Source organism: Equus caballus, chromosome 5, assembly GCF_041296265.1.
Source record: "Equus caballus isolate H_3958 breed thoroughbred chromosome 5, TB-T2T, whole genome shotgun sequence".
In the NCBI taxonomy this organism is placed as follows: domain Eukaryota; kingdom Metazoa; phylum Chordata; class Mammalia; order Perissodactyla; family Equidae; genus Equus; species Equus caballus.
In genome coordinates, this window is record NC_091688.1 from 98,243,934 (window position 1) to 98,316,022 (window position 72,089).

Here is a 72,089-nt window from a genome sequence, read left to right on the forward strand (position 1 = left end):
CCCACTCTCAAGGAGCTTTCGACGAATGGAGCAAGCCAGCCAACATGTAAACAGATGGTTCTAATACAGTGTGATCAAGCCCACAGTAGAGGCGGGAGAGGGTCTGGGGGAGTAAATGGGAGGGTCACCATTTCTCAGATAAGGTGATGCCCTAGCTGAGTATTTGCCAGACAAAGGGTGCAGGAATAGAGGGACGGGGGATGGGAGAGTAGGGCCTTGTAGAAAGGGACAGATCACAGGGGTGAGACATAGCAGGTGTGTTCTGGGAGGGAGGGGTGATAGAGACAGGTCAGGATCACTGAGCTGTGTATCCGAGGCAGGGAGTTGCTGGAGATAGGGCTGCGAAGAAAGAATATGATAAAAATATATCTGTTTCATACTCATGAACTTAGGCTTTTTCCAATAAAGATGAAATTTACTAAACTGTCACCTCCTTATGTCAGGTCAAATAGGCCCCCAAATAAGTTCATGTCCAGTGCCAAAATCCTGTGATCAACAATGCTATATATGATTTTAAAAAATTGCAAATGTGGTTAAAATAAGGATGTTGAGATAGATCATCCTAGATTATCGGGTAGACCCAATATAATCACAAAGGTCCTTATAAAAGAACAACAGAAGGATCAGAGACAGAGAGATATGAAGATGGAAGCAGAAGATAGAGAGAAGATGCTGTGCTGTTGGCTTCAAGATACGGGACGGGGCCGCAAGCCAAATAAAGGCGGCCTCTACAAGCTGGGAAAGTCAGGAAACTGAGTTTCTACCAAGATATCTTTAAAGGCCACACTAAGTTTAACATTATATGATAATATGTTCTATAGTATTAGCTAACTGCTAGTAGTTGGCTCAGAGTAGCAAATAAGCAAATATCTATCATGTGATGTCTGTCCCTTATCTTTAGTTACAGTTTGTATTGAGCAGCTATTTTTGCATTAAACGACCACACCCAAAATTTAAAAGCTTGAAACAATGACCATTTATTTAGCTCACAATTCTGCAGTTCAGCAATTTCAGCTGGGCTCAGAAGGACAGTTTTTCTGGTCTTACCTGATCTAGAATGGCCTCAGCTGAGATGACTTAGCTCCCTTTCCTGGGGTCTCACCTTCCAGCAGTCTAGCCTGGGCTTTTTCTCATAGCAGAGGCAAAGCCCCAAGAAGCAGAGTGGAACTACGCAAGGCCCTAGAGGATTAGGCCTGAGATTGGCAAACCATCCCTTCTCTAGCATTCTGCTGGTCTAATGAAGGCCCAGCCCAGCCCAGAATCAATGAGTGGGAAAACAGACTCCATCTTTTGACAGGAGGAGTTGCAAAGACACATTGCAGAGGGCATGGATAAGGAGAGAACATGCATTGGGGTCCCCATTGTCATCAATCTTCCACATAGCCCAACAATTCTTTTTCTTTCTCACTCCCAGCATCATAACTACTCTCCTTCTGAAGTGACAATGATAACAATAGCTAACATTTATTGAGCACTTTTTCCCAGGCACTATTCTGAGCCCTTTATGTTAATAATTCATTTATTTTCACAAGAACTCTTTGAGGTAGGTATAATTATTACTGGTATATTACAATGAGGAAACAAAGGCAAGAAGAGGTAATTTACCAGATCCTTTCTGCCAGGGAAAAAATGCTCTCAGAGGACGAGCCATGTGATGTTGATCAGAATTAAGCCAGAACCGAACAGCTCTCTGGATCATCTGAGGACATGAACATCATTCTAGAGCCTCTGTCACTGCAAAAGGCATTCCTTTCCCACAGATTCAGGGGCTGAAGTGCTCAAGAGAACAAAGCTGTCCCACCATTGTTAGAGAGATATTTGTACATTTGCAATCCCAGCCAATGATTTTAAAAAGGTAAAATTTTAAATCATCTTTAATGGAAAGAATTCTGCTGTATAAGGTTTCTTCGCTATCCCTATAGAATCCATTTTGTTTTAATTCCAGGAATAGGTATCAAATGACAATGATGCCAGACACAGGGATATCAAGAACCATGGGTGTGTCTGGCCCAGTGGCGTAGTGGTTAAATTTACGTGATCTGCTTTGGGGGCTAGGGTTCGCTGGTTCATATCCTGGGCATGGACCTACACTCCGCTCATCAAGTCATACTGTGGCAGCATCCCACATACAAAGAAAATGAAGAAGAAAGAACCAAGAGGACCTTTTACTTTGACACGGCAAAGTAAACTTCAACTAATTAGACAGTTCTAGAGGGAGCACCAACCAAGTCATTCTAGAGCAGTGGGTCTTTCCCCAGAGCCACAAAGCTGTTGCTCAGTGACCTCAACTTTGAAGCACGCTCTAACCAATAAGACCAAGGGCCTCTGCCTCTGAGTCTGATCTTGCCTTTTTAGCTTTTCCTCCCCTGCTACAGGCATCTAAGTAAGCTGTATTGTGCCTGCCCTGCCTCAGGTAGCCCACATGCCTGGTTCCAGCGTTTCTCAACCTTGCCTAGTCTATCAAATCAGAGCTAGTGAGTCCGAATCTTCAGACAGAATCTGTATTTCTAACAAGTACCTCAGGCGATTCTCATGACCGTGTAGACTTGGTAAACACGGCCTACTCTCTTATCTAGCATGATTTTAATTAGCATGATTATTTTAATTTAGCATGATTATACTCTAATTCTGATAGGCTTGACTGAGTCCTAAAAGCTGTGTTCATGAAAATTGGTTTCCATGGTGAAAAGTCAGCTTTGCCTGGGAACTCAGCCTGGGCCTTCATGTTGGGTATAGCCCAATGGGGAGACAAGACCCGGAGCCCCTGCCCCTGATAATTAAAAGTAGAAAAGTGCTATCTGGCATCCATATGGGCTGTTGGAAGTAAATGTTCTCTGGTGGGGAGAAAAGACTAAGGCTGATGAATACGAAAACAAATATGCTTTAATATACCTTAAATCTAGGTGCTATATCCTATACCAAGGCCATTTCAATTTTGGCCAAATGAGAGTAAAAGTAAAGAGACCTTGGGCTTTAACTAATAGATTAGATTTCCTAACGTGTAAAATGAGAGGTTTTGAATTATTGAATTGATTGTAGTTTTACTATACTGATCTGATTAGTTAATTTAATAAAGAGCAATAAATCTATTGTTTCTATAAACCTAGCTATTGTTCTCCACTTACTCCAATTTTGGATCTGGAGCATGGAGGAAGAAGGAACTCCTTGTCATTTCCTTTTCTCGCCACCTTTCCTCTTTTAAGAAACTCTGAAGGGGTCCGATGGTCCAATGATTGGTTGAAATACTTTTCACCTATTCCCAAGCAGAGAAAATTTATCTAATGCCCTTCAAGAGAAGAAATGGCACCCCTGTTTCTTCTTCTACTCCATTTCAAATGTTCACTTTACCGATTCTTTCAAATCTATGATCTGTTTGCTATGAGTTTCATAGTCATAATAATCTAAGATAGCTCTTTTGAATGTAACGGTTAAAACGTAACTTCATGCAATTGGAACCTTTCTAAACTCGGTTGTTAAAAGAAATTCCCAATTAAACAAAACATCTCTAATTAATGAATACAAAACATAACACATTAGGGACTCAAAAAGTGTCCTCATCAAAAAAATAAAACAGGAATTTGACTCAACAGCAGATGATTCAGACAAAAAAATAAGTGTTCATTCAGAAGTATAAACATTACAGATCAAAATGTTTTATAAGAGCAAGATTCTTTGCATAATTGCCTCGACTGCACACAACGTGGGCAGATATGATTAACTTAGCTAAAGAAAGATTATGAGGGATTTACAGTGGGGAAAAAAACTGCTAGCAAATCTGATTGAATGCGAATTTCTGCTTTTACAGATAGGTGCCAGGAAAAGACATTGTAGCAGTTTCATGGAATATTTCCCAGCTTTAATGCACATTTTTGTGCTGTTATCAGCAGTTGCAAACTAAGCGACAAAGCTTGCATGGTAAACTATTATAATCTACTGATCTGGTTTTCTTCCTTGCAGTTTTTTTTTCTTTTTCATATGCAAGATAAGCAGAGTTTGGAAATGAGTAATTCAACACTTCTGATTTAGGCATCTTTAATGAATTCTTTTCTGATATTTCACCTTTTCGTAATTACATTTGATATCTGGTCAAATGTTTAATTATAAAATGTCCTTAAAGCCCTGTGACTTACACACCTTCACACTTTCTTTTGTGTGTGGTTTTCTCCTTCTCTTCCCCTGTGCGCCCTTTACGGTTCTGCTGCTTTCATAGAAGGACCTCCTGAGAAGCAACTTAACTCTAGCAGAGGTTTTCAACCTGACATCTCATCTTACAAACTTGACTAGTGAACTCAGGGTATTGACTCATGGTTTGAATAACTTGGCCTGAGCAAAAATATTATATTCCACAGATATTCTAAAAAGTAATCTGCTTGCCCATTTTCTACGGTGGCCCAAGGCCATTTGTTTATAAAATATCTGCTTTATTGAACGGGCAGCTTTAGAAGACGCTCTTTGGGAACTGGGAATTCTCTTCATAAACCATAACAATAACATCCTCATCAGATATAGATATTATCTTGGAAAATGGGTTTACCTTTTCCTTTTTTTCAGCTGTGCTCAGTCATTTTGCTGGTAGTGAATTAGGCTTAATAAGGATGAGGAGTTGTTCATTCACCTATTTATTCGTTCATTTCTAGACATTGTTCCAGACGCTAGAGACACACGGTTCCTGCTGCTGTGGACCTGGTCCACAATTAACCACTGCTCTTCTTTTTCCTTTACGTTGGAAGATCACAGAGCCATCTTTGCCTTATTGTGAAGTGAATGCTGAGAGATGCTCAAGCGGACACATAATTAGCTTCTTACTTCTTTCAATTAGGAAGCACTACAACTCATTTATTTACATTTGAAGGCAAAAAAAATCGAATTTGTCATAGAAACTAATATTAAAGCTTTAGAAAACATATACTGAGCTCTTCGCCTATTGTTACTATGACACACCAACCTCAGTTGTGCTTGAGAATAAATATGTTGGTCATTTTGACTGACAGGTGTCAGGGCAGTGATCTAAAAGTAACCAAAAGACCCATTTATCCAAAATAACTCCCTTGACAGTCAACTCTAGTACAGAAAATTCACACCACTCATTCATCCCTTTATCCATTCATTTATTCACTCACTGACACCTGCTATGTGCTCTGCATTGTGCTAGAAAATGAGGATAAAAGACTAAATAAGACACCCAAGTCCTAACACAAAGAAGCTCACAGACTGGGTAGAGAAGGAGATGAGTAAATTGCCAATTATAATACAACACAACAAGTGCTATACTAGGAGAAGCATCAAGCTATGAGGTAACTCATGTCATATGTTGTGTATTTGGGGGATTATAAAGTCTTTCTATCCTAATTAAATAAAACATCTCAATTAACAAATGCAAAAAATAATACATTAGGCACTCAAAACTTGTCCTCACTCACACTGGAATGAAATTTGATGAAGAAAGGGAATTTGTCTTTTTATTCATTGCCATGTACACCATGTATGACACTATTTATAAGTCTCAACAGTAATCTTTCTTAAATTCCTTGCCCCCTGCATTATTCAACTTCCAACACCACCATATCACACCTAATGCCTTCAGTCATGAAACTACATAATCTCATTTTCCCACTTCCAAAGATGCACAACACAAGCCCCCAAGCTGTTCTCTATGAAGCTTAGGCAGTTCTCTGAAATGTATTTCAAAAAAAATATTTATCAATTGGTGAACTTCAGCTCCCCACCAAAATTAAGCACAAAGGACCAGATTTACCTGACTTACCTCTTGCCTGAAATAATAAAAAAATTAACAACAGTGTTTAAGATACTGAACATTAGCCAATAAAAAACAATGATCACTAAACAAGGTAAGCCATTCAGTTGCACCAACCTAACACTATGAAAGGCTCCCAGGCTGTGATGCCCAGAAAATGAACCTGCATAGAGCCTGGAAGACTCTGAGTTGAGGAGATGAAGCTGAGAATCTTGGGAGAACAAGGTGACTAGAGTTCACAGGAAGGAGTCCTATAGAGGGGGAAACCTACAGAGAGAGGATTCTGAAGCCCTGCAAAGTGGCCCCACTGGGGATTCAGCTGAAATACTCATCGGTGCTTCTGTGTGAGAAAGTTACCTAAGGCCAAGAGAATCACCTGAATGGATTAGAAGCAACAGTGCTAATCACTCACATAGAGCTGAGAATAGAACCTATTCCCACCATCCAGACTGGAAAACTTCATGATTAATGGTGAATTTGGTAGAATACACAGAAGAATCTTGCCTCAGTATTAGATAGTAATACTGTGTAATGAAGTATTGAGGAAAATTGGCCTTACACTGAGCACCGCTTCAATCCCACCTTAAAAATCTTAAAAACAAACCTCAAAAAGATCAACCTGCTTCCAAAAACACTGAGTCCCAGAACAAAGCTCAAACATATTTAAAAGAAATACAAATAAACCTACCAACCAATGAAGTAAAATTGAAAATGTGTGGCATCCAATCAAAAATTACCCGACATGCAAGAGACAGAAAAATATAACCCATTATTAAGACAAAAATCAATCAATTCACTGACACCAGAACTGACACATATATTATAATTAACAGTCAGGTACCTTTGAACATTCAAAAAGTTAGGTAGAGAGACGGGAGATATAAAAAAGATCCAAATAGAAATTCTACATACGAAAACAGCAATGTCTGATAGGAAAAATACAGTGGATGGGATTAACCAAAAAAAGAAAGACTTGATTAATCCAAAAGAAGGCAGAAAAAAAGAGAAAGGGAGAACAAGAACAGGAGAGATGAACAGAAAAAAAATAACAAGATGATAGACACAAATTTAACTATGTCGATAATCACATTAAATGTAAGTGGTCTATAAATCCCAATTAAAGGGCATATATCGTCAGACTGGATAAAAAAGCATGACCAAACTATATTTGACCAGCAAGAAATGCAGTTTAAACTAAAAGGCACAAATAGGTTGAAAATAAAAAGATGGCTCTTTGAGAAGATCAATAAAAGTGATAAACCTCTAGCCAGACTTATCCATAAAAAAAAAAGGAAGAAGGCACAATTATGAAGACCAGGAATGAGAGATGCAACATAACTATAGATTCTATAGATATTAAAAAGACAATATGGAATTATTATGAACAACTTTATACCAATATATTCACTACCTTAGATGAAATGGAAAATTTCTTTGAAAGACACAAACTAGAAAATCTCATGAAATGGATATCTCAAATAAAATAGATAACCTAGGGTTGTATATCTATTAAAGAAATAGAATCTGTACTTTCAAAAAAGAAAGCTCCAGGCTCAAATGGCTTCACTAGTGAACTCTACCAACCATTTAAGGAATAAATAATAGTAATTCTGTACAAAGTCTTTCAGAAAAGTTAAGAGCCAATAACAATTTCCAACCCACTCTTTGAAGCCATCATTACCTTGATATCAAAACCAGACAAAGCATTGCAAGAAAAAACGCACTCTTGACCAGTATCCTACATGAATGTAGATACAAAAACTCTTAAAATTTTAGCAAATAGAATCTAAAAGTTGATAAAAACTAATATACATTTCTGGTTTACCCCAGAAATGTAAAGTTGGTTGAATATTCTAAATAAATAAATTTAATTCAGCATATTAACAAACTAATAAACAATATCCATATGATCATCTTAATGAATACAGAAAAAGCATTCAACATAAACTAACATTCATTCTTAATTATAACCCTCAAAAAGTAGGAAATTTCTTAACCTGATAAGGCACATCTATGAAAAAAACTATGGGTAACATCAATTGCACTTTATGATGAAAGACAATACTTTCTACTTCACATCAAAAACAAGACAAGAATGTCCTCTCTTGCCACTTCTATTCGACACCGTCCTGGAGGTTCTAGCTAGTGCAACAAGGAAAGAAAATAAAAGAAATAAAAGCCTTCTCGATTGGAAAGGAAGAAGCCAAAATTTTATTCATAGCAACATGGTTTTCTACGTAGAAAATATGATGGAATCTATTTTTAAAAAGTTACTAGAACTAATAAGGTTAGAAAGATTACAGGATAGAAGTTCAATATACGAAAATCAAATTTATTTCTCTACACTAGCATCCAACAAACAGAAGTTTAAATTTTAAAAAATACCATTTACAATAGTGTAAAATATTTAATAACTGCTTGCTAAGTGCTGGGTTCTATGATACAGTGACAGACAAGGGCACTATCCCCAAGAATCTCTCTAAGTGGGGAAACAAACATAAAAACAGATAATACACTCTGACGAGGAACAGAGATAAGTGTGGACATTCAGTCAGTTACTATTAACAACTTTCTCCTGTTGGGAAACCTATTCTCCCATTTTCTGGGCAGGACCCACAGGCAATCCAATAACCCCATAAACTGCAGCGGCACAACCAGGATTCCTAATGCTGTTAGAATAGCTGTTTTTATGATGTTCATGTGCCTGAAGTTAAGAGGATAATTCATTCCTAATCCACATTTGAGGTTCTTTTGTCTAATAAACCAGTTCTCTGGGCCGGAGAGAGGGAGAAAATTCCTTTCTAGAGGTGTCAGCCGCCCATTCCTTTTTGCATTTGTACCAACTGGCAGATCCTGAGAACTTAAAGGGGTCCTGAGGCCTTCAACGGCAGAGGCACCGTTAATCCCATAGAGCTGGCCCAGATTCCTCTTTTGAGCTTTTCTTTGTTTGTATGAATCAAGAGCTGATTAATTAAATGAGAATAATCAAGATTTTAAGTAAAATATTTCAAATTCTTTAGAAAAAACAAACCCAAATCCTCAAGCACTCATTTATAAACACAATTTTAAAATTATTCTTGTGATCAGTTGTTTAAGGCCATTCTTCCAGCAGCCTCGGCTAACTTGGTTGAACAGCCAAGTTTTATTGAGTTCTTATAGTGATGCCCTGAGCATAACGATGCATAAGTGTGACAGCTGGCTACGGCCAGGCTCTACCTTTTTAAGATATCAGATGTCAAAACACATCACACCCAAGCCAGAGACCACAATTAATTTAAATTATTACTCATACAGTTGTGTGAAAAATAAGAGGGATTCCGAGAGTGAGGAACAAGACCCACCAGAAGGGGGTGCTCTGATGTCTACCGGAGGAGACAAGAGAGAGACTGAGTGTGCATGGTCAGGGGATTATTTATATACCCCTCCTTCCTTACCACTTTTTTTTTTTTTTTTCTGGCTGAGGAAGATTCACCCTGCACTAACATCCATGCCAATCTTCCTCTATTTTTTAGTATATGGGCCACCAGCATAGCATGACCGCTAACAGAGCAGTGTAGGTCTGCACCTGGGAACCAAACCCTGGCCACGGAAGTGGAGCATGCTGAACTTAACCACTAGGCCACTGGAGCTGGCCCTACCCACAACATATTTAAATAATGCCAGGGCAGACTAAGTTCTGGCAGTGGCAGAGAGGGACGAGAGAGGCAGAATAAGTTGCCCCGCATGTGATTTGTAGGAGTGCAACAGAAGTGAGTGCAAAGCTTTTTCTAATCTATTGGTTTTCACCTTGGAGGAGCAGCTAGGGTGGCTGCCAGTTTCCAGCCTGATAGGTGTCGAATGGTTTAACCAAATGTCGTTGTGCCAGGGTGATTTAATTCCATCTCTCTACAACAAGCAAGAAGCTCACCATCTAAAGTGGAAGATAGATGTGCTAGCAAATGAAACTACATAATGTGATATATACAAAAATAGACATACATAAGTTTCAAAAAAACACAAGAGAGCATCCTGTCTGAAGCATCACAGGAAGGCGATGCTCTATCAGAGTTGTGATGGAAACTGGGCATTTGCCAGACAGACAAGGGCGGGAAAGTTCCAAGCAGAGGTGCTAGACTGTGTGAACAAAGGGAAGCATGAAATGGTATGCAATCGATGAGAAGTAACAAACAGCCTGGTACTGCTGGAGCACAGATGAAAGAGGAGAGCGGCTGGTGATGGCCCTGAGAAGGAGGCAAGGGTCAGGATGTGGAGGGTCTTATAGCTATTCTAAAGTGCTTGGACTTCATCCAGTAAGTAATACAGACTTCTTGAAAGGTTCTAAGTGTAGAAGGGACATAGTCTTATTTTCCTTTAAGAAGAATGACTCCGACAGTATGGTTGGGGAATGGCTGAAGACATAGATTAGGGGCAAGTTGGCTGGGAAGCTTCCAGGAGCATCTGTCTACAAGGAGCACTAAAATACCAATAAGCATGTAAGGAAATCGAGAAAATAATATTTACCAGAACTAACATATGTGGGTGGAAGTAATACTTATAAGAACACAGACTGGAATCAGACTGCTTTGGTTTGAATCCCATTTCCAGCGAGCAAGTTCCTTCAGGGTAAGGAGGCTCAGGGGTGCTACAGGAGGGAAGAAGAAGGATGGAGAAGTAAGCCTCATGGAGAAGATGAACACCTTGCATCATCTCAGATTTACTTGGGAACTCTCAATATATCCATGTCCACTCAACCATTCTTCCTCTAGTCTTAAAGAATAGAATGATACTCATTCAGTTGTGCAAAAAAAACCTAAAAATCCTATTTGGTTCTCCTATGTACGAGGCTGCAGAAACAACCCCAATCCTTCATCCTTCCCTGTATCCATGACGTTGCCATGGGACACTTTAGTTTTCATTAAAGACTAAAAAGGCAGAGGCTTTTTTCACACCCCTTGAAGTATGGGCTGTCCTCATGACTTGCATTGGCTAATAGAAGGTAGTGGAAGTGACAGTGTATCAATCCTGAGCCGAGCCCTGAAGCGGCTTTTCGTGTTTTTAGCCGAGGTTTTTCATCTCTGCCATTGCCAGGAGGATATGCCCAGGTTACTCTACCAGACAGGAGACACGTGTAGTAGTCAAGTTACCCCAATCATCCCAGTTGAGACCTAGATCAGCTCATAGCCAGGCAAAGTCCAGTTACGAGAGCAAGTGCAGCCAATATCAGCAGATCTACCTAGCCAAGCCCCCAGACACCCGCTGTTGTATGACACTGAGATTTGGTGCTTAACATTCATGCTACAGTATTAGCAATAGGTAAATGATATGCCCCATTATCCCATTTTCTTACATCCCAGACATATTAATTATATCACACAAGTCCTGTACTTCTACCAGTAAAACATCTCAAATCCATTCACTTTCTTCCCGTCTGCGCTGCTCCGCTCTGGTCTAAGAACCACTGTCAGGCCACCTGAACTACTGCTTTCTCTGCTTCCACCCTAGACACTTACAATCCAGTCTTCAAACATCAGAGAGTGGTTTTTTCCCCAAATATAAATCAGATCACTTCAGTCATTCCCCTACTTAAAACCCTTTAATCTCTTCTCATTGCTCTCAGGACACAATCCAGCCTCCTCACCATGACCTCCAGGCCCTGGATGGTCTTCCAAAAACCAGGATGAAAAAGTAGCTCATGTTAAACTCTCAAAAGTGGTTTCCTCAAAGAAATGTTCCTGTTAAGAAATCTCTGCTTGAAGAAAGGTGTTTTACTGCTTCAATTTATGGAATGTTATTTTGGTAAATGTATCAAAATGAAACAGTTTCTTTGGCAGACACAGAAACTGAACATGAAGATCTGATTTTACCAAATAACGAAAAATTAAGGTGGAGAATAAGGGGACAGGATGGAAGGAAAAGTAACAGTACACTGGTAATCCAGTGCATACCCCCGAAATGACAAAAGGATACAGTTAGACCTGAAAAAGAGGCCTACACGTGGAGCTTTAGGAGCCAAGAGGTCCAGACGATGCTTTGGAAAGGATACAGCGCAGTGTTCTCTGACTTCACACCAACAGGAGACTAGGAGAGATGGGGTACCGCTGAGGGAGGCGGTATTAGCTGAAGATCAGACATGAAGTCACACTTCCCAAGAATCTGCAACCGTAAGTGTTATTTAATATTTGTAAAGAGTGCTTTTGGCTAAAAAATATTTGTGCATATTTTTCCTCTTGGATACCTGAAGAACTCAGGGTTCAGTGAAGTTCGGTGCACAATAATTCGTTCTCATCCTGACTTTAGTCGAGCATGCTAACTTGATGACTCATGATCCGTGAGTCTACAGGTCTTCCAGGAGTGAATTGCCTTGATTTGTATTTTTGAAACAAATAGGCCTCAAGCAGCTGATTTCTAGGATCGAAATAGGTTGAAAAATAAAGGCTACCAAAGATGCAAACAAAATGGAAAAATCACTAAAATCACTTTCTGTTTTTAAACAACGCTGTTACAGGCCCAGAATACTGAAGACAGGACAGGGATGCCTAAGAAAGGCGTGTGGTGCAGTCAGGGCCCAAGAAGGATGGGCTTTCAGCACAAGGAAGCGCTCTTCAACATACAGCGCAGTGTGTCAGCGCTCCACTGCTCAGCCAGTGGAGGTTTCCTGGCACCTGGCTGCCACAAAGCCTTCTCCTTTGGCCCTTGTAATGGGAGGGGAAAGTGAAGAAAAGCAACTGGGTCCTGGCATTTCTGGAATTTCTCTTCAGTGGACTGACAGTGTATACATATCCCAACATGGCCCATAACTCTACTCAAGAAGGAGACTCTTCCAAGAAAAGGAAGTCCTACAGAAACGGCGTAAGAGATGGAAAGTCCTTCTAAGATGTGCCTCCCCTGCCTTCTCTCACTCCGCTCCCTTCACCGGGAATGTCCTCTCCATCTTCTCTGTGTCCGGCCCCATCCATCCTTCAGACTCGGGCTCACTCCACTTCCTTATGAAGTCTTCAAACAATTACAGCCCCCAGCAATCTACTTCTTTAATAAATTTATCAAAGTCAGAACTCATTCTCTTCGCATCACTGAAACATCACACACACACACACACACACACACTCACAGTGTGCACTATCTCAATGAATTATACCATATTTCAAGCCAGAAACCTAGTGGTCATCCTTTCTCTGCCTTTTATTTCCCCAACGCCTTTACCAACCACAAAGCTTGATCAGGCCTCTTCTGAAATATCTGTTGAATCTGACCATTCATATCTGTCCCCAGTGCACCACCCCCTACATCAGCTACCTCCACTTGTTTGGTCTCTCTCTAATTTATCTTGCCCAAATCTCCCATTCCAACATATTATCCACAATGTCATCAAAGTGGTCTTAATCAAATGCACATCAGATCATGTCACTTTTCCAGATAAAAACTTCCAGTGATTCCTTCTGTTCTCATGACATGGGTCTTGATTTCTTACAAAGTCTACAAGGCTCTGTGATCGAGGTTTATGGAAATATGAAGGAAACAGTGCTATCTACTCTTGAGTGCAGCACACAAACCAGTGAACAGGAGGGTGAGGCCGAGAGCAAGCCAGCATTAATGATAAGGAAGCTTCTGAAAAGCGTTCCAGCCTCAGCATGAAATCAAAGGACGTAGCTCAAGTCCTCAGCCTGGTTGGAAATGGGGCACTGAATAGGGTCAACAAGGGGATCAGAGAGGGGTGGAGGTGCTTCAGTGTGCTTCTGTAACACTCCATACTTCTCCAGTTGTAGCACTTAAAAAATTTTATTGAATTCCTGTTACTCCCTGCAGATTTACAAGATCTGTGAAGACAGGGAGGGTGCCCATCTCTGGCCTATAGACAATATGTAACAGATGTTTTAAAAAATAAGTAAGTGAATGAATAAATGAAGGTGAAGATGAGGGCACAGAAGTGGTAGAGGCAGGTGGGTGCCAGAGAATGGTGCCAGGTTCCAGTGGGGTGACCAGGATCAGCTCAGGCCTGATGCTAGCCACTCCCACACAGCTCCTTTCTTCCTAATCCACTTCTCATTCTCTTTGAGAAGGATTGAGGTCTCTGGAAAACAGCCAAAAAATTGTTATGGGAACGGCAGGCCCAAATAAGGCTCAGGCATCAGGAGGATCTGAGAGCTGAAAGCCACTTCTGTTCCCCTCCCTCAGCTGAGGGGGTGGGGACGGGTTCCCGAGCCACAGCCCCTTTGAGGGGGATTTAGAAGGCACATAAAGGCCCCCAGCCAAGGACTTGCTTCCTCATCCCGTAGTTGGGGCCAGAGTTCTCAGGCCTCCACTGAGAGAAAATGTCCATCCAGTAAGTATCTCTGGGAGATTTTTTAAATGCCTTAGTGGGTAGATGGTAAATGGGCTATTTCAAGGGCTCCTGAAGAGGACCGATGACCTGTTTAGGGAGGGCCTTGGGTCTTGCTGGGGGCAATTTCTCCCTATTTATACATTGAAGCAAATATCTGGAATTCAGGTCTAAATTACAGTGGGCTTTGTGTGACTTAGAATGGGGCTTCGAAGCAGCTGTGAGTGCGAAGATTTCAATGAGGTAGGCCAGCGTTCCACTTCCTGCCCAGGCATTTCCTAGCTGTGTGATTTTGGGCAAATTACTTCACTTTTTGAAGTCTAGATTTTTCCATATATAGAATGAGTATAAGAGAGGTACTTACCCCATTGTGTGGTGTGAGATTTAAGTGAGCTAATGGCATGCAAAGTTCTTTTGATAGTGTGTGGTACACAGTGAGTGCTTAATAAAAGAAAACGATCATAATTAGGGGGTCCGGTCAGAGTTCCCACTCTAAGAAGTTACAAAATGGAGCCAAAGTGAAGAGGCAGGAAATAAGCAAAAAGATGAAAGCTGAATCTCCTGGTCTGACTGTTTTTCAAAAGCACTGAGGCTCTTGGAGATCGGTGAAGAAATGAGACGACAGAAAGGGATGATGGTGTAACGTGGGTGAACAAAGGATGAGGTACTGAACCAAAAAGCTGTTGTCTCCCAGCTCCTAGGACAGAAAAGGATGAGACTCTCTGTGAGGCAAGAGAATCGACGATGCGGCGCGCTGGCAGCAGGGACACGCGGGGAGCGCTGTGGGGACTCTGTCAGGATGGGAAGCGATGGCAGCAGGATTTGTTATTTATCTTCAGAAATGTGGGAAAATGCAGAGGGCAGAATTAAGTTCACTGTGACATTAAAAGGGAGGTCATTTCCCCTGACATCAGAGGAGGAGCACAGACCCAGGGCCCCCTTGCAAACCTGATCCGTTTCCAACCCCCCCCACCCCCCACCAAGAGTGCTCCCAGCCAAGCCTAGACTGGCAGTGCTGCACGGGCACTGAGTTGGAGAGCACCTTTGCCCCTGCAGCTCTGCCTCTGTCTCCAGGGACTTCCTGGAGTATGGCATGGGCCTCTTCCTCATTATTGCACCATTTCAGAGTCGAGCATCCTGCTGGTGGTTACAAGAAACTGTTTGAAACGGTGGAGGAGCTGTCCTCGCCGCTCACAGCTCATGTGACAGGTGGGTCTCGCTGATCTGGAAGCTACCCTCTGTTTTCCGTGGAGATCTCTCTTCTCTGGCTTTTTATTCGTTGGCTTTGCTCAGTACCGGCTCCCCCTGTGGGCCACAGAGAGGGGAATCTGAGGGTTGGGGCTTTTTATACCAAGAACCCCATTCCCTCTCATTTCCCTTTTCTTTATTTCTCTAATGTAGAAAAAGGCTACTAACTGGCACTCCATGGGGACTGGGACTACATCCTTGTCATCTTTAACTGTCAGTGCTGGCTCAGTGACTGTCACATGGTAAATGTGCTATAAACGTCTGCTCCGTCAGTGTCTGGAGAAACACGTACCTGGTGACAAGGCTCTGGAGCTATTACAACAAAGGGTGGTGGCTTTCATGCCCGTTCTGTTGGGAGAGTCTTGGTTTTGGGTTCAGGCAGGTGTAGGTGCTAATCACAGCTCTAATATTTTCCTAGCTGTGAATCTTCCAACTTATACTCTCTCAGCCTCAATTCTCTCACTTACCAAAACCAAATTTCGCCTCACGGAGATGTTGTAAAGATTCAATGAGATAATGTAAATAGTAAGAGTCCCCCAGTATCTGTCACAAAGTGATCAGTAACTGGTAGTTACTATTCTCTTGTTATCATTATCCAGAGACACCACACAACCTGTCCAGCATCCTTGCTTGGATGTGGTGTCACTGAAAGGGCCACAGCCTGGGCGAGTCTCCTTCCTTTCAGTTTCCTCTTCTGTAGAGTAGAAGGGATGAGCCAAATGCTCTTTCTCAACTTCATTCTGATGTGAGCAGTGCAGGTTCTAGCAATCAAGTTAATGTTGTGCCTTTTAGTTAAGCCATGCCTTCCTAAAATATAAATATTTTTAAATATCCCAGAAATATAAAATATAATTATATTCCTAAAATATAAATATTTTATAAATATCCCAGAAATATAAATCCTTATCAAGTGGGCTGTGAAAATTGAGCTGCAGGAAATAGTCCATTTGTTAAAAAAAAAAAATCATTAGTAAGGATTAGGCAAACACTGCCAAACGCTGTACTTTTCAAAGGAAAAAAAGGGCACAAAGTGAACTGCTTAAACTGAAAGGCCCCACGCCTCTCCTGTGCCCCCTCATTGTGCACACGAGGGCACCGAGGGCCGGGGATGGCACACGGCAAACCCTGACCCGGAATCCAGGCCTCTGACACCCAGCCCGGTGTACTTTGCACAGCAGGTTAACTTCATCTGGAAGTCGCCCGTACTCTCAAAAGAATATAGCTCTAGGTTTTAGAAAGCCAGTATTCTTGTTGTTTCATTTAAATGGTTTCGTCTGTACACGCATCTTTTTTTAGTGTCTTGATCCCTGCTCCTTATCCATCCCTTCTACTGCTCACTCCATCAAAATATCAAGAAACTCGAAATTCTTCTTAGAAGTGAGATGGTCAAAATGCAAGTATCTTTGTCTCTGGGGCAAGCTGTCAGGTGGAGACTTCCACATCCCTCAGAATGCCTGTCCCTGTCTCCTCCTAGCCCTTTATCCAAACTCAGGCGTTGCCACATTTCCCACCCCTCGGTCTCCCAGCGGAAGGAGAGTCAGTCCAGCAGACATTTTCTTAGTGCTGCCGGGCTTGAGAGCTGGGGATGTGAAGACTGTCAGCTTCACAAAGAAGAGGCTGCCCAGTCGGGCTGCCAATAGAGTCACCGGCCTCACAGGGACGAGCCAGCCAAGGGCAGGGGTAAGAAGCAAGGTTCTGTGTCTCACCTTCATCACAGGCAGGATCCCCCTCTGGCTCACGGGCAGTCTCCTTCGATGTGGGCCAGGACTCTTTGAAGTTGGATCTGAGCCATTTTACCACCTGTTTGATGGGCAAGCCCTCCTGCACAAGTTTGACTTTAAGGAAGGACACGTCACCTACCACCGAAGGTAAAGGCCTGCTGGGTCCCACTCCTCCTCCCGGGGCTGGGACCCAGCTCAGCTCCTCTTTCCCTGTGCTTCTCAACCTCCTGAACCCAAAAGAGGATTTAGATATTCGCTTCCTCTCTGAGTCCACCTGGGCCAGTGCATCCGGGTGGACACCCAGGAACTGTGCTGCGGGATAGAGAGGAAGCTAAGAACTAGGGCTTTGGGGTCCAACATACCTGGCTTCAAACCCTATATCTACCAGACACCACTTGCCTAGGTGGGCAACCTTTAGCATGATCTTAATCTCCAATTCTTGGTTTTGTCATCTCCAAAACGGAAAATAATAGAATGTACTTCAGGGTTCGTTACAAGGATTAAATGAGAACACAGTGCCTAGCAGGTAGAGAGCATTCAGGAATAATAATAGTTATTATTATAGTTATTGTTGTTATTAGGCCACTAGCTCTCTCGACTCCTTTCCTTTTTTATAATCAGAAAGGCCACAGGGAAGGAGGGAGGGGAGCTACAAAGGAGGGAAGGACCAAATATGTCAAAATGATACAGAAAAAATAGGGTTTCTAAAACAGGAGGTTGTTGCTGAAAGGCTTGTAAGCTGAAGCCCGCACTCCAGGAAGCCCCATTAACACCACGGTGAGTAGATCGTCTCATGCTCTGATATTTAGGCCTGTTAGTGGCTTTGTTGATCACCACAGATGTCAGGCATCCTGAAGAGACAGCAAAAGGAAGAGTAAATGGATGTTTAAAGTAGTCACGATAACTTGGACTGCAACAAGAGAAAGAGATCAGGTCAAGCAAAAATTTAGTTTTGAAAGCATACTTTGGAAGTCAGACAAAGCTTTCATATGTCGAGACCTTGATACTTTTTCCTCTTCATGACTTTGTTTCTTCATCTCTGACATTCTAAACACTTAACATATGAACTGCAGAAAGTGTAAACTCAGATTTTAATTGGCTCTCCATATGAGAAATCCTAGGCAGCCTATGTCATGTAGTCTGGGACATGGTTCAGGAGGTCTGCCTGTGCAAGCAAACGGATTCAAGAATACCTACTCTTAAAGGTAGCAAAATAAATTTTAAAACTGAAGAAAAACACAAAAGGGACATAGGGAGATTGAAAGGAATATAATTCAGCACCCCACATCCTATATTTCTCAGCTAAGTGTAGGTTGATGGTTTAGAGGCTACAGGAAGTCAGGGGTCCTATGGGAACTACGCATGGCGGCTGCGTAGTGTGATATAGAAAATGCATGTTTTTTGGCTCTGGACAACTTGAGCTCTAACCCAGTTCAGCCACATAGGCCAACCACTTAACTTCTCTGAGCCTCAATTTCCATCTGTCCCTGAGAGGTCTATAGGGCATAAATTTAAGCTCGTAGCATATTGTCTCTTTCGATCTTGGTCACCCCAAGAAAGTGACCTGACAATACTCTTCATTCTTTATGCTGTGCATTTATGATTCCGACTTGCTAAGTACCCACAGAATGACCATTCTAAGCTTCACATGGACTACACTGATTGCCCCGTCTATGACCCTTTCCTGTGTCTCAATGTCCTTCAGGTTCATCCGCACTGATGCTTACGTACGGGCAATGACCGAGAAAAGGATCGTCATAACAGAATTTGGCACCTGTGCTTTCCCAGATCCCTGCAAGAATATATTTTCCAGGTTACTGAAACCCAACCGCATGTTACTAAAGACATTTTACATTAGCTCTTTTTCTCTCATGGCTTGAAAGGTAAAGCTACTGGACTGAAAAATCCATTTGCTTCTGCAGGTTTTTTTCTTACTTTCGGGGAGTGGAGGTTACTGACAATGCCCTTGTTAATATCTACCCAGTGGGGGAAGATTACTACGCCTGCACAGAGACCAACTTCATTACAAAGGTTAATCCCGAGACCTTGGAGACAATTAAGCAGGTGGGACATGGTGCTCAGGAGACGGTGCTCAAGAATTTAGAATTTGCAACTTAGGATGAAATCAACTGTGCAGTTTGGTAGAAAGAACATGAGAGCCAGATAGATTAAGTTTCAAATCCTTGCTTTCTCATCAACTACTAGTCATGTGACATAAGGCAAACTTTCTTCACAGTTTCTTCAACTATGAAATTTTAAACACTTATTATATGTATTGGAGGAAAACCTTATAAAATGCCTAACGTGTTCATTCATTCATTTGCGACACAAATATTTATTGAATCCCTTCCACATTCCAAAACTTATGCTAGATGCAAGGGATACATTAATGGGTAAGATAACATGGTCCCTGTCATTTACAGCTCTTATAGGCTAGCGTGGACCTGGCACATACCAGGTGCTCAAAAAATTGCAGCTATTAATATTGAAAATTCTGCTGTTCATAGTTCTAGGTGAGTATGTTGAACCAATTTGCCCTTTCTTATAGACACACCTTATTAGAAATAAAGCTATATTTTAAATGAAATAGCATAGAGAAAAATATCAGCAATATTTAGAAAGCGACAAATTTTGCTAAGAACTTAGACATGCAATGCAGCATTCAATAAAATAGATCCACATTTTCAACCCATATTTATTAAGATGTAACTATTTCCAAGGCATCCTTCTTGTCCATTTCTCCAACACCTCGGTGGAGAAATCAAACCAATACACAACTTAAATATAATAGGACATACAATGTGATGAGCCCTTTAGGAGAAGGAAAACCTTCTATGAAAGCACAGAGAAGAAAGAGATTACTTCTGGCAGTCATTGGAGGATGTGAAGCAGGGTAGATCAAGGAAGGTTAAAAAGGCTTGCATTTGAGTTAGAAGTTAAAGAAGAGGCACAACGTCAGTGAATTTGGAGAAAAGACATTTCAGGTGAAGAAAGTAAAATGATTAAAGGTATAGAGATGGAAACTAAAGGATAATTTATTTGGCACTTTTGCTGTATTTCTCAACAGAAGTGCTAGTGGCATTGGGTGGGAGGTACTCCATCGTTGTGGACACTGTGCCACACATTGCAGAGGTTTGGCGTCCCATCCTTTAAGTATCAGTCATGTCCTCAATCATTGTACAAACCGGAAATGATCCCCAACATTCCCAGCTCTCTGCCTAGGGGATATCACCCCCAGTTGAGAACTAGTGATCTAGAGCACGCACTGTCAAGTGGGACACAGGGGAAAGTGAAGCTACAAGTTTGAATAATGGACAAAATTTGGAATAAGTTGTTTAGCTAATGGAAAGCTACTGAAAGGTTTTGCTCAGAGAAGTGGTACAAGCAGAGCTGTGCTGCAGGAAATTTAATCTAGAAGCCATCTGTAAACTGTATGGGAGGACAAAAGAGATACAGGATAGCTAGGAGACCAGTTGAGTGGAATTCAAGACCAGAACTAGAAATTCAGTGTAGTGGGAATAGAAAGGAAAAATAGTACCAACACTGGGTCTCAATATCACAAGCTGATTTATAATTCTCAACAGACTATTTACTAAGGCTTAACGTACTCTCAAGAGCTCTTCCATGTTTTTGACGCATGTCTGTAAGCACGTGTGTGTGTGTCTGTGTAGATCATTTAGAGAAGAACTGAAGCTGAGTTTTTAAACCATTCATTTGACTCTGATAGTGAATCTGCGTTCCAATCGCCATGGTAATTTAATTGGGAATGCGAAGTTCATGATACGGCTCCAGAATAGACTTTATTAGGAGTCAGGTTCCATTGTGTACCCTGGCTTCATATAAAAATATAGCTTGAAAACGTTGAGGGTTTTTTGTTTACTATTACTGAAATAGTCTCCTCACCAGTGCCTTTGCCTCCAGCCTGATTCTCTTAAATACAACTTCCTTACCTCAGCAGAAGCAACATCTCTAAAATGCAAGGATGAATGTGTACGGGCGCCATGTGGGGCACCCACAGTTTCCAAGGTAAAGTTCAAACAAAGGCCTTTGTGGCTGGCCCCTTATTTCCCCTCCTTGGTGCATGCCCTTCACGGCAGCCATGTTGAATGACTAGTAGTCGCCGAACAGCACACGCTGTTTCACAAGTCTAAGCCTGTACATCAGGGTTCCACTCTCTGGAGCGCAGTCATCCTTCTCTGCCTGGCTGACTTTTACTCATCTTTCAAGCATTAGTTTTACTCATCTCTCATTGTCTTGTGAAGTCCTGTCTAATCCCCCAGTCGGGGTTAGATGACCTTTCTCTACAGACACCATTTTGCACTTGCCACACTGTAGACCAGCTTTGTGGTCTAACGCAGTGCTATCCAATAGAACGTCCCACGAAGATGGAAATATTCTACATCTGCACTGTCCAAGTGCTAGAGAGCACTTGACATGTGGCCGACGTGATTAACTTTGAAGTTTTATCTAATTATAATTAATTTACATGTAAATTGCTACATGTGGCCCATATTGGACAGCGCAAGTCTAGACTGAAATTCTTTTTTTTTTTTTTAAAGATTGGCACCTAAGCTAACAATTGTTGCCAATCTTCTTTTTTTTCTCCCCAAATTCCCCCAGTACATAGTTGTATATATATTTTTTCTTTTAGTTGTGGGTCCTTCTAGTTGTGGCATGTAGACTGAAATTCTTGAAAGGACGGACCGTCTCTGTTTTCTGGACCCTGGCACAGTGCCTGGCATATAATGGAAGCTCAATGAGTACTTGATGAATGCTGGAATGAATGAAGGAATGTCTTGCCTATTATTTAAATAAGGATGCTAAAAAATCCCTATCCTTTAAAACATATTCTCTTAATCCAGTAGAAAGAATTTTGGTTAAACAAATATACACTCCATCAATTATTCATTCAACAAGTCCTTATTGAGAAGGTCCCGGCTAGACATTTTACTGCTGATTTTGCCAATGTTTGATTCTGTATCCTTGAACAAGTCACTTGACCTCTCAGGAACCTCAATTTCTCCTTCTGCAAACCAAGAGGTTTGTGCTAGATCTGTGGTTCTGAATCTCTTATGAGACTCCAAATTGAATTAAAGCGCTAAGTCTTCTCTCCAAAAACGTTTGCATTTAATTTCAGGAGATTCATAGTTTCCCTGACGTCTATTTAGGTTAAGACTTTCTATATTAGATGAATCCTGGGGTTCCTTTCAGTAGCAGATCCATACTCTGTGCAAGCCACTGGATTTGGTATTTAGGTTGTCCCATACAAAACTGCCATTTTTGTAAAACGAAAATTATTGAATATCAGCAATTTCATACAATTCATCTAATATAATAAGGGAAATACACAGAAGTCCCAGGACTCAAATTTATCATTGTTTGAGGACAACCTGCATGTGCAAAAGGAAAGTGACTACTCAGCACGGTGTACAGTATACATCAACTGAGCACAGCCAGGGAGAACTCCAAGATTTCAGAGGCACAAGGGGTTACCATGGGGGTCAGAGGAGAGCTCTGCACCAAAGATGGGAATTCAGGCAGACTTCAAAGAGGGTAGGACCCAGAGAGATGGAAAGAAAGAGAAAGTGCACTCAGGGTGACGGTGCAAGCAGCAGCTCTGAGGTCAGATCTAGGGACCAAAGGTCTTTCTTTACACTCTTTCTCGTAACATGGATGGCATTTGCTCTCCTTCCCTAGGTTGATCTTTGCAACTATGTCTCAGTCAATGGAGCCACTGCTCACCCCCACATCGAAAGTGATGGAACTGTTTACAACATTGGTAATTGCTTTGGGAAAAATTTTTCAATTGCCTACAATATTGTGAAGATCCCTCCACTACAAGCAGGTCAGTTTACCAATTTGACTCTTCTTAAAACAAATGTCTATCTTGTGAGAAAGTTCCTGGAAATACAGGATGCCAGATCAGAATATCAGGATAGCACTACATGCACAGTTAAATTACTCTGATTTCAAGATGATTGTCCTCATCCCTGTCCTACCAGGGGACCTATGCCCAAGGGCACCAAAGCAGGAAATGACATCTTGAAAATACAGAAAGCAAGTGACCGAGCTCTATTCTACAATGATTCAAAGATGTGGTGTACATGTGGATTTGATAAGACTTAGATTCAAATCCAGCAAACATTTATTGAACGCTTATTCACGTGCTAGGCAAAATTAAATTTTTAAACAAACATATGTGTATGCATAAGAGCATAAACACATATATGTATGAGGGTGTATTAAGTATGCTGCGTGTATTTAGTTCCCAAAACTACAAAGAAATCTATTAACTCATATTAATATAAAGAAAGAATATTAAAACAGAAGAGAGAGTACATTGTAAAATTCTCCATTCATTGCCAGAAATTTGATAACCATCTTGATGATAGAATTATTTGAATATATGTGGGTTTTTGTAGTGTCCCTTAGCATGATTCTCAAAGTCTAGTCCCTGGACCAGCCGCATCACCTGGGAACCTGTTAGAAATACGAATCTTGAGCCCCACCCAAGGCAGACTGAATGAGTAATGCTGGGGATATGCCCACCATCAGCATTTTAAGAAGCTCTTTATGTGACTCTGACACACACTAAGGTTGGAAGACCACTGACTTAGTAGTAAATAAACTTTAATGTGCTTAAGAATTACTGTACAGGGCTATTGACACAAACCCACATACACTATTCTTTACAGGTAGCTAAGAGACTGTAAAAGGCATTTTGGCCATCCTCATGGTTTGCCTTACTCCCCTGACTTAGAACCCCACCTCCAAATGTAAGATGCGACTCTGCTGCATTCTGCCTGCCACAACACTTTTTGAGTGCGTTTTTCCAAATCTGTTGCTATTTGGATTTTCCTGGGTGATTGCAGCTTCACATGAAATTTTGCTAAGAATGCCAATGCCTGAGAAAATGATAATAAGTTCTGAAAAAAAATAAAGATCTGAAAATGTATTTCTTTGCTTGCATTAAGCTGTTCTAAATGCTCTGTATTTAAAAAAAAAAAAAAAAAAAGAGGCTGTTCCAAAGCCTTCTAAAACCACTTTATTTCAGACAAGGAAGATCCAATAAGCAAGTCAGAGGTCGTTGTACAATTCCCCTGCAGTGACCGATTCAAGCCATCTTACGTCCATAGGTAACTCAAAGGCCTGCTATGAATCTTCAGGAAAACTCAAGTTTAAAGATCTGCTTTGCCTACCTTTGATACCAATCCTGATCACGACACTTTCTTGCAGAAACCCAAATTTAAATGTAACTAATTTCATGTAGGCACTGTTGATTCATGTAACTGAGCATACATCAAGTGTACGTATTTCTTTGTGGTTTGAGAATCAGCCCTTCCCATTCACAAGTCTATTTGTGTTTCTGAACAGTTTTGGTTTGACTCCCAACTATATTGTTTTTGTGGAGACACCAGTCAAAATTAACCTGTTCAAGTTCCTTTCTTCATGGAGTCTTTGGGGAGCCAACTACATGGATTGCTTTGAGTCCAACGAAACCATGGGGGTAAGTCTTACATTTATTTGTCAAGTTTGTGATTCTGAAGAAGGTATATTTCATAATGAACATCTTTTTCATTTTTAAATGCATCAAAATATTTTCCTCACTTTTCAAGGTTTGGCTTCATATTGCTGACAAAAAAAGAAGAAAGTATCTCAATAATAAATACAGGACCTCTTCTTTTAACCTCTTCCATCACATCAATACCTATGAAGAGAACGAGTTTCTGATTGTGGATCTCTGTTGCTGGAAAGGGTAAGAGAGGACCTTAGATAAATCCTACAGCTGCATCTCCACTTGCTCCTGGAAATTAGGGGCTCTTTTCAGAGATGCTACTCTCAATATTTAACCTGAATTACATCTGAAAAAGCAAGGAGTATGCTTACGTCCCAAAATGTAATTGAAAAAGCAGTAGGGAGTTTAGGTAATCAGAAACACTCACAAACTGAACATCAAACCATGGTTCATGATTGAAAACCAGTCAGATCCATGAACCAGATCTGAAAAGAAAAGGTTCTGTGACCTGTTAAGTGAACTTAAACTGAACTCCACTTAAACTGGACAAGATCCCTTGGGGGGACCTTGAACTCCACCCACTCTGGGTTTGGGAGAAAGAGACATGCTTTCTTCAGAATAGCCAAGTCACTAAAAAGACCGTAGTCCCTAAAGACACAGACAGAATGGTGATGGGGAAGCAGAACAGAAAGTATCACAGGCTGCTGTTACTTAAACATCCACCAGGCAGTTGCGTTTTTTCACACAGAGTGGACAGGAGGAAATGGCTGTAACATACTTGGGCCATTAGCAGTTCCTGGCTGGGGAACAAAGAACAGACAGGTGGTTGTGCTTTTAAAAGGCAGGAATCATCTCTCCAAAATTATTTGTATTTATCCGTACTTCATGTTTGACTTCTTATTTTTGCAGATTTGAATTTGTTTATAATTACTTATATTTAGCCAATTTACGTGAGAACTGGGAAGAGGTGAAAAAAAATGCCAGGAAAGCTCCCCAGCCGGAAGTTAGGAGATACGTGCTTCCTCTGAATATTGACAAGGTAACCGCCCTTCCTGGAGATTACAGACACAAGAATCTCTCACCCTTCTCAGCATTTGTTCTCCAGCTTTATGTTCACACATAAAGTCTTGAAATGTCGGACCTGAAAGGAACTTGAAAAATCAATTAATTCGACTCCCCTCGTTTTACAAACAAGGAAACTGAAGCTCAGAACAGAGCCATGACTGAGCGAAAGCAACTGCAGCATGGCCAGAGTGACAACTAGATTTTGATTCTAAATCTGGTATTCTATCATTTCCAAAATCCTTTAAAATATACTTTCTCAGTGAATAGTGCAGACCACTGATTCCTAGGATCCTTTATCAATATGTAAATAATTTAATTTGAATAATTCGAAATTCTAGAGAGATAAAGCATCAAAAAGTGCCTTCACAGGGAAATCAGCCCTTTATTTTGGTTTCTGACAAATCTTCTGAAAATATCACTAGAGCATAAAAGGCGCTAATAGCATCAGACAGTCGTCTCTTTATTTCTACTTTTTCTTCCCTGTATTCAGTGACTGTCTTTTTAAAATGTCAGAGTCACATCCAGAATTTTTAGTGTGATAGAAACGCCAGTCAAAATCAAGAAAATATAAAGTTCCCAATAGATACATGAGCAGACACTCTCATTTATGTACATTTGAGATACAGACACAGAACTACATGGTTGAGGCAGCTACGTGGAATGTAAAACACTGTCCCCAAGGCTGAAAACAGATGCGGTGGAAACTAAACCCAATTTAGAACCAGACACTACAGCTCCGAAGCAAGCTTGTAAGCTCTGTGAAGAATAAGAAAGAGGGAGATTAAGGTTGGGCGTTCTAGGGAGGTAAAAGAGCTTCTACAAAGGCAGGGAGCAGTTTAAAAGGCAAAACTCAATATGGAAATGGAAAGCAGTTGCTGGGGCTGGTACTTAGGAACAGAGGGGAGATGGGCTTTGGGCAGGCGGACCAGGGGGATATTATATGGGACTTTATAAGCCTTTGGGTTTTATATAAATGATAGGGAGCCATGGAAATATTTGAAGTGTGTGGAATGTGTATATGACATAATTAGATCTGTAATCCAGAAAGTTCACTCTAGTAGCATGGTGGAGGACAGTTTGAAAACGGGGAGTCTGGAAGCTAGAGGCTCTTTAGAAGACTAATGCAATATGGCAAATAAAGAGGATAAATGTCTGAATTTAAAAGAATGGAAACTGAGAGATAAAGGAAGGTACAAAGCTGAGAAGTATTCAGGAGGCAGCATGAGCAGGAGCTGGTGAGCAATTGCATGTGAGGGAGAGGGAGGACCTCAGGATAACTTCCAGATTTCTGCCTTGAGCACTTGAGTGGATGATGAGTAACTGAGTTGGAAACACGAGAGTGGGAGGAGGTGGTGTACAGGAAAAAGTAAGATTTATTTTATACCTGTTGAGACTGAGGTACTCACTGGCCATCCCAAGAGGAACGTTCCACAGGCAGCTGGTATAGATGGATCTGGAGCTCTGGGAGATGGGTCTGGGTACCTTAAGGGCTCTTAAGTTCCCCTTAGGAAGCAGATCTCTGGCATGTAGTTGAATGCCCATCAAATACCAAATGAATGAGTCAGTCGATTTTAGTAAACTCTTATTTTGCTAATAACGGTAAAATCACAGTAATCTTTAAGGAAATGAAATACGACCATTTAACTTAAATATTCCTTACCTCACTGTCTCCACATTCCAAAACAAAGAAAAAGGAAGGATTTTTCTAAATGTGTAGTTACCATTACCTAGTTGTTTCACACTAGTTGCTGTATCACACTAGTTGTTTCAGTGGGTACATTGAGAGGATCCACTTTTCGTTCTCCTGGAAGTCATTACCTAGTGTAGCGGGAAGGAAGGAGATTCGGTAACGATAACGCACGTCAGCACGAGGGCAGGGTGAGTCGCTTTGGTTATTCAGAGAATGGAGCAGTTGAACTTGTTTCGGGAGATTCATGGAACACAGGCATTTGCAGTATTTTGGCAGAAGAGATGGGACTGAAGCAGAACAACTGAAGACAGGAGGAATAGTTCAAGGAAAGACAGAGAAGTGGGGAGGGGCAGAAAAGCAGAGGGAATTGATTGCAATCCAACTGGTTAGGACATAAGCAAAAGTAGTGGAATCAATGGGGAAAAGAGCTATAAAAATAGGTTGGTAATCTCTGAAGGCATAAGGCCAGGTGAAGAGTTTGTACTGTATTTGGCAGGTGATGGGGGACAATGCAGGTTTTGAACAGAAGAAAACCATGTTCAGAGCTGGTGGGCTGGGTGTCAAGTGTACTGACCTTCTGTGGTTGTCTCTATGACTAAATGTCTGTCTTCTCTGAGCAAGTCCCTCAGTCACTCTCAAGTTCAGTTGCCTGCTCTGAAACCTAAGTATATTAGACTAAATAATAACTAAGGTCAGCTGCAGCTTTAGTACTCTGATTTTCCACATTAAGGCTGTGTTGGGTATAAGTAGAACTGGGTATAAGTATAAGTGGAGAAAGGATGGAGATAGGGACCTGGCAGAGGAGACAATTAAAACTCCTCAGGTGAGAGAAAAATGCAGTGATAGTGGGAACCTACCAACGCTGCCAAAAGGGAGAGTTGCTGCAGGTGGAATTAAAAGCCTCTCACGTTTGATTGGACGGCAGAATGGATGAAGTCTTAGACCTGCAAAAGGTCACTGAGATCCTTTAAGCTTTCGTGTCTAAAGTAGCGATATCTTTCAAAGTAGGGACTGTAACAGGCAGAGCAGGTCTGGAGATAAATATGAACCAAGGAACTCTGAGAAGCAGGGATCATGGGTACGCAGCCGATTCAAGTCAAACAGACCCGAACTTGAATTTCAGCTCTGCCACTTACTGGCTCTTTGATTTAACCTTAAATTCTCTTTCTCTATGTACAAAGAAAAACATTTAAGCTTCTTAGATTTCCTTTTCTTTATCTATATCCATCTTATAGTGTTGTTGTGATCAGTAAATGAGGTGATAATATGTCAATCACTAAATACAGCCCCTAGCACAAAGCAAGTGTTAAATAAATATTTGTTATCATCACCATCATCAACAACAAAAGTAATATCTACAACATCTTCATGAGGAAGTCTTGTAGGCTTTCTTATGCAAGTGCAGGACCTTGTGAGAGAAATAAGGGTTGGAAGAAAAGAACTGATAATTATTGGTATTGAAATGATGATCAAATGCGTGAGAACAGATAGACGAGACTGCTAGCAGGAAAAAAATTCATACTTTAGAGTAAGTTTTCTAAAAGAAACATAAACATTTGCTTATTTTAAAAACGAGGAATCTGATAGCCAGAAAATGCTTAGAGAGAAGAAAAGATGGCCAAGCACAGAAGTTTGGGAAACGCTCACGTGCAGAAAGTGGTAGAAAAAGAGCAGCCAGAAAAAGAAAAAGTCACCAAAGAGCCCTAATTACAGCTAAGAGAGGGTGAGGCCACTCAGGACAGGGCAGAGGGTGTCGTTGGTGCCCACTGCCACAGACAAGCTGGAAGGGATGGAGACTAGGGACCAGACACCAGATGTGGTGATGTCCAGGGGAGCAGGACGAGAGAGGTCGAAATCAGGTTTCAAGGCACTAAAGGTGGGCATCTGGTGAGCCTGTGGGAGCAGGTACTGTACTCTGTACTTTCCAAAGTTTGCCAGTGAAGGGAAAAATAGGTCGTAAACTAGGATAAGGAGAGATAATAAACAGATCAAGGGAAGGGCTCAGGAGAGGAAAGAGTATAAGATGACTGAAGTTTCCAGTTGACTGGTTAAGACGGTGGTAGTATCTTTAACATATATCTTTATCATTTTTGAATAGGCAGTGCGTGTAAATGGTGGAGAAATCAAAATGATATAAAAAGGCATATTCGCTGGGAAGTGTCAGTCCGGTCTTCGTCTGCACCCATTCCGTTCCCAAGTGTAACTTTCATTAATGTCTTCCTTTTCCTTGGTTTGCTCATGCAAATATAAGAAAATACAAATTTATATATAATTGTTATTTCCCATTCTCTTACCAAAAAGTGGATTTCTATGTCCACTGCTTTGTTCCTTGCTTTTTTTCATTTAAAAATATATACTGAAGATCTTGCTTTTTTCGACTACACAGTATTCTTTTTGTGAACTTACCCAAGCCTCTCACTGCTCAGCAGCAGAGTTGTTTCCAGTGTTTGGCTTCTACAGATAATGTTACAAGGAGTAACTTTGTATGTGTGTTATTTCATAGACGTGCAGACATATCAATAGGAGAGATTCTCAGAAGGGGCACTGCTGGGTCAAAGGACAAACGTGTCTGCAGAGGAAAAGTATGGGGAGGGGAGTCAAAAGGAGGAGGTAGTTTGTTGAGGAAAGCAAAGATAACATGACGGATTTCCTACATAAAAAACCTTAATTTAATAATAGAAAAAATAAGATAGAACAGAGTAAAATAATTAAATTTACAATCACATAAATAATATGTTTGACACAGACATTTGACCTTATTGCGTGCATAGATAAATATGCAGATATATGTACACCACTATCTTCTTCCCAACATCAACACGAAATGCCTTGAGGCCCCATTACACAAAATCTCATGAAATCCATTCTTCTCTTTGCTTCTCACCTCCCATCCCTTCCCTATCCTGGAAATCTTCTACCACTTCCTCTTAACTCATAGTACGTCACAAGAAAAATCCCCTCTATCCTCTTATCAGAACGTTCCCGCCACCTTCTTTCTTTAACCAAAATCTGGCTCTCTCCCGAGGACACTGGTCTGTCCACAGCAATTTCCAGGGTGGCAGTTTCTCCTCTGGCCTGGAGTTGGGGTAGGTGTCCTCTTTGTTCCACTTTGCTGCTTCCACACCATTGTTCCTTCTATCCACCCTTAAAATCTCTCAATTTTTAATCTCATTCCGGCTAATTATATAGCCAAGCGCACGTACACGTGTACATATATACACCTCTCATTATTGCTGTCATCTGCTAACCAACACTCCCTCTGCCTCCTGGCTCAGTGTCACACTCCCCAGATCTACTCTTGACTCTTGGTGATTTCAGTATACACATCGTACGCGATTCTTCCAGGAACCTGGCCTTCGGTTCCTTGAGCTCTCCCGCTGAACCTGTCTTCCGACCTAGCTCAGCTACTCCCTCCCCAGAGTCATATCCCTGACCTTGCCATTACCCATGAATGCTTCCTCCATAATCTTAGTTTCATGCATGACACACCTCTCATCTTTCAAGATCACTTGCCCTACTGCCATTCCCACCAGGATCCTCCCATCCACCAAACCCGTGACCTTCTCACTATCCCTCACTCCCCTGAGGACTTGCTTGCCCTCCTTACACAAATAAAATTCCATGGTCAATCATTTTAATCACCCCCTTGTATAGATCCTCATTTCTCTTGCCTCTTTCTTACTTTACCAAACTCATTTGTCAAAACCACAATCCTAGTTAAATTCAACTTTCCACCCACTCCGTGCTTGTACTTCTGAGGCTGAAATTAATTGCTGAAAAACACATAATCGTGTTAATTGGCCCAATTTTAAATACATGTCCACAAACCTTACTGCTACATTTCCCAACTTCATTTACTCTCCCACTTTCCTAGCTAAGTATTTCACACCCTCCTCTCTTCAAACTTCTAACACCCTCCACCTCCACACTCATCCGCAGCTGATGTCTCTGCTTCCTATTTCACTGAAACAAATGAAAGAAATCAGAAAAGAACCATAGACTCCTGCCACCACATCCACCCGCCCACCAGCATCTGCACTCAGAATGAATTATCCATCTTCCTGCCCAGAACTGGCCCGTCCCAAGCTCCTCACCCACGGGAGGACGTCACTGTAGCAGTTCTACCCTCTCCCCGACGTCGTCACTCTCCTCCCTTTCTCACTGGACCACTCAGATCATGCGGTTATTTTGCTCTCTTACAAAATCCTCCCCTTGACTCCTCTTGCACCCACCAGCTACCCCCTCATTCCTCTTCTTGAAGACCTTCTCATGTTGAGGGCACCAAAACTCAGCCCTTTGTTCTCCTGTCTTCTGTTTGTACAAAAGGGTGTGCTCTTTGTAAAGACTCACGTTTTAAACCAGCCTACGTTTACGTTTTCAACTTTCCTTTCAACTCAAGGTTCTTATATGCTACAGCCAACGCCACGTCTCCATTGGAGGTCCAATGGACATCTCAAGCTGAATAAGACACAACTTAAACTTCTCATCTTCCCCCACCAAATAATTTACCCCACATGCAGTGGTCACCATCTTTGTTGTGACAACACCAACCTTTAATTGTTCGGGCTAATCTGAACTATTGTTTTCTTTTGACTGGACTACTATAAGACAGACTGGTTTCCCTGATTTCATTCTTGCTTCCCTCCTACTCTTAAGGGTAGTCTCAAAAGAGGAGCCTGAGTGATTCTTTTTTTTCTTTTTCTTTCTTTCTTTTTTTTTTTTTTTTGCTGAGGAAGATTTGCCCTTCCCTAACATCTGTGCCAATCTTCCTCTATCTTTCAGTATGTGGGCCACTAGCACAGCATGGCCAGTAACAGAGTGGTGTAGGTCCCCACCCAGGAACCAAACCTGGGCCACCAAAGTACAGTGTGCTGAGCTTAACCACCAGGCCACTGGGGCTGGCCCCTGAGTGATTCTTTTAAAAATAAATCATAGCATATCACTCTTCTGCTCAAAGTCCCCCAGTGGCTTCCCATCTCTCACTCACTGTCTCTTGGTGATTCCAATATACTCATCATAAGGGATTCTTCCAAGACCTGACCTCTCAGTTCCTTGACCTCTTCCACTGATCCTGTCTTCCATTCTAGCTCAACCACTCACTCTCCAGTGACCAAGAAAAAGACCAAGTCCTCTCAAAGAGCTATAAGGCTCTACACAGCCTGGGCCCATTACCTCTCTCCTCTCCTCTCTTGCTCTTCTCCCGCATGCTCAGTCAGTTGCGGCCACATGGATCTCTTTAACGTTCCTCAAGCACATTCAGCATCCTCCTACCTCAGATCTTTGTCCTGTTTGCTTGCTCTTCTTGAATGCTCTTCCCCAGATATCTGCACTGCTAACTGCCTCGTCTCCTGCAAGTTTTGTCTCAAATGTCACCTTTCCAGTGAGGCCCACCCTGACCGCCTATTAAAATTACAACCCACCTACTCTTCCCACATATGATCCCCTTATTCTGCTCTATTTTCTCCCCACATTTATGATGTACTATACACTTTATCTATTAATTATATTTATTGTTTATGTCCCCAAACTGGAATGTAACCTTCAGGAGGACACGGACTCTATTCCCTAAAATATCCCAAATGCCTAGAATAAAGTCTAGCACAAAACATGTAGTGAGGTATTAATAAATGAATATGTTCTTAGAAAGAGTTCATGATATATTATATTCATAAAATAATCTGAAAAATCATGTGGTGGGGGGATGTGGGTGATGAGAGATCTTAGAAAACATCTGGTCTGGTAGATTTTCTACATTTATTCTTCCTTTTGACAAAATAACTGTATGACTTTTTTTCAAACAAGATCAAAATACATCCTAACTATAAAAGAGATGAACACTGTAAATGGATCCCTAGGGGGTTGAAGTCTTTGTTGTTCTGCAGAAAAACGCTGTTTTTCCTGAAGCCCTTCCTCAGAGGACTTAGTCTTTGAGGACAGTCTCATTTTACGGATGAGAAGATTGAGGGCCTGAGAGGTTGTGTGACTTTCCCAGTGACACACAGGCAGTGACTGACACAGGCACAGACAGCTTTCCCAGTCGTGTCCCCGGGCTCCCCCTTCTAGAGTTTTCTGCACTGTTTCTCCCTACATGTTGACTTAAGAAATGAAGAACTCAGGAGATAAGACTCTGGAAGACTGCATTTCTGGATACTTGACTTCTTTTCTGCTCACTGAAGTTTCTGTTATCCTTTTTCGTAGGCTGACACAGGCAAGAATTTGGTCACTCTCCCCAACACAACTGCCACTGCGATTCTGTGCAGTGACGAAACCATCTGGCTGGAACCTGAGGTTCTCTTTTCAGGGCCTCGCCAAGGTGAGATGATTTAGAGAAGAAACTCACATGAGAGGGAACACAATGTTCCATTCAAAGAGATTAACTGAGTTTTCCTAAGCATGTGCTCTATTTTGCAGCATTCGAGTTTCCTCAAATCAATTACCAGAAGTATGGTGGGAAACCTTATACATATGCGTATGGACTCGGCTTGAATCACTTTGTTCCAGACAGGGTAATCACTCCCTCTTACTAATATTAAAGCAGTACTCTGAGTCATATACTAGTCACAAAAAACATATTGACTGACTGACTGATCGATTTTTTTTTTCTTACAAGCAGCTCTGTAAACTGAACGTCAAGACTAAAGAAACTTGGGTATGGCAAGAGCCTGATTCGTACCCCTCAGAACCCATCTTTGTTTCTCACCCAGATGCCCTGGAAGAAGATGATGGTAATGAAAATGATGGATATATCTGAAAACTCTCTTTTTACTAGAGATCACATAGTTAGTTCATCAGGAGAGGAGTTATGTTGATTATCCCCTAATGTTCAGAAATGATCCTTAACATTACTGAATGAGACAGCACTAAAGAATTTAAACTTACTTTAAAACAAGCATCATCTTGTGGTCAGGTCTCATTGATTGTCTTGTTAATGCCAATGAATTGATTCCGACTCCCAGAGCCCCTGTGTACAACAGAGCGGAACCCTGCCCCATCTTTTTGTGCCATTCTCTCACTTTCTGGCGTTATATCAGACAATGCTCCACTACTATTCGAAGGGTTTTCACGGCCAATTTTTTCAGGAGAGGTCCTTCTTCCTAGTCTGTCAAGTCTGGAAGCTCTGCTGAAACCTGTCCAGCATGGGTGACCCATCAACCATGGGTGACCCTGGAGGTATCTGAAGTCCCGGTGGCATAGCTTTGAGCAGCACAGCAACACGCAACTGCCACAGTGTGACAACTTACAGATGGGTGGTGTGGTTCCCTAACTGAGAAAGGAATCTGGACCACAGGAGCGAGAGCACTGGATCTTAACCGCTAGACCATCAGGGCTGGCCTCTCATTGATTACTAGTGGAAAAGATGCACCATCTGGTGTCATGATGGAACACCAATGACTGCTCTAGATGAGGGAGAGAAGGAGGAAGAAAGAGCACCATGAATTCTAGGTTTTTGGTTTTCCTGACCTAGATAGATGTCTGAAAAAGGATAGAGTTCTAAGGACAGAAATTGAGTATTCTAACAGATCACAGAGGCTGAGAAGGCAGCTTTGTGACTCTGGTTTGGTTATTTTTAGTAAGCTGGGGCTAGAAAGGGATCCAGAGCCACAACTCCCAGCTAGGTCTTGGGAATTAAAGAAATAATATACCTACTGTTTTCAAAGTCTTCACGATATAGATTTTGTGTTTGACTGTCACAACATTTTTTTTTTTTTTTGCGGTAGGTAGAGCAGGTGTTAAATCTTATGTTACAGATGAAAAGGCAGATCCATTCATTCAAGAGGAATTTAATGAACACCTGCATGTTCTGATCACTATAATGGGCTACTGGGATATGACAGTGGGCAACACAGATATGGTCACTCCCTGCCTAGAGCTTATAGTCTAGGGGACACGCAGAGTTTAAAAGATCCCTTTAGGTTGGTCATACAGCCAGGTGGTGGAAGAGTCAAAACAAGATATCGAGTCATGTGGCTTTCTTCATTTGTCAGTGTAATAGTGCCTATGTTATTTCAATGACATTTCATCTATGGTCCTGGGCTTTTTTTAAATTCACCCTTGCCTTATTTCCTTCCGATCAACAGGTGTAGTTCTGAGCGTGGTGGTGAGCCCTGGGGCAGGACAAAAACCCGCTTACCTCCTGATTCTGAATGCCAAGGACTTGAGCGAAGTCGCCAGGGCTGAAGTGGAGATTAACATCCCTGTCACCTTTCACGGACTGTTCAAAAAATCCTGAGCACATTCTAGCAAGATATGTTTCTGGTGACAAAACCAAGGAAAACAGTCAGAACTACAATCAAATTCTGTCCAATTTTAGCCTGCTGTAATATACGGTTTTAACACGCAGACACACAATTTTGCAATGTTTTACAGAAAGCACAGAGTTGAGCAAGCAATTCCTTTAAAAAAAAATACATATTTAGATAATTACACTTCTCTATGAGACAAACAGACCATAACTAAAAACCTCTTTATATATTTAGCGATTAGCAAATGAATTTGGATCTATTAAACTATTTTTTACTTTCATTATAAAATTGCATTTTAGGTACCTATCTGCTCCAATTATTTTTTAACATTTAAAAGCCAAGGTCCTCTACTCCTGATTTGTGTGTGGCTTTGCTGAATCAAGGCAGTATCATGCAAAAAAGCCTAATTACTAAATGTCAGCCAAACTTCTTCTCAACCCAGCAACTATCATCTAACAGTAATCACAGAAATTGTATGCATATATAAAAGTGCTGAAAAATTCTCAAGCTGTGTGAACTTTAACATTTCCATTTAATTTAGGTAATTACTACTTTTTCTGATTTTACTATAAGGAAACCTATCTCTAATCAACTGAGGGCTCTCAGCCAAATAACATCTCAGAGATTATTTATTAAAAACTTGTGTAACATCAAGGCAATTACATATAGTGGTGACTATAGTTTTTTGGAAAACAGTGCATAAATACAAAAAGAATTTCTTCTTAAATTAGGGTCTAGAATTCTATTTGGGGGTTATACTTTGTCGCCTCTTCTGTTTGATTATATTTAAGCACTGCAGTCACCTGACCGAAGAGGAAGAGAGAGAAAAAGAGGAAATATTAAATTATTAACATTCAGATATTAATACATTTTAAGCACTGTCATTTTTAAAATTATTCTCTTTGGTGCAACGTCTTGCAAAAAAAATGGAAATTGACAAAAAACTGTATTCTATACCTTAATCCTGGTACCTATTTTATGCTCAAAAGTATTAACATATCCTTATAGTTAAGAGGCTCGGCACTTTGTTTGACTAAGTAAAAATACTTTGAAGGAACAAACTGACTAGAGTACTTCATGCCTCCTTCTGATTTTCTTATTTAGATAAAATGAAAACTCATTTTTTTAAATCATCAATACTCATTAAGATATACTTTTCAAAGGAAATCTAAAATTTCAGAAAAGGGGAAATTATACAGTAAAATCATACAGAGCTCACCTAAGCTCAACTATTATTAAGATTTGGGTACTGGTCTTTTCCATCCTTTTCCTCCTGTGGGTCTTTAAAATAGCCATTATTTCTTTATGGAGAACCCCTAGATAGAACTAGAAATCTCAAAACAGAAAAGGAGAACTGCCAGAGAATGCCATGGAATGAATATGTGACTGTAGATAAACACCAGTCGCTTGTTTTTGCTCTCCAGACATGGCACATGAGCCTAACTCCACAAAGAAGGCTATTTACCTGCTTTTTTAAGAAATGCAGAAAATAAATTACTGAACAATTACTAAGTTTTATACTCAATAAAGTCTCCAAATTAAGAGAATTCCTGAAACTTCCACTTCCTAGCCTTGCCAGTCACCCCGCCTCCCTCGCACGGGGTTTCCATGAAGCAGGCCTGCGATTCGACGGGCTCACCCACCTCCTTTGGTGGGATCCCATTCCCAGCGCTGCGCTCTGCGGTGGTCACTACAGCGCTAAGAAGGGAGAGAGGCAGACACGACTAAAATACACTCTGCCAATGCCAGTTCACCCAAATTGGAATTCTCTACGCAATCATTGCTAATATTGTACCAAAAAGGCTTAGGAGCTGCTTCTCAAGTCCAAAGATGGAACATGAGCTTTAAAAACTTAAATTAAGAGGGATTGACTTGGACTGAAAAAAATTAAGGACCCTGCTTTCTAGGAACCAGAGCTACGCATTTGGGAGAACTAGAGAACCGTGCCCCATCTATAAACAAATAAATCTATTTTAAGGAAAAAACTCAATTGAATTAAGACAAGTAAACCTGTTAATAAGTAGTTGTTTTTAAAATAACAAGTTGATGTCAATTTTTTTTCCACTTTGGGCACCTTAAATTTGTCAGAGACAAGGGGAAAGGATAATAAAACCTGTGACAACATCATGAAATGTAATTAATAACTGATAACTGTCTCATGGCAGACAATCCCTGCTCTGTGTTCTAAAGCAGGAAAGACCAACAGACAGCAGAGGCAGCCGACCTGCTGAGAATTCTGTGGCAGTGTTACTCCATCATCCCACGGTCTAGTTGGAGAATAAAATGCAGTGCTTTCTTCTGTAAACCTGATAGGAGGAGCATCAGCGATTGGGGTTATACAGAAAAACACTCCCTAAGGGATCTTCTAAGGTACTCCAACTCTGGTGAAATTCAGCGTCAATGGGAAAACCATCTCTGAAAGAGAGGAGGAAAGGAAACACACTTGTTGAGTGCCCTAGTCTTTTACAGAAAAGCAGAAATTACTCCTAATACTACACCCATCATGGTGCTATCTTCACCATTTTAAAGATGAGGAAAGGGAGACCAGCTTACTTTTCTAATGAGTAGCAATACTGAAACCCAAACTAACAGTTCCCCCACTGAAAATTTGGTTTCTGATACCTTCTGAAATATTCCTACTCATTTAAATTTTTATTTCAAATATAACCACTATGATACTACCTAGTCATCAACTCTGGGTGCAAATAAAATCTTTGTACAGGAACTCTTACTATTGATTAGCAGGCCAAAATGTTCCTTGACTAATAGTCACCATGTGTACCAAGTATTTGTTATGTAGGAATTCCACTTATTTGTCCCTATAAAGCCCTGTGTGAAGATTTGACGATCCTATTCTGCAGGTGAGGGAAATGAAGCTCAACAAAGTTAAATAACTCGGCCAAGCTTCCAGGGAATGAGGACCTGACTCCAAATACCATCTGTGTCTGTTGGACACTGTGAACTATTACCGTGAGGTGCTTCATGATTTCAGCATTAGATCACTACATTCCTTTTGATGACATCTTAAAAGCCCAGGTTTTCAGAGGTTGCTGTGAAAAGGCAAGTACCATGCAAAAATTAATGTAGAACACAAAATGATAAGGGTCATGTCCAATGTGATTTCAAAGTTTGAGAACTTATGCAATGCCTAAAAGGCACTAAACTATTAGACCAAAGATATGCACTATCTCATTTGGAGTCAACTACTTAATAAACAGAAGTGTTAGATATTTCTTTTGGAGTGCCATAAAAAAAGTACTGAGACACTAAGGGCTTTATGAACCAAGGAAGTTTGAGAACCTGTGTTCAAGACTGTGGCTTTTAACTCAATCAATAAAATTCTAACCTTATAAGACCAAGTCTGGAGGGCTGTGATTTAAATAAAATCATAAATTCATCTTCTGAGCAAATCATTTTATATCAATTCTTACATTAATGTTATATTAAAGGGATTTACTTAAGAAAAAAATAAGAAAGTTGAAAGAATCATATCTAATATTTCTGTGACTAATTTGTTTTATGGACATTTCTTGTTCTAATATATTCACAATATTATCCTAGATGAATTATAAATATGTTTAGGAAGCTAGCAACAGAAATCTCAAAACTTACTCTTTCCCAAGTTCCTTTAACTTGGATTCATCCATATGCATATCTTCTTCTCCTTCCAGAAGGTGAGCAAAGGGGTATCTCCCATCTACAAGAGCAATCCTTACACTGGGCCGTAGGAATAAGATTTCAGGATCAAAAGATTTCCCACACTAAGGAAGAAGCATTGCTAAGTGTTAAGGAATTATGTGAACAGTGCATTTATAATAGATTATTAATGACCAAATAATCCAAAAAGCAAAGAACATACATAATGGCTGAAGCTATTATAAACCAAGAGTTGAATAAGTATTTAAAAGCTTAGGGGGCCAGCCTGGTGGTGCAGCGGTTAAGTGTACACATTCCACTTTGGCAGCCCGGGGTTTGCTGGTTCAGATCCCAGGTGCAGACATGGCACCGCTTGGCAAGCCATGCTGTGGCAGGCATCCCACATATAAAGTGGAGGAAGATGGGCACAGATGTTAGCTCAGGGCCAGTCTTCCTCAGCAAAAAGAGGAGGATTGGCAAGAGGTGTTAGCTCAGGGCTAATCTTCCTCAAAGCAAAAAAAGAGAAAAGAAAAGCTTAGATGTTATGTCTAAGCTAATGTGAAATGTAGAAGAGAGTTAAAGATTCTTCTTGACCATGACTGGACATGAGTTTGTATTTCAATGGTATAATAGAAAATAGGACTAGACCTGACCTTGAAAGGTTTGAGGGATGTATACACAAAGCACCTAACACAGTGCCTGGCACAAAGTAACTACGCAACAAATGGTAGCTAGTATTTTCAATTTGGAGTTTCAACAAACTTAATAGCTTTCTTTGTCACATGATTTGTTAGGTTTTTTAATACTTAATGAGTTTTATGATACTCTACAAGGGACAAAGTATTTAAAAATCTCAATTTTGTACAAAGACAGAACCATTTGTTACTGTAACATATCATGAAACACCTATCCCCAAAACACTGGGAATGAGGATCCAGTGCTTTTAAATTAAGATGTTAATTGTAATCCCCAGGACAACCACTAAGAAAATGACTCAAAATATATAGTAAAAGAACCAACAGGGGAATTAAAGTAGTATACTAGAAAATATTTATTTAACATAAAAAAACACAATAATGGAGGAAAAGAGGAACAAAAAAGACAAAAGACGTACAGAAAATAAATATCAAAATGACAGACAAAAATCATATCAGTAATTACATTAAATATAAACTGATTAAATTTTCTAATCATCAGGCAGAGATTGGAAGAATGTATTTTTAAATGATTTAATTATATTCTATTACAAGCAACACATTTTAGATTCAAAGGCATAACTAGGTCAAAAGTATAAGGATGGAAAAAGATATGCCATGCAAAAGGTGACAAAAAGAGAACTGAAATGGCTATACTAATATCAGACAAAATAGACTTTAAGACAGAAATTGTTAGAGACAAAGAAAGACATTTTATAATAATAAAGAGGTCAATCCATCAGGAATATATAGGTGACTACTATGAATACCTCTATGCCAACAAATCAAATAACCTAGATGGAATAGATAAATTCCTAGAAAGACACTAACAACAAAAACTGACTCAAGAAGATATCGAAAATATGAAGATGCCAATAAGAAGTATAGAGATTGATTTAGTAATTTTAAAACTTCCCAAAAGAAAAGTCCAGGCCCAAGTGGCTTCACTGGTGAATTGTACCAAACATTTAAAGAAGAATTAATTATCAATCCTTTGCAAACTTTTCCAAAAAGTAGACATGGAGGAAATACTTCCCAATTCATTCCATGAGGCCAGTATTACTAGACAAAGACATCAAAAGAAAACTACCAACCATTATCACTTATGAACTTATATGTAAAAGTCTTCAATAGAATACCAGCAAACCAAATTCAACAACATATGAAGAGAACTCTACACCATGAGTGAGTGGGATTTCTCCTAGGAATTCAAGGTTGAATTGAACAGTTTGGTTTAACATTCAAAAATCAATCAATATAATGCACCATATGAATAGAGTAAAGGACAAAGCCATATGATCATCTTAGTAGATGAAGATAAAGCATTTAAAAACATTCAATAACCATTCATGATTTTAAAAAGAAAAAAACCTGTTATGAATAGAAGGGAATTTCCTCATCCTAAGCACCCTTCCCTCCACCCACCCAGAGAGGCTCCAGCACCAGGGAACTCAGCTGAAGGCAGAGGGCTCAGAATACGTGGCTCTTGAGCACCACCTGGTGGCAATAGGTGATAACTGAGACCAAATAACACCAGGATGTGAAAAAACAGAGCCACTCCCTCTAGCAATATCAAACACTATATTAGATCTCCAGACCAGAGAGAAAATGGCAAGTACCCAGAAATCAGTCCTGAGGACACAGGAATATGTAATCTAAATGACAAAGAATTCAAAATAGCTATCATCAAAAAACTCAACAAGTTAAAAGAGAATGTAGAGAAACAATTCAATGAGTTTAGGAGCTACTTCACAAAACAAATTGAAACTATAAAGAAGAAGCAATCAGAAATATTAGAGATGAAAGACACAGTGGAAGAAATAAAACAAAACATGGATTCCCCGAATGCTTGCACAGACATCATAGAGGGGCGCATCAGCATAATAGAAGATAGACATGTTGAAATGCTCCAGATAGAGGAGGAGAGAGAACTAAGACTAAAAAGAAATGAAGAAAGTCTCCGTGAAATATCCAACTCAATTAGGAAATGCAACATAAGAATTATAGGTATTCAAGAAGGAGAAGAGAAGGAGAATGGAGCAGAAAGCTTGTTCAAAGAAATAATAGCAGAGAACTTCCCAAACCTAGGAAGGGAGATGGAAATCCATGTGGAAGAGGCTGTCAGATCTCCTAAATATGTCAATGTAAAAAGACCTACTGCAAAGCATATAGTAGTGAAAACTGGAAAAGTAAATGACAAAGAAAGAATACTAAGGGCAGAAAGGCAGAAGAAAATAACCTACAAACGAACCCCCATCAGGCTTTCAGTGGATTTCTCTGCAGAAATCTTACAGGCTAGGAGAGACTGGAATGACATATTTAAATCTTTGAAGGACAAAAACTTTCAGCCAAGAATACTCTGTCCACCAAAAATATCCTTCAGATATGATGGAGAAATAAAAACTTTCCCAGACAAACATAAGCTAAGGGAGTTTGTAGCCACGAGAACCCCTCCCACAAGAAATCCTCAAGAAGGCCCTCATACCAAAAAAAAAAGGGGGGGGGGTACAAAGGGTTTATAAAACATGGAGTAAGGAGATAAATAGGTAGACAGAATCAGGGCAGGATAGCAAATACTCAAGTATAGCATTAAAGACAAAGGGAAGGAAAACACAAAAAACAAAGTAATCTTGTCATTTTAACCACAAACTCGTAACACAAGATGGAATAAGATGTGAGAAAAACAACTTAGGAGGGGAAGAGTATAGGGACTGAATCGGTTTAGTCTAAAGAAATTAGAGGCCATCACAAAAGGGACTATCTTATCCATGAGATTTTGAATACAAACCTCATGGCAACCACCAGACAAGCAGAACAGAGACACAAATAATACATAAGGAGAAAACAAAAAAACACAACATAAAAAAACTACATAACTTGACTGGTAGACCAAAAAACACAGGATGAGAAACAAAGGAAATGCAAGAGTACGAGAAAACAAATGATAAAATGGCAGCATCAAGCCCTCATATATCGAAAATCATCCTACATGTAAATGGATTGAATTCTCCAATAAAAAGACAGAGAGTGGTGAGATGGATTAAAGAACAAGACTCAACAATATGCTGCCTCCAGGAAACACATCTCAGCTCCAATGAGAAACACAGGCTCAGAGTGAAGGGATGGAAGATGATACTCCAAGCTAACAGCAAACAAAAGAAAGCAGGTGTTGCCATACTTATATCAGACAAAGTAGACTTCAAGGTAAGACAGGTAAAGAGACACAAAGAGGGGCAGTATATAATGATCAAAGGGACGCTCCACCAAGAAGACGTAACACTTGTAAATATCTATGCACCCAACACAGGAACACCAAAGTACATATAGGAACTAGTAACTATTAACTAAGCAACTATTAACGTACCTAAAGCACACAAATTGAGAGGTTGTGAGTGTTTAGGAGAGGAAGGTACGGGGGTGTCTTGCCAGAGGCAGGAACTGTTCAGAGCCTCACACCTGGCTCCTACTGACAGAGATGAGTCCTGTAGAAGAGCAGTCTTCATTTGAGGCCACTGGCACTCTCTTGAGCCTTGCTGATGATGGTTGCAAAGGATGGTCTTACTCCAAGGCTGGGCACTTTCTTGACCCCTACCAAATGGCAGCCTCAAGTAAGGGTCATCTTACTCACTCACTCATTTTCTATGTATTAGGCACTCTTCTAAGCATTTGCCATGCATTAACTTATTTAATCCCAATGATTAAATGAAGCAGATATTACTTCATTTACAAATAAGGAAACTGAAACAGAGAGACATTAGTGAACTTGTCCAGTAGCTGTTAAACAGCAAAAATAGAATTTGTACCAAGGCAATCTGGCTCCAGAGTCTATGAGTTTAACTACACTACAGTTAACATTTCAGTTGATTAAACAGGCCTGGGAAAATGTTATGATTTCTCTCGTCTATTTACTTACAGAGCCAGGACTAGATCAGAGCCCAGGATTCTCAATATTCCCTGTTTTCTTTGCCATCGCCACATCTTCCCTGATAACAGTGTTATTAAAGCTGTGACTACCTTTACCTTTGATGTCAGAAGTAGTTCTAAGTGCAGCACCACACCAGGGGAGAAGTTGAAATCAATATTTCTATCAACTTTCTTGGACTGTTCATGGAATCAAGACACCATTTGGAATTGCTCCTGTACTGTTTAGTATTTGGGAAAACAAGAAAACTCATCTTATGTGACCCAGGATTCAAAATATCTCATTACCATGGCATCGCTTTCACTGCCAAAACCACCACCGAGAACCAGAGTTATCCTGGGTACAACTGCACAGGCAACTGCGGCCATCATGGAAGCCTGGGTGCTCAGCCTTCTGGCAAGATCTTCTGCTGCAAGGAGGATATATTTAAGAAAGAAATTATGCTACAAGGCCTCCCCTTCTGATAAATCATCATGGCCCATCATTGGGCCAAAGGCAAAATAAGTAGATAAAAGCAAAACACAAAAATTATTAAATGAAAAACAAATCCTTAGCATTAACAATAAAAAGAAAATTAAAGAACACAGAAGATAAGGGCATGAGTTAGAGAAGATGATGAAAAAAAAACTCTATATCAGTTGAGGATTGTAGAAAGGACGTCATTTAGGAGCCATGCCTGGAATATGTAATATGGTTAACTTTAATACACAGTGCCATAAATAACCATAGAATAATAAAATCTGAAGTAGCCACCGTTTACTGAGCTCTTCCTATGTGCATGTTAAGGGATTTACATGGCTTTGCATATTTAATCCTCCTAACAAGCTGGAGAGGTTGGTATTGTTTTTATTTTCCAGCAGATGAAATTGAAGCTCAGAAAGACTAAATAACTTCCCACTGATAAGACCAGAGTTTGAATCTGGATCTATTTAGTTTTATAAATCTTGTGATCTTACCCTCCATAGAAACATGAAGAACATTCTCCAGAGGGAAAAAAGTTAAATCTTTAATATAACAGTGCTGTCACGATTTTTTTTACTATTAGTTAGGAACATATCTAATTCTTCCAGAGACTAAGTAGCAAGGTGACTTAGACACTATATGATGCTAGAGCTAATAAAAAGAGACATAAAATGTAAATATTAACTCTGCTTTTAATAACAAATCCATCGGGGATTTTTTTCTGTAACAGCCTCTCAAAGAAAATTAAACTAAGCTTCAAGCAGGAATGGAAATGTCTGCTTTGCTCATTGTTTATCTCCCACTCCCGTCACAAAGCCGGGTAAACCGAAACCACTCAGTCAATATAATATTTGGTGAAGGGATCAATGCTACAAGATTGCACTGATGTCAAGTCAAAAGTATCAGAAACACTTATTTTGCTGAACTTTTAAATAGAAAATGCAGAAAACCCATTGACTGGGCTTTTTGGATAGCATTTTAAAAGTCCATTGTGACATACCTGTGAGAGATTTGCTACGTGTTGATGGTATGGGGCTGCATTCAGGAGAAACAGAATCGGGATGTTTCTGTGACTACACAAATTGACCAAGTGGGTCCCTGTAGACAAGCCTGGTATGCTAATTCACCATCATTGGCCACTATTCCAATCAGATGTCTTGTGAAAGAAAAACACAAAATCACTACTTAGTCTTATGCATTTCCTACTTCTGTTCTTACTGTTACCAATAGTTTTAAACATGCATGATGAGTCTTCACTCATGAATAAGCTGTGTAAATCTGCATGCCCCCTTCTGTCAATCATGGAAAAGCAACAGGAGAACAACAAAAAACCCTGCATGCTCAATTTTAAGTAAAATATATAAACTGCAGACTCTAAAATCAGCATAGGGCTAATAAAAGTAACTGGGATGAAGCATAAGGAGGAAGTGAAAGAAAAAGTGGAGAGTAGACAGAGGTCCCGGTACTCAAAACATCACCAGTCCGTCGCCACGGCTTGTACGGTAAGCACAACACTTGCAAAAACTAAGGTACGAAGGGCTCATGGCCTAAGTCTTCCTAGCTATGTCTGGTAAAATCAGCTAAAAAGGTAGAGCTACACAAAGAGTCGCACAGTCAAGCCGCGATTGCAGGAAGCTCTCTCTGAAGGGGCAGCAAAGAAGAGGGTTCAGGGTACGAAGCTGGAATGCGACTCCAGCTCCTCTGCCAACTCTACTCAAATGCACAAAAATGCATCCCCGCAAACTGGTGATCAAGGAAAATCCAACTCGATAATCAATAAGTATATTAGCTTCCTAGGCCTGCCATAGCAAAGGACCACAAACGGAGTGGCTTGAAATAACAGGAGTGCCCTGTCTCAGAGTTCTGGAGGCCGGAAGTTTGAAATCAAGTTCTGAGCAGGGCCGTGCTCCCTCTAACCTACGGAGGGAGCCCTTCCTTGCATCTTCCCAGCTTCCAGAGCCCCAGGCATTCCTTGGCTTCTGAGAGCATATCTCTGATCCTCAGTCTTCAGACGGCATTTTCCCTGTGCATCTTTCACATTATCTCCCCTCTGTGCGGGTCTGTCTCTGTGTGTCCAGATCTCGCCTTTTCATCAGGACACCATCATACTGAACTAGAGCCACTCTAATAGCCTCATTGTAACTTGATTACCTGGTAAAGACCTATTTCTAAATAAGGTCACATTCAGAGGTACTAGGGGTTAGGACTTCACCATATCATTTGAGGGGATATAATTCAATTTATAACAACGAACACTAAGGAGAGACTGGCACGACAGTGAAACAAGAAAAAAAAAGTGGAAAGCACAGCAAAACTTTGCCAAGAAGTGAAAAAACTCACCATAAAAGGTGCCATGGAGGGACCAGCCCTGTGGCGTAGTGGTCAAGTTTACACACTCCGCTTCAGTGGCCCTGGATTCACAGGTTTGGATCCCAGGCACGGACCCAGCACTGCTCGTTAAGCCATGCTGTGGCAGCATCCCACATAAAATTGAGGAAGATTGGCACAGATATTAGCTCAGTGACAATCTTCCTCACACACAAAAAATGGTGCCATGGAGTAAATGACAGTTAAAAAGACACGTGAGATTTCCATGAAGAACACTTTAAAACACTACTGAAAGATGAGACAAAATCAAAGGAAAGCCAGAGGGCAGAACAAAGATAGAAATAATTAATGAACCTGTGTATCAGAGACTTCTGTGCCCAAGTGACAGAACCTCTGGATGTTAGAGGGGAAGGGCTGCCCAAGGTAATGATGCCAATTCTCAGCATCCCTTGCAGCTTTGTGGAACTTCTGGACAATGGGATGTGAGCACAGGCTGGGATTCAGTCTCACCCTTAACAAGAAGTAGGTGACATCCTCCCCTCCCTCTTTGTTCTTTCCTACCCGCTGCAGTGAGGACATGGTACAGAGACACTTTGGACCCTGCAGATGAAGGCAAAAGGCTAGGCCTGGAGGAGCAGCAAGATGGAAAAAGAGTGTGTACAATGTTGAAACTCGGCCGCACAGGCCCAGGTACCAGGACAGCACCTGCGGACCCAGCCTCCAAGCCAGCACTCATGGCCCCAGGCTCCAGGCCCCTCCTAGTGCTAGACCAGTCCCTGCAGCCCCCAGGCTCCAGTGGACCCAGGGTTATTTTTATATTTACAATGACTACCCATACTTTTATATAAGTATATATTTATATATACTGATATATTGATATATTTTATATGATCTGGTATATCACATAACAGTGTATACATATATAAATACATATATAATTGTTTATAAAAAGGAACTTGAATACTGATAAAAAATATTGTGAGATATCTCATTGGGGAACTGAGATTCAGTAAAACTAAGGCAGGGATGGTGTCTGAAATACAGTGATAGGTAATTTTGTAGTTTTGTAGTTATTCTCAAAGGGAATTCATTTAAATTCATTTAAATCAATGTATCTGAGATATTGAAGATTACCAAAGCATTAATCAATCATTACATTATTCTATCTTTTCTTTTTGGCGCTTATCAAATGTCAAATTGACGTTTTTAAAGACATAAACAACAAATGTAGATGAGCCCATCTGACAAACAAGACCAAATACTATTTTCAATGTTAAAAGTAATTACTCTAAAATATAAATTCAGGATTCTTTTAAGTGCATATTCACTTTGATGCGAAGAAGATTAAATATTATTTTGGAAGAATAAAGCCATTTTTGCTTTGGTTATGCCAAAATTATTTTTAAACTAAAATGCACATGCATTTAATTTTTTAAAAGAAGGTTATAGTTACACTAATGTGCCTTTTTGCTTATTTACCAAAACTATCTTAACATTCTGATCTAAAAAGTTCATGACAGGAAGCAGAAAGTATGAAGTTTATGGGCTGGGGAACATTCTCATGAGTAACTCATTTTTCATTTAGGTTATGGTTAAGAAAGCAAGTGAAGAACGCAAAAGTGGGTAACATTTCACTTCAACATCCAGCACAAACTCCTCGCCCATATTTACTTTGCAGTGAACAAGAACCTTTTAACTTCACTCCAGTCTTGTCCCCTTCCGAGTCATCTTTTGCTCTCACATCACAGTGAGATGGTTCCTCACTGCACTCAGGATCAGGTGCAAGAATTCCCAGCATCATGATCTCCCCCACAGCCTACCTCCGTAGCCTCATCTCTCAAATGGTAAGTTTCCGCAACATCGTGATTCTTGTAGTTTCCCTTAGTGACCTTGTTTGTCTTGCCTCTTGCTTTTGCTCATGCTGCCTCTCTGCCTGAGAAGCCCAATCCCACCCATCCCTATGCATTTCCTTACTCAACTGTTAATACTCATCATCAGCATCACCTTCTCCAAGAAGCCATTTGTGACATACCCAACAAGCCATCCATAATACACACACACATATATCCTCTTATTAGATGACTCTTCTTTTTGTTCCCATATGCCCCATGCATCTTTCTGCTAATGCATCTACCTATTGTTTTATAATTATTTGTTTCTCTGCCTGTCTTCTCCAGTGGACTATAAACTCCTCAAAAGTAGAATCCATATTTTATCTTTATGTCTCAGGAGCTAGTACAGTGGCTGGTACTTAATAGGGACTTAAATGTTTGTTGGATGAGTGAATAAATGAAGAAGTGAATGAAGACCAAATCACGATTTATACCTATAAAGGAAAATCTTACTTAAAATTTTAAGTGTAAGTTTCTTGACCTTAAATATACATGACTATTTCCAAAGACCAAGTATGTAAGACGTTAAGACATTGACAAGGTTGTCAACATCAGTCTCTAAACAGAGACTCAGTCTCCACTTGCTATTCTCTGGTCATGAGAGTTGCTAATAGTCCATATTTTGGTATATTTCAACGTATTAAGGAATCCTAGGTTCCTAAGAAAGTAGTGTTAGAACACTAAGCAGTAGCATCTAAGAAAACAAAAGATTAGGGGTCGTGCCTGTGGCCAGGTGGATAAAGTTCCACACGCTCCACTTTGGCAGCCTGGGTTTGCAGGTTCGGATCCCGGGTGCAGACATACTCCATGGATCAGCCACACTGTGGAGGCATCCCACATACAAAAAATAGAGGAAGACTGGCACAAATGTTAGCTCAGGGCTAATCTTCCTCAAGCAAAAAAAGAGGAAGATTGGCAATGGATGTTAGCTCAGGGTGAATCTTTTTCATCAAAAGAAAAGAAAAAGAAAAAGTTAGAGTTTAAAAATCCTAAGAAGCGAATTGACTTTCAGATGACATTAGCCATTTTCACTGTGATTATAGTTACAGCTTTCATGGTAGAGCCGTTCCAGAGCCATTGCACTTTTCATTGGAACTAAGCAGCCATTGTCTAAACACCCACGAAATCTAGAGCAGGAGGCCTCCAGGAAGGTGCGATGACCCCAGGGGGATTTTGGAAATAGGTGAGGCACACTGGGTCATCAGAAAGACGGAAAAGGGACACACTGATGACATTTTTAAGCCAATCCAGAGAAGCCAGTTTTCCTATAATCTGGGGGACAATTTGATCAAAGAATAACTCCATACTTTTCGGCACTTCCACTGTCCTGCTAGGCACCTAGATGAGTGAAAAACTTGCTCATAATTGTTAGATCCTAGAACGTAACTCAACTTTACATTTAAACCTCATATTTTTTTCTTGATGTTAATATACATGGAAATTTCCAGGAATATATAACCATATGTAATGAGGGAAAGTTATCCACTATTGGGTTCAAATTTTGACTGTCAGCCATTTCATGTGATTATGTCACTGATGACAAAACAACTTTGAGTCACTAAGGCAGCAAAGCTATGTGAGTTTGCGTTTGTGGCGATTCTGCATAAAAGTGCAGGTTTCCAGGCACTCGTCATGTGTTCTAACGGAGGTGTGCCCCTGTGTTTACTACTGAAATGCATATCATTTTCTCAAAATTTGCTTTTCACTTTTTCTCCTTCATATTATAATAGGATATTATTATATTATTTTTTAATTATGTGTACAATTAGATTATATCACCTAACTATTTCACTTCAGGTTAGTAAACATGATGTTACAAAAGCCATGACATTAAAAAAAAAAAATGTTCTATAGAAAGATTTTTTGAGACTGTGAAGATTAAGAAATTTGCTCCGGAGTACTGGTGTCTGATAGAACTTTCTGCAATGACAGAAATGTCCCGTATCTGCACTGTCCAGAGCAGAAGCACGAGCCACTTGTGGCTACTGAGCACTTGAAACATGGCTAGTGTGACCGAGGAACTGAATTGTTTAATTGGCATCTTTATAAGCAAAGAAACCCAACCTCAGCATCCTCTTAAGGATCCTGGGAAGGATAAATGGGGTCATAACAAAGGAAAGTAATGGACGTGTCCGGACCAATTCAGAGGGCCCTGGGTGAGGATTTCGGGTTTGATCTGCTAAGATGTAGTGAATCCTTGTTGATTTTTCAACATATGAATCAAATTATTTGTATAGTGCCAAGCCACATTCAGCCTACTCTCTTTCTCATTATCGTTGGGACCATTACCAGATAGTTAATTTTTAACAGGAAAAATACAGATGAAACCTTATAGTAGAATCTTTCCTACAGCTATAAATTATCGTTGAAAATTCCCATTGCCACAGAATAAAGAAGAATATATGCACATCACTAAAGCACGTGTAGGAAATAAACAGTGCCTCTTTGGTGATCCAGATTTTGATTATATATCTGAAAAGAACCACACTGGCATTGTGTTGAATGCTTTGACCGGCTACATAATTTAAGTCTCCTACACAGTAGCTACATTGGTTATCTGAAGGAATGATACTCTGAAATACGAATGAGAGAAGATATTTGCACAAAATTTCAGTGCTCTAGAACACGAGGGAGCTGTTTCTCCGTGTGTGGATGGTGTGAGAAGCCTAGGGCAGTTTCTCCTCCATCAAGGGGTGAGGAGCTAGGGGTTAGAGATAGACTAGGGTTTGAATCCTGGCTCTGCCATTTTTGAGTTAGTTATTATGATGCCCCATTGGCAGAAAGGGGTCAATGAAATTACCTACTTTACATCTTTACTGTGAGGGTGAAACGACAGAAAGCACATAAAGAGTTCGGTGCACACCAGAACTAGCTGAGGGCTGAATAACTGTTGGCTGTGATGGTGAGAGCGTTCATGGTGGGATAGTTGTTTTGGGGTCATATCAGATTTTCTCTCCAGCAACAGAAAAGGTTTGAGAGTCAGATGGATCTGGATCAGAATCCACATTCTTCCACATATTATCTTTGTCAACTTTGATAGTTTATTTAATACCTTCATCTGAAAAATGGGAATAATAATGGTAAATACCTTGTTTCCTTCTCTAGAAAGGAAGTACCTTGATGGGAGAGGCCCCATCTTATTATTTTTCAAATCTTGGCATACTGCCAGACTTAAGTTCTCAATAAACAGTATTTATTCACTAACTATAGACTGAACTCAAAGCCTCAAAGGACAGGAGCACAGGGGGTGCATTCTAAGGAGCCTTGCATGGCACATTTTGGGGCACATAGTAGATGCTTAATAAGTACTTATTAATTTCGGTGGAATTTTACTCATTATAAATGATCACTCTGTAAGATCTTTTGAGAGCACGTGGACTGCCAAAACATTATCTGAGGTCTATCATTCACTTTTTAGTTCTAAGAGGGGAGAATGACTACTGTATTTATAAAGAGCTTGCTAGGTTTTAAGATACAATTAATTATCATAATATAGGGTGAGGTAGATAATATTTCTGATTTGCTTATTCGCTTCTTTGTTTGTTTTTTTAATGAGTAAACCAAAGTTCAGAAAATAAGTAACTTGCTCAAATGTACTCCTCTAGTAAGAGTGGAGGAGAGGTCAGAACTCAATCCCGTCTGACTTCGAAGTCCATCCTGTTCTACCATCCTACACTGCATCGAAACTAAGCAAAGATAAAAGAAAGACAAAAACGCAACCCAGTTAAAAGGGTATTATATTATATTAAAGGAAACTGAAATAGGCTCTTGTTAATGTCTACATCTGCTCCTACCTATCAGTGATTTCGTGTCCCTTCAAAGTAAACTAGGCAGCAGAATGTAGAGGAGCAGCGTCAGAACCCCTAAGTGCTAGCCTGTTTTCCTTCTTATAAGCTATGTGATCTGAAGCGAGCCACTTACACAAAGTGCTCCGATGCGAAGTTTGTCCACAAAGTTGGAAGAATCCAATCGGCCCTATCAAACCTTCCAAGATAGTTGTTGGACATGTAAGCTGAGGAGAAGGATCTAAAGTAAGGCACTGATTCAAATAATGTCACTTTTAGTTTTGAGAATAATAAATAGATCAATTAGCAGTGGAGTTAAAAATCAGAAACTTCATGAACAAATTAAAGGCAAACACCAAAGAAATGAACTCACTTTCACTCCGGTTACTGAAAGCAGCTTTTGTCATCCACACAGGTTGCTCGGGAAACCACTGTAAGTGGATTACAAATCCCTTGACTGTCGGCTCTGCTCACAACCACCACACACACACACACACACACACACTTCACATTGTTTCCCTAACACAGATTCACTTCACAGAATGTTCCTAGGAGTGGTCCCAAAGGGGTTTTGAACAAAGACTAAAAGGTCGAGGGGGCCTGCTGGGAAAAGGAAGAAGAAACAGGGCCCCACAGATCCGAGTTCACCCATTTCCTGCAGTCACAGGAAAGGTTTGTCCGACTCCAGCAATGGCAGCCAGGAGGAAACACCGCTCCTCAGACAGGAGCAACAGGAGAAACTCTGTGCATCTGCAGAAGAAAAGGCCCTCCCCTGAAGGATTCATTTGGAAGCCATCATGGAAACGAAAGCTCTTTAAGCCCAGGTCACTCACCATTTGAAAAGAACTTCTGATTCTAGGAAACTCTGTGCAGTCGGCAGGGCAAACATTCTTTGTTTATTCAACCCTTTCACCCAGCTAATATTTATTGAGCCACCACTATGCTCCAAGTGCTGTCTAAACCAGTGGAACTTTCCATGATGATGGAAATGTTCTATTCTGCATTATCCAATGCTATAATCACTGGCCACATATGGCTATTGAGCAATGTGGTTACCATGACTGAGAAACTGAATTTTTAATTGGCTTTTTTGTAAACAAGGAAACTCAATCTCAACAAGCAAATTATCTTCTTTCACCAATAGCTCTTCTCCCTACCTCCACCCTCTCTTCTTAAGGATCAAAGCACAGCCCTGAAGCCATTCTCTTTGCCTGAGCCTTGCATGGATTTTCATAAGCGTCCATGTGGATGGCCAACTTGCTCTAACTAGCTCAGAAAACTCCCCTTTCATACCCCCAAGACGGGTATGCCTGCCCCTCAGGATACATGTCTAGCTTCCATATTCGGTAACATCAAGACTGGTTTGTCTCATTGTCTACCAAGCTCAATATTTCCAGTGTGGTGCTGACCATACTCTGGAGAGTTGATCACATACTTAGACAGGTGAGGCATAAATCTCCAGGAGCCAGCAAATCAAATTTCCCTGAAAAATGCATCTTAGGAGGAGGAGAAAGAGAACTAGCTAAACTAAGAAACTACCATGTGATGGGGTTTTAAAGATGAGTGAAGAAAAAAGGAAAAAGATTCCTTATTCAGGTCTTTCCTAATCTTTTTAAGGGTACAGAACAGAGGGCAATAATACAAATATTAAGAGCTAACACTTACTAAGCACCTATCATGTGCCAGGCTCTATTGTAAGTACGTATATCATATCATTTAATCCTTCCCCAATACCTGTTTCACAGATGAGAAAGCTGAGGCATGAGGAAGTGGTGTGGCTTGCTTAAGGCCTCAGTTCTTGTGAGGATGGGAGCTGGGATGTGGACCAAGGCAGTGCGGCTCCAGAGTCTGCCCTTCAACCTCCAGATCTGCCCCTCCTCAGGTTGGAGCTGCCGCTGCCTCTCTACTAATCCTACCTCTCGTTATCCTCCCCATCTTCCTCCTCCTTCTGCTCTTACTACCACCACATCATACTGGCTCAGAGCGCAGTCTCTCAGGCCAAAGTTTCCAGACAAAAGTCCAGCATCGATACTCCTAGTACTGCCTTGGCAAGTCACTTAACTATTCTGTGCCTTAGTCTCATCCATTAAATAAGGGTGACTATGGTATCTACTTCATAGACTATTCTGATTTTTAAATAAAGTAATATATATAAAAGGTTTAGATCCCGGCACAGAGTAAGAGCTCAGTATTTGGTAGTTTGTTACCATCTCAGCTTAGCTGGGTCAATTCGCAGAGTCATCTGAAAGTTTGCTTGCAGTTTATTTCAGTGGCATCTGTTTCCATTATTTCCTGAAACACCTGACCAGGGAGAATCATTAATTCTCAACCCAGCAGGCTCTGGTGTCACTCCAAAACAATCAAACCCATGAAACATGCAGACAAGAACACTGGATTTATTAAGCCAGTTGTTCTCACACCTTTCTAGAAACCCAAAATTCATCATGTTCCCAGCACATTTAAATATACCCAGTGGGTATTATTAAATATCTGTGATGATGATACATGATACAGTATAATTTGCCTCTTAATTACCATGAAAAATTTTAACTCAAGCACTGAACAATGAGCTTCCCCCGGAGAAAATGAATTTGCCTGACATAAGCAAAGTATTTTAAAGAACTGGCAGAGTGCTCAGCACAGCCTGATATTTCCTTTGAGCTGTTGAAGATGTGGATGCTGAAACAAGTTTCCCAACGCAGAACCCACTCCACCAATGGGACTGGTACTAATCTTCACGTCCTATCATTTTCTCTAGTGGAACTTAACTTGAAGTTCTGCTTCATGCACAAACATGCTTAGCGCTCTCATGTTGTTGACAGAAATAGGCTCTAGAAGAACAAGATGTAGGTCACAGTTGAAAAGATTAGCCTTGGCAAGAGGGAAGAATGCTTTGCCCTCTTGTAACTTAGCTCTACAAGAAAGATGCGTTCCTGCAAAGGAAACCTTACCCTCCCAGGTGAGCAAAGCCCATTACAAGCGTTGTTCCATATTCTGCTTCAAATTCATGGAATCAACTTCCATCTGTTAGAATCAACCAGCTCAAAATCTATAAAAGGTATATGATAATGCGCATGCATGACTCAACTAATTCAAATGTCCTTCTGATATACGTTTCAAAAATGTATTAGTTACAGTTTTAAATTGATGTGTAAGTTTATTTAATTAATGTCTGTCTCTTCCACTGCCAATAAGCTCATCTGGCATATAGTGGGTACTCCATGATTATTTGCTCAATAAATTAGTGAATGTATGAACAAACAGTTTAAAAACTGACTGTATCCAGATACTCATTCATGTGTTCATTCCACAAATATGTGTTAGTTACTCCAAAGGATACAAACTTTGGTAAGGCATTAAGCCAATGGCCAGATCCTTTGTTTTCTTGCTTTGTCAAATAATAGCAATTCTCTGCCTGTTAGAAGTTTCGGCACCTCTATGACCACCAATAATAATAGTTATCATTTTTTATCATGTACCAGACAATTTACATGAATATCTGGTTAAATTCTTACAATAACCCTGTGAAGTAACTGTTACCATCATATTCATTTTATAGATAAAGAAAAAGACCTGGAGAGTAAATAACTTACTGAAGGTCACACGGTTCTAAATGGTTGAAAGGGGATTCAAAATCAGGATCATTGAATTTCAGAGGCTGTTTTGTGACTACCATGGTTTTTCTGTTTCCCAAGAATTCAGCCCTACTTGACAGTCCTTTCACAACTTCTATAAATCAAAGATCTCTTTCCTGCCATTAATTATTTCTCTTTTGCCATAGGATCCCAAGATTAGGCAGCTCCAGATTCTCAAAACTTTCTATACAACATTTTCTTTTGCCTGGGTTTTGAAATATACTAACAGAGTTTGAAGACAAAATCACATTTCCACAGGAGTCATCTACACCCATGAATTTGGCATGAGCTTGAAAATGCATCAGACTTATAACTCAAGTTAGTCTCTAACTGACTAATAGAATACAAAAATTTATTTACATCATATGTCTTCATAAAAGGAATAATTATTCCCTATCCCTAAGCTTTAACTTCTGTTGCCAAATTTATAATTCATCTAAATACTTGGCATAAGTGCACCATAATTTTTAGTGGAAATGATGAACCACTTGTCCAAGCAATCCATTTAGAAAGAAACTTACGGGGCCGGCCCGGTCATGCAGCGGTTAAGTTCACACGTTCTGCTTCTCTGCGGCCCAGGGTTCGCCGGTTCAGATCCAGGGTGCGGACATGGCATTGCTTGGCAAAAGCCATGCTGTGGTAGGCATCCCATGCATAAAGTAGAGGAAGATGGGCATGGATGTTAGCTCAGGGCCAGTCTTCCTTATCAAAAAAAGAGGAGGGTTGACAGTAGTTAGCTCAGGGCTAATCTTCCTCAAAAAAAAAAAAAAAGAAAGAAAGAAAGAAAGAAACTCACTTTTTTTCCTTACCCATTTAATATCTAGATGAGATTCAAAATCTTGAGAGGCCAGTCCATTTAGCTCTTCTGGGCTATACAAAGGATCATCATATTCTGCAGGCTCTTCAGGTAGATATCCATAATTTAATGTGAGAAAAGTATTTGTAACCTGGTTGTGGGCTTCCTCTTCAGCAGATGCAAAATAGTCAATACCACCACTGACTCTAAATGGAAACTAATCAGGGTACAACCATGAAAAATTATAATTCAAAACGTCAAATTATAGACACAAATTTAAACCCACACATTAGTAAGTAATTATATTCTTATATACCCAGTGTATATTCTGTACATATTTTTCATCAAGAAAAATATCCTACCTGGTCTTGGCATCAGAAAGAATTGAGTTTCCCTTGAACAATTGGACTGTTTTTATCTCATGTGACTTGTAAAATTGGTTGGAATTTTTTTGCTGCTGGTTCCTAGAAAAGTTAGAATGAGGCTTGTGTCCTGGTGATTGGAAGCACACAAGATGCTGTGGTACAAGTCTTTTATAGACTCATTGCTGGTTCTAGTTTATATCCCTACCCTAACTCTGCCATTTTTTCATTTGCTTTTAATTTGTATTTCAAATAGCTTAGCAAACTGACTTAAAATACTTAAGATAATAATTTATTCCTTCCTTTCCAATTTTTATATTTTTTCTTGCCTTATGATACTGGCTAGAACCACCACATAAGGACAAAGCAATGATAGTGAGCATTCTTGTCTTGTTCGCAGTCTCAGAGGGATGACTTTCAATAGGTTTGTTGGGTTTTTTTGTAAATACCCTTTATCAGATTAAGGTTGTTTCCTTCTATTTCAGGTTCTTAAAGAGTTTATTATGAATGGATATTGACTGTTATCAAATAATGTTTCTGTGTCTATCAACATATGATGTCTTCTATATTTTGTTGATGTGATGAATTCTGTTGATTTTCTAATTTGAATTACTAGAAATAAACCCAGGTTGGCTATATTTTGTTACTCTTTTTATAAATCCCTGGATTTGGTGTCCCAATATCTTATTTAGGATTTTTGAGTCTAAGTTCATTATAAAAGATTGGCCTAAGCTTTTTTTAAGCCCTTGTCAGATTTCATTATCAAGGTTATGCAGGTCCCACAAAAAAGCTGGGAGGTGTTCTTTTCTCCCCATTTTCTAAAAAAGCTGGTGTAAAATGAATTATTTCTTCCTTTACATATTTTGAAAAACTTATTGGTAATGCTATTTGTATTGAAGTTTTCTCTATGGAAAGGTGTTTAATTACACATTAGATTCTTTAGCAGTTACAGAATTTATTGATTTTGTATTTCTTCTTCTGTCACTTTTGGTAAGTTTTATTTTCCTATTATCTATTTTATTAAAATTTTCAAATTGGCTGACATAAATTTGTTCATAATGTATTTTTATAGTCTTTTCAATGTCCCTTTTTTATTCCTTCTCACTTTTTGTCTTGATAATTTGCATCTGATACTTATCGATTTTATTAGTCTTTTTAAAGAGACAGTTTTTACCCTCTTGATTTTTTATTATATACTTGTTTTCTATTTCAATATTATCTGCTTTAATTACTTATTTTCTTTCTCCTGCTTACTGTGTTTTTAATTTGTTGTTACTTTTCTGACATCCTGGGATGACTACTTAGACCATTGTTCCTTTCTTTATATGATTTCAATCTTTCGGATTTTGTTTGAGAAGCTCAGGGTCACATCCCTAAACCTGGGTGAGCCCTGCAGGTATGGTCATTGCATAATGCTCCACGTGAATTGGTCAGAAGAGTTGATATCTCTGTAAAATGCTCAAATGATAATTACTCAGTCTCCATGACACTAGCTTGCAGCTTCCATGTGCTTTGAATACCACCTTTGGAGAACAGCTAATTTATTCCTCATCTCTTTTCCCACAGAGAATGCAGAATGGCTCCTCCCAGGCCTTCAACAGAGTTATCTTCTTCTGTAGCAGCTTTTACTAAAGCTGGCCCAGCACGGGCCATAGACCCAATTTTGTTTACAATTATAGATTCCTCAGGTAGGCTCGAAAAGCAGGCAGCTCCTGCTACACAGGAGCCACACACCACTGCTACCTAAAGTGAATGAGAGAAACGAACAAAAGATATTATTTTTCAAGCCTTAAGATTACATGACTATATTTATCTTCTGCACCAAGGACTAAAAATTCATCTTATGAAAGAGTAAAATAAAACTTTAAAAAATACAATAATATCCAATGCTGGTGAGAATGTAGTAAAATTGGTCCCCTCTTAATTTCTGGTAGAATTATAAATAGGTATACAACTTCAATAAAATAATTTGGCACCACGTGTCAGGTGATAGTATAAATTGCTGTACACCTTCTGGAAACAATTTGTAAAAACGTATCAAGAATAATAAGAAACTTGATAACCATTTTATTCAATAATTGCACTGTTAAGTAATCTAGTCTTTAAAAAATTTATCAAATGACTTTATTATAGTGAAATATTAGGAATAACCTAAATTTCCCAAAAAAGGTGAACGATTGAGCAAATTATAATACACCTATAAAATCTAATATTATGCAGCTATTGTTGAAGAGTAGGAAGATAACACAGCAACTTAGGAAAATGCAGATGATACTGATGTAAAGTTAAACACACAACCTACAAACGTCAAGTGCACACTCTGATTATAATTACGTAAACATATGTATATGAAGAGAAAACTAGAAAGGAATGTGCCAGAATAACAATATGTTTTGTCAGCATTATGGGGGAATTGTTTTCTTTTTCTTTGAATTTTGACTTTTTTTCCAAAGTCACTATGATAATTTTATAATAAAAAAATACATAACTTTTCAAAGGAAAGAAAAAATTCAAATATTTAAAGTGATTTTTAATCAACAGTCTTATAAATGGAATCTAATATGTTATATAAATAATTTATTAAATACATAATTTTTTAAGTCCTACATAATTTTGTAGTTACTTGTAGGATTTTCATTGAAGACACTATGTCATGTTGTGTATCACCCCACCACTGTGCTTTTCATCTGAAAAAATGTCTGCCTGGGAAGGGAATTAAACAGAAATAAACTAACATGTTCCAGAGAAGACTTCAATTAAGATTTTTTAAATAAGAATCAGTTTCTATTAAAAAATGTACCACTTGATACACATACTATTAATGATGTATTATACATTTTCAAAATTTCTACTCAGTATTCTAAAACTATAACTAAGCTATAAAATTATATTCTAAATTTTAAAATATTTTTTAGGTATTACTAAATAGAGTTTTTAAAAATGGAAACAGTCTTATAACTGTAAGGAAAACTAAGTATTTGCATTTTTTCCTTTGTTTAAAAATGATTTTAGAATTAATATGTACATGTATGCATTTTTAAACAACTGTGATAAAAACTCTTAGTAAATTAAGAATGGATGGAAACATCCTTAACAAAAGTCACCTATTACAAACTTACATCATATAGTATTTACCTCTTAAACAAGAGAGAATTCTAACAAAATCTAGGGAATATCATTATCTTTAGTAGTAAATATTGTCTGGCTGTGTTAAGAAATACCATAAAATAGAAAAAAGAAATAAATAGTACAAAATATCACAAAGTAAAGGAATTTTTATCTCTATATACAGATAACATGATGGTCTACCTACAATATCCAAGGGAATCAAGTAAAAATTTTAGAACAAATAAGAAAATTGGTGGCACAGATTGAGAAAAAGATTTTTTTTCTTGGATACAAGCAAAGTTCATTTTTTAAATGTAATGAAAAATAATCCCATTAAAGCAAATTTTATAAAATAGCTCAGAATAAAGGTAAAAAGAAAAATCCAACACCTCTCTAAAGTCAACCCTAGAAGTCTACGGAAGACAACATAAGAGCTGAGTAACCAGAAAAGTGTACTTTGTTCTGGATAGGAAGACTGGACTTGAAAAACTGATGCCAAAATTCGTCTGGGAGAAGAAATGGCAAAGAATATCCCAAAATATGGCAGACAAGAGGAAAAGGAAGAGGAAGAAGGAAGAAGAGGAGGAGGGGAAGATGGGGGGAAGGAGCAGAAAGGGGAGCAAATGAAGGGAGAGTAAGAGGAGAGGAGGAAAGAAGGAGGAGGGAGAATGGGAGCTGAGGGGCTCAGGGAGGAGTGGGGGAGGGAAGAGAGAACTTGTCCTATCAGATATCAAAACACGCAACAAATCCATAGTAATTAAAACTCGCTGGCATTCAATTATTGATAGACAGGTGGATCGGGGAGCTGAGCAGATGGTCCAGAAATAGACACATGCATATATGATAGGTTAATATAAAAGTGGTACTTCAAATCAATGGGAAAATTTTCCTATCCTTTGAGAAAAAAAGATGTCAGATTTCTACCTCCCGTAATACACAAAAATGAATTTCAAATGGATTAAAAATCATAAAGATATAGGAAATTTATTTGTATAATATTGGAGTGGGGGCTTTCCTACATATGATAAATTCCAGATGTCAAACAATGACCAAAAAGAATAAGACAAAGATTTGAGTACATAAAAACAAAAACACTTCCACAGGAGAAAAACACTACAAATGAGTTAAAATCCAAATAATACGGTAGAAAATATTTGTAGAATATACCACACCAGCAGTTGATCTCCCAAATATATAAAAAGCTCCTGTGAATCAATGAGTAACAACCAAAATGAGCTAACAGACAAATGGGCAAAATTATAAACATATACTTCACAGAATAAAAAAAATGAAGATGTCTAATAAACACACGCAGAAAATTTTCAATACCAGTAATAATTTTAAAATCATAATTAATATACCAGTGGGGTTTTTATTTCACTTAAAAGTTTAGAAAATAGAGGAACTAATAATGTCCAGTGTTGGTAAAGATGGGAAGAAGTTGGCACTCTTCCTTAGACAGCTGTGTATTTGTACAATGTTTTGGAGGACAATTTTGCACTATCTAGCAAAATTTGTTACCTTTCCTGTTTGGTTTACTTTACTTTTCTATTTTTCATGGAGATATGACATATCTACTCTAAAACATGGAAAGTGCACTAATATTAATTATGCAATTTAATGATTTTTACACACTTAAAATGTCATGTAACCGCCACTCAAGATATGGTAACTCCTGTCATTACAGATTAGTTTTCCCTATTCTTGAATATCATGTAAAAGAATCAGTTGTGTCTGGTTTCTTTCAATAACATGGCTGTGAGATTCATCCACATAGATGCGTATATCAGTAGCTCAAATCCTTTGTCAATCTACTGTTGATAAACATTTAGATTATTTCTAGTTTGGGGCTGTTAGGAACAAAGCTATTGTGAACATTCTTGTGAATATACTCATTGCTTTTGGGATTACTGGGTCATAGACTATCTTTAGCTTTAACAGATCTCTCCAAAGTACTGTATCAATTTACACTCCCAGGAACATTGTTTGAGAATTCCAGTTGCACTATATTCCTCCCAACATTCGTTATTGCCAGTCTTTAATTTTAGCCATTCTTATGCGGGTGTGATGGCATCTCTTTGTATCTTTAATTTGCATTTCCCAGGTGAATAATAATATTAAGCATCTTTTCATATGCATATTGGTCATTTGAATATCCCCCTTTGTGAAACAACTGTTTTGGGTTTTTTGTTTTTTTTTTTTTTTTAGGAAAATTAGCCCTGAGCTAACATCTGCTGCCAATCCTCCTATTTTTGCTGTGGAAGACTGGCCCTGAGCTAACAACCGTGCCCATCTTCCTCTACTTTATATGTGGGATGCCTGCCACAGCATGGCTTGGCAGCAGTGCATAGGTCCACACCCAGGATCCAAACCGTGAATCCCGGGCTGCTGAAGCAGAACGTGTGAACTTAACTGCTGCGCCACCAGGCCAGCCCCAATGAAACACCTGTTTTTAGCAAAATTTGAAATGCACATACACCTTAACCCAGCACTTCCACTTCTAGGAATCTATGCTACAAAAATATTCAACCTATTTCTGAGAGAAATATGTACACTGGAGCTTTGCTTATAACACCAAAACAGTGGAAACAACCCACATGTTTTGTTTAGGAAAATATGAAAAGCTAGGCAGCTATCTGTATAATGAAGCAAATCTATGAAAAACGGAGTTTGAACACTCTTCTTGCCGTAGGGGATATACAGAGCACAGCCAGAGATTTTTCATACATTTTGAGTTCTACACTTTCTATATATATGACAATCACCCAAAAAAGATAATTAATACCTTTCCTATCAATGTCACTGATTTTTTAACAATCTGGTCACTGTCAGACCCTCCAGTCTCATGATCCATCATTTCCCCTCGTGCTCTCTGATACAGCTACACTGGCCCATCTCCGTTTGTCCAATGTATATGCTCTCTTGCACCCACAGGCCTGTCCACCTACATTTCCATCTACCTGGAAAGATCATCTCCACCCCCTACATCTTATCCTCATCTCCACCTAGCTAATTCCTATCCATCCTTCAAGTTTTAGCTAAAGTATCATTTCTTCAGGAAGGACATCTCTGACTCCTAGACTAAGTTAGATAGCCTAATATATGCTCCCATAGCTGATAGAGTTGAAATACTTAACATATTTATAACTAGTTATTTAATCTATGTCTTCCCTGCCAAAATACAGGCTCCATTCAAGCCCACCTTAGTCACCATTACATCCTCAGCCCCCAGCACAATGCTTACCCCAAATCAGGTACCCAGAGACTACTGCTGAACTGAATTACGCAGATTGCAGAATTCCAAATAGGCGACATGTTACCACATTATCATTAGTTACCACACACAAGCTCAGTGACATTCTTGAAGAAAAAAAGATCCCAGAGAAATTAATCCCTTTAGTTAGTTTCATAGAGAATATCATTAATGTTCCAGAGATGAAAGATTAGAAACCTCCCGCTAGGACTGAAGATTATCATTGTTGTCCAATGATAACGACTGATATGAATCTGTAAAGAAATCAAATGGCTACTAAGTCATCATTTCTATTATTATCTGTAGTGGCAAGAACGATCCTTCACTATTAACGAGGTGACAATGGCTAGGTGGGTCTTGATTGCAATATCTTGTCCTTGAAGTTGTTTCTTCACTGTAATCGGGTACAGTGACCCACCTTTCACTGTTGCATCATTTGTCATTAACATACACCAGACTCCACATATCTTTTCAATTCCTGTAGGATAATACATATTTGGATCTTAAAAAATGAAAAATGTGTATGTTCATCCACGAATCCTGTCATCTACTCTCTCCCTCTGTGTTCACCTTTTCTCCCTCAATATCTTCTGACGTTGGCTCAAGCACTGACTCCTGCTGCAGAAAAGCTTCTGTGTTAACAGTGATTTTTCAGGCGGCCTGAATCAGTTCCTTCTAGACTACTCTCATGCTTTCAGTTAAGCATGCTTTTACACTAGACTCTTAAAAAAGGAAAGTGACTATTCATTGGATGTGTGGTAAAAATTGGCAAGAAATTCTCCCTACGGCATTATCCACACCCTTTTGCAATGCAACTGTGCAGCCTCTCCCACCCCATTGAGGTGGAGTCTATTTCTCCACCCTCTTAAGCTGGGCTTGGTCATGTGACCTACTGTAGCCAATGGAATTTTAGCAAACATAACGCAACCAGAGGCGTTAAAAGTGCTTGTGTATTAGGGCTTGCTCTCACTTGCTGCTTTCGGGAACCCTGTCACCACAACCACGTGAACAAGCCTGGGCTAGCCAATAGCCCACTAACATTCATCACCCTTGATGACAGTCAACTGTCAGAAGGTAAGTGAGGCTGGATGTGATTGCCATGCTAACAGCAAATGCATGTGAGACCACTCAGATCAAACTGCCAACACACAGAAGAGTTAGCAAATAAATAATTATTGTTTTAAGCCACCAAGTTTTTGGATGGTTCGCTGCACACCAAAAGCAAACTGATAGAGGATGTATGAGATGAAAAGAAATAAACAGACTCAGCTGCTTGTCACCCTGTGTTTCCAGCCTTGGTCCTGGGGTGTAATGGTCTGTGGGTCTGGATATGAGCCCCCTCAGAGTGATGGAACCCAAAAGCACAGTGGCTTAGCCGTTAGTGTGTGTCTTTCCAAGCCCAGCAGGAGAGAAGTGGGGTTGATTCACAGAGTGCCACGCTAATACAGTATGAACATAATGCCAAAGACAAAGACATTTCTGTGTTCATACCCATCTCTCCATATTCTATCCGAAGGAGTGGGGTTACTTTTCCCTATCTAAGGAAGGACAGCAGGATATCCCACCCCAAAATATGCCACTTTGTCTTAGTGATTTGTTGATGTAAGTAATCCATAACCAACCTATAAATCAAAATTGAGGTGAGTTTATTACAAGCCAGAGTGAGGATTATAACCCCAGAAGGCCTTAGAAGGCATTCCAGAGAAGCATGGGTTTCAGTACAGACTTATATCTTTTTAGAACAAAGAAGATACATTAAACACACCCAGGTTACATTTTCAAAGAGGTATTCAGTTGCAAATTAGCAGGTCAACATAATCCTGATGGCAGAAAATGGACTAATCCAATAGGGCATTACCAATAGGATGTTGTTACCAACAGGGGTAGGAGTGGAAGTCTGCATTCTTATCTTAAGAGAGTGCCTTCCTTACTTTAATCTTTAAGCAGATGAACAATGTATGTTTGATAGGCCATAAGTCAGGCTTTCTAGTTCAAGCTGAGTCAGTTTTGAACCCAACAGTTACCCTATATACCTCAATATGTGAAAATCTCTTGTCAGATTATTTTGAGCTATAGGCACTTGAAGAGCAGTAGATGCAGAGACAGGCTTTCTCTGAATTCCCTTTATCTACCTAAAGACAGATCCTCCAGAAAGAACTCAGTTGTCCTAAAACCTCCCCTACCGCCCCGGAGCTCCATCAACCAGGGAAGCACTCTTATGACAGAAGAGGAGACCAGGGGTCAACACCACACCCAGACCAACTGTCACAGACTGTCATACCTCCCAGCTATTCTTCTAAGGGCCCATTCATCTTTCCTAAAAATCATTCACTCTCCCCTAAGAGACCTCTATCTCCTGGGCCCTTTCCCTTTTACGAAGGTATTTAAGTCTGAGTTCCAAACCACCTCAAGGAGTTGCTCATTTTTCCTGGGCATCTCCCATGTATACTTGAAATATACATGTTAATAAACTCCTGTTTGTTCTTCTCTCCTTAATCTGTCTTTTATTACCAGAGTCTCAGTTAAGAACTCAAAAAGGTGGAAGGAAAATTATTTTTCCACCCCTACACTAACGAACTAACAAGTATAGTTAGGTGGGTGGGGGTCTAGGGAACATCGGCTCAACTTCTTTCTCCAACTGAAGGAACAAAATTTGGCAATACTCAATTAAAATATCCTTCTGACTGACTATTGAATTGACTAGAAGAATAAAGCTATCTCGGAATCAGAAATTATTTCAAAATGAAATATATTGTTAGTTGAATCCTTAATATGTTAGTATATTTTTTTGTTTCCATCTTAACGAGGGAAAAGCCACACGAACATTGAACAGGAAAATCTATTACACATGATTTAACTTTTTCTTCCCAATCCTTGTACTCCTTCTGAGAATGGCTTCCACTGGCCCCTGACCTGGGTAGCCCTCCTCTTTGTCACCACAGCACTCTCTGCTTCCCAAGATCATTACCTTATCACAACTCTTCATTGCCCTCCCCACCCATACTATATGTTTCTTGTGAGCAGAGAGAGAGCTGACTCATCTTGATATCACATCCCCTAGCACCTAGCACAAGGCCATGACAGGCACTCCATACCTATTGATTAGAAATGAGTCTGAAAATAACAAAACAGCAAAGACCTGGACAAACATCCAATGTTCAAAATGACCGGTTTGTAGATTGCCATTAATTTTAGGTCATTTTGCAATGAACTTAATTCTCACATGGTTGACCAGCTTCAGTGATTTTTAAGACAGAGTTTTTCATCCTCCCTGTCTTGCTGTTGGTTCAGGAATGGGTAGGTGACCCAAATCTAAGACAACCAGTTACAGAGTATCTCCAAGGCCACAGTGATGTGACACAGATGACGTTGTCGGAGCACAGCTCAGGACCCTATGGAGGAGGCTCACTCTCTTCCCCTGATGTGAACAGAGAGGCACGTAGCTCATGCTGCTGAGGGCACCCATCTAGCAACCATGAAGGAAAATGTCTTGAGGACAAAGGAGAAGATGAGGGCTAAGATAACCGAAGAGAAATATAACCAGGACCTTGATCAAACTGTGTTTGATTGAAGTCTACATTACTAGTGCAATTTTCAGTTTTGTCAGGCAATATAGTTCCTTTATCATTAAAGCTACTTTATATGAGTTATATTTTCTGCTACTTGCAACCAAAGTGATCCTAACACAAACTTTAAGAGGATCAATTCGAAATGAAAATATCTGGCTATGGCTTCTCTTCTGAGCTATTTCAAAGGCTATCTCAAGCGGCAACTCCATCATAAGCATTCTCAGACAACTCCAGGAGACAGTGTTATCTCCATCCGATGACTTCAGAGTATCTTTTGTTTATACCTCTCATTTCTTGTGCACTATTTTGTAAGATCTACTATATTGTTATATTGTATTACCATTTTTCTCTCATTATTTTGTGTATTGCATTGTCAATTACATTGTAATTCATTGAGCTCATTGACCATCTTTGTATCTTCTTCAACATTTTGTAATGTCTACAATCAGTAGACTGATTAAACTCAATTAAAGATTAAATGCTTCTTTTAATTTTCTGTGTCAGTCAGAATGACAGACCTGCAGTGTTGAAGGAAAATGTCAAAGCCAACCTATAGAGAATATGTATATGAAACAGCACTTGCAAGAACTTTAAATGCTTGCACTAAGGACTTAACCTAATGCCACATTTGACATGAAACACTTTTCCATGTTATAAATCATGAAAGAGTACTAAAGGTTTACTGAGTACTGCATTTTACCGAACACTATCTATGGATTACCGGGCCAGGCAATTCCTCCTTCTTGCCTCAGAGATTTTGCCCTTGTCTACCCTTACAATCTGGTTTATCACTTCTCATCTTTTAAGAGTAACTTCCCTGAATCTCTAGATTAAGGTATATTCCCTTATTATACATTCTTATTGCAGTCTACCTTTTTGCTTCATTGGATCTGTGTTTGCAATTACATAAATATCTACCTTTAAATCCATCTGTTCTGCTGGCCCAGAGCATCCACCAGAGAAGGGGCGAGAGCCTTTTTCCTCTCCCGCATATTCACACTGACCAAAACACAGCTGGCAAATCCTCAAGAAGCCCCTGTAGAATGAATTAACACTTTGTGACATAGTTGCAGATCAAGTATGATCCCTTCCCCAAGAACAGTCAATGTAACTCTGCTCTTCATCTCTGCTATCTTTTTGTCATTGTTGTTTTGAGGACGATTAGCCCTGAGCTAACATCTGCTGCCAATCCTCCTCTCTTTTTTTTTTGCTGAGGAAGACTGGCCCTGAGCTAATATCCGTGCCTATCTTCCTCTACTTTATGGCTTGGCAAGCAGTTCATAGGTCCACTCCTGGGACCCAAACCAGTGAACCCTGGGCTGCCAAAGCAGAACACATGAACTTAACCACTGTGCCACCAGGTTGGCCCCTCTGCCTTATTTGGTAATTGGCCAAAATGCAAGGTTCTGTAGTCCAGCGTTCCCTCATATGCTGTCCTTTCCACACTCTCCTATGCTCCCTCCTCACTTCTGATTCTTCTTTCCTTAGCTGTCCCACTTCTCAGTGCTCTGCAGAACTCTTGATTTCATTGCAAAAATCATTTTTATGTCCTCTACCCAGTCATAGAATGGGTTGTCATAGTCACCTTCCCAGTCTGAACCAGAAAGCTTGATCCCCCAGAGGAACCTGTCTTCCCCTAAGTCTTCTCAAGGCTACCTATGTTCTCAAACTCCAAGTACTACAGGGTCCAGGTGGCAGTGAGGGTAGGAGGAAGAATGGTTCTTCTGTACCCTTTTGCACATTGTTACTTTTCCATAGTCAGACTAACTCACTTACCACTTTGATATATGTCTATACTACTCTCTACTACAAATCACTGCTATCATCTATAGATATCCTAGATACCCTCTCTCACTCACTGAGCTCTTTGACATTTGGCCCAGTTTTTCCTTTTATTTAACTTCTGTGTCCTTTATGGGTAATTTAAAGGTCCACATATAAAATTAATCCAGATAGCCACTGGCAATGTTGGGGACCATCTCAACACAACCTTTATTCACCCTCTGGTCCAGTGAACCATCTCTAGACCCATGTAGACAAATGCCTACTAGACATCTCCATGTGGATATCCATATGTTCATTCAACAACTGCTCATTTAGTTCTGGCTGCTGGGGATGCAGTGATCAACAAGATATGTAAAGTCCCTGCCCTCAAAAAGCTTATATTCTAGTAGGAGAAACTAACAACAAAATAAAGAATTGCTTCTCTTTTCTCAGTAAAATAAGAATTGGGGTGAACTTGTATGTCAGTAGCCATGCTGTGGCAGCATCTCACATAGAAGAACCAGAAGAACTTACAACTATACACAACTGTGTACTGGGGCTTTGGGTCAGGGGATAGGAAAAAAAAGGAGGAAGATTGGCAACAGATGTTAGCTTAGGGTGAATCTTCCCCTGCAAAAAAAAAAAGAAGAAGAAGAAGAACAGGAAAGAAAATAATTGGGGTGAGAGACTGCCCCACATCTCACCAGTGACAACTGCATTCTGGACAAGTCATAGGGTAAGTCATCACCTGCTAAGGGTGACAGCTCCAGAAAGTCTTCATCATCTAGGAGTAACCTGAGTCGCTCATGCACTAGTAGCTGTGATTACCGCCCTTGTGTCTCAAGATGTCCTTTCCCTTTCTTTGCCTGGATGCTGCCAGTAACTCTGAGTATCTAGTTTAAAAAAAAAAAAAAAAAAAAAGGATGAATGAGAACTTTTAATAACTTTTTAAATTCCATTAATATGTTATACATTGATGTATTAATACATTCTATTAATGTATGCAGTATACATTAATATATTCCATTAATTTATAAGTAAAAGATGTTTTGTTGAAGGTGGTTTTTCACATTTTTATTTCAATGCTGAAGAAAGATGAAGTAGGCTCTGAGTATATCTCCAGGATCACTTCCGTTTCTTCAATCCTCACGCTTTATGGCTCCGGAATACCCCAACCACTTGGAATTCCCTACACACTGTATTTGTTTCACGCTGCCGATCTTCAGCATCTGGTTTCCTTTGAATGGGGGGCCCTTTCCACTCATTCTAGGCCTAAGTCACTCCTACTGTTTTGTCAAGACCGAGCTCAGCACCGTTCTCTCCAGAATACTCAGGAATCCCCCTCTACACACTCATAAACATTCTCATATGGTATTAAAAGTATTTGTTTCATCTGCAAGACTGCATGTATTTATCCATTCATTAAAAAGATTTTATATCTATTACTAGGCGGGCATTTATTCAACCAATGTTTACTGAGTGCCTGCTAGGAACCAGGCACTCGTGCTCAGTGCTCAAGACACAATAGTGAACAAGACAATACATTGCCTACCATCATGAAGGTGGCCTTGTCATGGAAAATTTCAAATAATGATTAAGTGCTCGGAAGTGGGGTAAGGGCAAGTCAGTGGCTGGGAGTGCGTGGGCTGTAACAGATGGGTGGTCAGAGAAGGCCCTTTCGCGAAGATTGTATTTGAGAAGAGATATCAATGAAGCAAAAGAAATACCAGGGAAAGAATCTCACTGGCAGAGAGAAGAGCATTCTCCAGTTCTCGAGGCAGGAAGGAACGGCTGTATTCTGGGGGCAGCAAGAAGAATGATGTAGGTGGAAAAGAGTGAGCAAGGCAGGAAATGGGAAAGACAAGGCTGGGTAGGCAGGCGTCAAAGTGTGTAGGACCTTGTAGGACTTTGGATTTTATTCTGAATGAGATGGGGAGTCACTGGGAGTTTCAACAAAGATAGTAACTTGATCTCACGGTTTTTTAATATTACTCTTGTAATTGCACAGAGCATAGACCAAAGGGAAGCTAACAAGGAAGTTTAGTGGCCAGACATGACCTCCACCATAGGGATGCGATGATGGGCAAGATAGAGACTTACAGAGAGACACTCAAGAGAGTGATAAAGAGTGTCTCTACCTGGGCTTTAACCCTGGCTCTTCCATCTTATGCTGTATGACCTTGAGCAATTTACTTAATGTCTCTGTGCTTCAGTTTCTTTGTATATAAAAATCAGGATAATGATAAGTGCTTACCTTGTAGAGTTGCTGTAAAGATTAAATAAATTGATACATGTTTGGTGCTTAGATCCAGCACCTGGCACAAAATCAGTCCAGTATAAATGTTAGCTATTAGCATTACAGACCGGGGAGGAGGTCACAGCTCTGTCAGGTGGCCTGGGAATTGATCCTTTAGAAGAGCTACAGTGAAGTTAGTATAAGATGCCAGGGAAGCTCACAGGAAGAGTTCCTCCCTAGTCCTGGGGAGTCAGCACAGTGGTCAGGCACATAGTAGGTGCACAATTAAATACTTATGGTGGTCAGAGTATATGGCCTTTCCTTTCCAGATGGATCTTTTGGATATCAATTTTAACTCCATACACTGTATTACCGATATACAAGAGTCATTAATCTCTGGGTTTATTTGTTACAGTAGAGGCCATCTTTACTTTCAAGTATTTTAATTAGTACTTCCTCTTGGGATCTTATAAGTTTACTTAAGCCTAGGTATTCTTCTAAGAAAAAAGGTACTCCTTGATAACAAAGAGATACCAAGAAAGATACAACAGTCCCTACAAATTAGTAGGAATTTGCACCAGTGGTTTATTAAACGTACCCTCCACCTTTGGCCTGAAAGCATCATTGCCTTCCCTAATTAGCAATGAGTTTTATTAGCAATGAGTCATTACAACACAAGACTGTCTCATGGATTAGAGATGAGAATAAAATGAACTAAAGAAATGGCCTTGTAAGAACATGTCGTGCATGACTCCATGTAATTACTAAAGTACCACCACAGGGGGGCCCAGTCTCTTTCCTTGAGTGCAGTGTGTTCAAAAAGACCTCCAAACCCCGTGACTTCCAAGGACAAGCACAAAAAGGAGATGAATCACTTTCCAGTTTTTATCAGTGAATCATGGTTGAGATCACCGCTACTTAATTTGAGCTTTTCAAATGTATGAGTCACCACGCAAGTCTCTGCATTCTAAATTAGGATGAGAACAGATTTCATGATGTTCAGTCAAGTGGCTCTAAGGGGTCTTTCTTCCTGGAACCAGGGCCGTTTGCCTGCGCTAGGAGAATGGGTACAGGACAGTGACGTACTCCAAACAGCCAGTTCAGGCCCAAAT

At 39.9% G+C, this 72,089-nt stretch overlaps 1 protein-coding gene and 1 long non-coding RNA gene across 5 annotated transcripts; one reads left to right on the forward strand and one right to left on the reverse strand.

The window, feature by feature from the left end:
- Window positions 1-13,943: 13,943 nt before the first annotated feature.
- RPE65 (retinoid isomerohydrolase RPE65) lies at window positions 13,944-36,595 on the forward strand. Of its 4 annotated transcripts, XM_023641876.2 has the most exons (14): window positions 13,944-14,054; window positions 15,178-15,260; window positions 17,017-17,167; window positions 18,726-18,833; window positions 18,943-19,084; window positions 22,718-22,865; window positions 24,075-24,156; window positions 24,395-24,527; window positions 24,637-24,776; window positions 25,446-25,575; window positions 33,490-33,604; window positions 33,703-33,797; window positions 33,905-34,016; window positions 35,370-36,595. In XM_023641876.2, exons 1-14 carry the CDS (start codon window positions 14,044-14,046, stop codon window positions 35,519-35,521), a joined length of 1,602 nt encoding a protein of 533 aa, XP_023497644.1. In that variant the 5' UTR covers window positions 13,944-14,043; the 3' UTR covers window positions 35,522-36,595. The 4 variants fall into 4 exon arrangements, 3 of the variants coding, with proteins under 3 accessions (XP_023497644.1, XP_070123596.1, XP_070123597.1); XR_011438897.1 differs by lacking the exon at window positions 24,075-24,156; XM_070267495.1 differs by lacking the exon at window positions 17,017-17,167.
- LOC111773623 (uncharacterized) lies at window positions 15,219-52,684 on the reverse strand. Its single transcript, XR_011438898.1, has 14 exons — window positions 52,628-52,684; window positions 45,250-45,405; window positions 44,075-44,196; window positions 43,230-43,453; window positions 39,147-39,295; window positions 38,504-38,584; window positions 37,759-37,949; window positions 35,423-35,544; window positions 29,698-29,860; window positions 27,008-27,419; window positions 25,619-25,687; window positions 17,709-17,871; window positions 17,006-17,120; window positions 15,219-15,356 (listed from the first exon to the last, which is right to left on the reverse strand). It is a non-coding gene; the product is annotated as an uncharacterized lncRNA (long non-coding RNA).
- Between the last annotated feature and the right edge of the window lie 19,405 nt (window positions 52,685-72,089).

Excerpts from the sequence above, each read along its gene's own strand:
- RPE65 (XM_070267496.1), top strand. The coding sequence starts at position 15,140 with ATGGCATGGGCCTCTTCCTCATTATTGCACCATTTCAGAGTCGAGCAT. Across the intron at positions 18,834-18,942 it reads TGCAAGAATATATTTTCCAG|GTTTTTTTCTTACTTTCGGG; the intron begins GTTACTGAAACC and ends TTGCTTCTGCAG. Across the intron at positions 33,798-33,904 it reads ATCACTTTGTTCCAGACAGG|CTCTGTAAACTGAACGTCAA; the intron begins GTAATCACTCCC and ends TCTTACAAGCAG.